Below are 66454 nucleotides of genomic sequence, written 5' to 3' on the forward strand. Positions count from 1 at the left end.
TGAATGTTTGTTGTGTGTTGTTGTCCACAAACATCGCTTGCAAAATGATTGACCTCTCTCTCTGTCTCTAGTACACACACACAAACAGATTTGGTTAGACAGTGGTATTTAATTGTATACAAGTATAATGTAATAATTAGTTGTTGTTAGTGTTCCAGCGTCCAGCAACATTCAGTGTTCTTCAATAAACGTTGTATATGTTTTCAAGAACTTATTTAAAATGTTACAATACAAATGTGTAATTATTGAATTTAATAGTTACAGTTACATTCAAGTCATGGTGATTAATTTGAAGCTCATCTATGTACACAGTGCAAAGATCATCAATCAAGTATATGCAAAGGTGAACACATGGATTGTGTTTCGACTTATTTCTTTCCTTACCTCAGTTTCATTCATTGCACTTAAGTTAAGTGCATTTATCCTTTGTGTATTTCAATCAAGCCGTGACGCTGTAATTGTGATAAAGGAAAATAACATTTAAAAAATCTTGAGCTCAGAAATAGGTTCATTGCTTTTCCTATTATACTCCGGTGCTTAAGAAAAAAAAAAGGAATAGCCGTGTTGAAAGATCTTCACAAGGAACTATGAAAGTCTATGAAAGTCATCTTTTAGACGAGAAGCTTCTTGTACTGGCTGTCGAGGCCGGCTTGAAAGGAGTCTAATTTGTTTGCCGGAGCATTTGCTTTCCCACTTTTCTTCAGACTGGACTTAAGAATCGTGCTCATAGTGTTCCTGGATGAACCGGACAACGATTCAAATTTACGTAGGTCTTCCATTTCTTTGCCGCACCCCAGGACGATCGACAGCTGTCTCTGGCACTGTGACGATCCAAAGTAGTAGACCAGGGGATCCAGGCAACAGTTGAGGCTGCCCACGCACATAAACACCAGGTAGGTCGCATAGCTTCCGTCGGGGACTCCGCGCCCCGCGATGCCCACCGTAGAGCTGTACTGGAGGTAGTGCAGCAGCAAGACACAGTTGGTCGGGGTGAAACACACCACAAACTGTATCAGCACGGTCAGCGCCATAACGGTGGCTCTGGCCTTTCGGCGGGAGTGGCGCGCAATTCCAGGCGGGGTCCTGCTCAGCGACCAGATCACCCGCGTGTAGCATGCCAGAGTGACCAGCAGAGGCAGGAGGAAAAGGGCACAGGAGACGGTGGAGAAGTAGATGACGTAGCGCCACTGGAGGTCAGCCAGGTCCTGGATGTCGTGGCACGTCGTGATGTCCAGTTGTTTTAGGTGAACGGTCTGCTCGGAAAAGGTCAGTGGGATGGAGCCGGCCAAGGCCATTATCCACATGGCGACGCAGGCTAGGACGGCGTGCCGCGGCCTCCTCCATGCCAGGGAATCGATGGGGTAGACGACAGCGAGCAGCCGGTCCACACTGATGCAAGTTATCAGGAGCACCGAGGAGTGCATGTTGCAATAAAAGGCGGCGGTGACCACGCGGCACATCGCGGGGCCAAACATCCAGTCGTTGCCGCTGAAGTGGTAGACGACTTTGAAGGGAAGGACCAGGGCGAAGAGCAGGTCAGCGCAGGCCAGGTTGAGCATGTAGATCGCAGCCGGCTTCATGGGACGGATCTGCCGAGAAAAGGTAACGACGGCGAGGGCGTTGAGAGGCACGCTGACCAGGAAGACCAGAGTGTAGAGGGACGGGATGAAGACGGTGGACACGGGGCCAGAGAGGAACGTTCGCGCCTCAGCAGAAATGCCAGTCGTCCAGTTTTTAGCGGTTCTGCTGTCGCCGGTAGAACCGTTGGTTACGGGGACTTGGTCATGGAGGAGGAGGCCCAGTGACTCCAGGTCCAGAAGCTCACCAGTGATGGTGGGGGAACCCAAGGCAAATGTTCTGCCAATTGCGCTTCCTGAAAGATTAATAAAATATCAACATACGTCCAGGAAATCTTTCAAATTGAGTTTAATATTTTATCTCTGCAATATATAACAATGTCTGTGTTTGGTCGATTACACTACAAATCACATAATTTCTTTCGGAACTGCATAGTTTTTAGATTTTTCTTTCGGTTCTTGAACGTACACCACCTCACTGATTTATTTATGCCACCAACAATGGAAACAGCGTATAGAGGAGCGCATGGAAAATGCAAATACAATAGAAGCGGCTTCTTAAAAAGTGACAGCTAAATAAAGTATCAAATCTAGAATATTTTTGACAAAATAATCCTATGGATTATCCCACTTTAATATGATCTTTTATTTTTTATTTTGTAGTTACAGTGTTGCAGTGACGCAATCCTTGAACTACGTCCATAAATGTGTACATTACTAAATAACGGGGACATGGAGTCGGTGACAAAGAAGTTGTCTTTCCTCGTTCGGAAGCCGATGGCACTCACCGTTGTGCGCTGCAGTTGCGGCACATCGCGCAGTGACGAGAAGCAAAAAAAAAGTTTGGGGAAACTCTGAAGCCCGCATGACGACGACCGTCGAACCTCCACCTGGGTGTTCTCCCTTGATTCCGCGGATGTTTCAACTCGCGATCCCCTTTCTCTCTCGTCCCCCGGCGATCCGCGTTGTGTGCGGCAGTGTGCTCCGTGAGGTCCAGCCCGCTCTCTGGCTCCCGGGGCCCCCCGCAGGAGCGGCGCGCATTCCCTTCAGGTGACGTCAGGTCTCAGCGTCGAGACCCGAATGAACTTTGCCGTTCGTGTTCCCATGATGCGAGTCTGCCCCGTTTAAGCATTTGTGAGAAACGAATGCGGTACTATAGAATGGCCTGAATGGATTCCAGTGTTGATAACTGCGATTCCTCGATCGGAAAATACTTTTCACAATTCATTAATGTAATTGACGCATAATATCACATTATCATAATATAATGTAGATCTACCTGCACAAAATCGGCATGGAAAAAGGAGAAAAAAATATAATAACAAAAATAATAATAATAATAATTATTATTATTATTTTTATTATACAAATATATTTCAAAACTTTTTTTTCCACAAATAAACGTAAATACGTTGCAGATGTAAATGAGTTTGATGCAATTACAAACAAGTAGTGCAAAAGAAATGCTGCGCCCTGGCTCACACTGACTAATAGAAAATCAGTTTGAAATGATACCAGAGAGCCTGTTTGTACTGGCCGGGGCCTGCAGCCACCACCGGGGTTGAAAGGGTCTCAGCCCCCGCAGCCGGACCATGAAAGGACAAAAACAAACGTTAAACCAAAGCAATGTATGAACACCACTTGATGAAGTAAGTGGTCCTGAACAGCACTGGTTTAAACAGACGATGCTGAAGAATCGGTTGTGTGTATGCTTGTGAAAAAAAACAACAACTGCGGACAAGTTATGCTCGGATTTATTATTTAGAGTTCTTGAGACTTTGACAAATCCCAAACGAATTGTATGTACAAACATGTCCATCAAAACAAATGTATAATCTTTAAACTGAATGAACACTTACATGTATCTATTATTGACATAAAATTCACATTGTTCATTGTTGTGGTATTGGTCTCTCTTGTAAGATTTTGCAATATTTGTTATACTTATAAGTAAGTAATGTAATCTTTCCAGGAAGAAGAATAATTACTATGGATCTAGGATGGATTAGGATGGATAGAAAGATGGCAGTCTTTTTTTGTTGCTGCTGTTGTCTGCTGCTGGTATTGACACTGCTGCTGTTGTCGCTGCTGCTGCTAACCTTGTACCCAAACTTGACTCTCGCTTGCCTTATACCTCAACTTAACGTAACCTTATACCTCGACTTAACCATCTCTAACCCGAGTGACCTTTCCGGTTCCGGTGGGAGCTACCACTTCCGGTTCCGGAGACGTCTCTGCGTGTGCGTTGCTGCTGTTGTTGCTGCTGGTGTCGATGTTGCTGCTGCCGCTGTTGTTGTTTCTGTGGCTGTTGTTGCTGCTGTTGTTGTTTTCTGTTCTGACAACTACGTTCTCTCTTTCTTTTTTGTATTCCTTCGTAAAGTGCATTGTGTTGCCCTGGTATGAAATGCACTCTTTAAATAAAGTGCGACTTGACTTGCCTGACTACAGGTCTTTGTTATTACTTCATATTAAACAAGACAAGCTAGAGGAGTACATTACGTTTTAATATGTAAAGCCATAATTCAAATGTTTATGCTGTAGTTGCTTGGGTGTCTCCTCAATCTGCAAAGGCAAAAACACTTCAACCGAATCACAACAGTAGATGCTCGTAAATACGAGCCATCTGGTCATTTGTCCATTTTTCTTTCAAGTTTTCAGAAAAATGGCCAAATATATTGCTCCTATGTATAACACATCTGGGCTTTTATCTTCTTCTTCACATTCTTGGACTATGAATATGAAAAAGGGTGAGGATTATGGTTTCCTTACCCTTTACCTAGCCCCAATGCATAACACAATGTAAAAAAAACTTGTATACTATTATCGCATTCTACACTTACGTCTTTGTGTTATGAGGCCTTTGATATTTGGTCTCTTTCTCTCTCTGCCTGCGACGGAAGTCTTTGTTTCCTGCCTTATGTAAACCAACAGTTTTGGAATCTAATGACCTCTTTTTCCTGGAGATCACATGGTATCGCATTATTCTCCACAGTTCTCAGCGTCGAGAGCCAAGTGGGAACAATCTTCAGTCATGAAATGAGCCTGTTTGTCTTTGAGTCCAGTAGAAAGATGGCCTTTGAAGCCCGGAGGGAGGGATTCTCTGACTCACAAACACACACCAGGCCACAATGTGTTGTTATTATACTGTCCTCACCAGCAGACCAAACATTGTCTCGCTGATCTGATTTACACTTCCGAAAATTCCAACGTGTTTAGGATGTGTGACGAGATGTATCTAAGGGATCTCTGAACTGTTTGTGTAGCTGGATGTACTCTACAGTAATGTTCCATGTGTGGGTCGTGTTGCTCATTCATTCGACTCTCTAAGGGATTTATTAAACTGTCCAAAAGCTCAACTATCCAAAAGGATTGCGGGGGCAAGATCATGGTGTAGAACAGAGTGCTTCTTTGAAAGCTTGGTGAAGGTCTCATACCTTACAGTGGGAGTGTCTCTACGGTATAATGACTCTTGACAATTACATTTCGAAAATATCTGTCAACATGCCAGAACCACTGAAAAAATCGACCAAGACCAACCAGAAAATGCATGTTAATGCGTCAGTTTTTGTTGCGTTAACATGTAAAAATATTATTTGTGATCGTGACAAAAATCGAATTTTTAACACGTTATTTGCTCTAATGGCCTTCCATATGAATATGATCAACCCTCTTGCATGAACTTTGCAAATTTCTCATAAAACTGGCAGAAACCAGGAGCAGAGTGAGGACGCCAATGTTGTGGAAGCTGCTAAACATGAGGATGCTGGCAGTAGTAGCAGCCCAGACCCGAAAATTCTCCAGGCAATGAACAGAATAACCAATAATATCACAAAGGTTATCGATGCCAAAATTGACAGTACTTGTCGCTATGAGGGATCAAACAACCCAAATACAGGCTCTGGGAGTTTGAGTTGGCAAGGTAGAGGGTAAAGTTGCTAGTATGGAGTCCACACCGGAAATCGTTGCAGTCTAAGGTGACAAATCCGGAGAAACAAATGAGTGGAATGTTGGAACACATCGAGGGTTGAGACAATCATGGGCGCAGATGCAATGTACGCTTGGTTGGTCTACCTGAAGGTACAGAACGTTGATCCTGTGAATATTATCGAGAAGTGGATCCCTCACTATCTTAAAATGACAACCAAGAAAGGGAGGATCAAGTTGGACTGTGCTCACCGCTCCCGAGCACCAAAGCCCCGCCCTAAACTGATCATTATGAAGTTTCACAACTTCGCCGACAAACAAGTTATGAATGAATGAATGCGACCCTCCGTCTTGGTGCAGAAGTGGACCATCACGCACAAACGTACCAAGGATTTCTCTCTTCAGTGATTATTCAGTGGCAGTGGTCAAGAAATGCAAGGCCTTTGACGATGTGGAAGACCGGTTGAAGATGAGTATTGACTATACACGCTTAAGATGTCGGTCAGCGGTACAGAGAAGAGGTTTGAAACACCAGGGGAAGCCATGGCGTTTGTGGACACGCTTGGTTAAACCTTCTGGGCCAGCACAAATCTCAACATTGGAAAGCTTTCTTTTTTTTCTTTTCGTTGTGTTCTAATTATTGGACTGGGACTATGACAACTAACATTATGTGAGTACTTACGTGATCTTATTATTTATTTATTTATTTTGATTACAACTCACCATCTGGAGTAATGTCCTATCATCGGATACAAAATGGAACTTGTGTTAATTCTATGGTTAGGAGTGAGTATGGCGCTTGGTTGACCCATCGGCTGTTTGCCGTGGGAAGACAGAAGACTGAGGTTCCCTGCACGTTTAGTAGGGATGTTCCCCCATTTCCCCTAGGTGTTATTTTGTATGTATTTTGTTTTGGTTTTTATGTTTTTACACAGCTCAGCCATTGTATTTTTTTGTCTTTTAAAGGGAGTTTGTCAGGATATTTCCAATCCTATGTCTGCATTAACCGTTCAAATTAATGGGTGAATTGTGGGTACGGTGGCACAGTGCAATGCACTGCTGCCTCACAGCAGGAAGGTCCAGGGTTCAATTCCTCATTTCATGTTGGTCACCGTCACTGCATGAGTGTGTGTGTGCCAACACGTCTCAATTAAAGAGACAAAGATTCTGCTTCAGGTCTGTACTTGGAATATACAAGGGTTCCCCACCGTCCCCACCATTCACCCACCCATACCCAAATGTGTAATGGATGGGGAGCAATCTCAACTCTGTTTCTCCAATTAGGGTTGAGCGGAATACCTGATGAAACGAGCATAGTTCCTACAAGCAGGAGTTAAATGTGTCACAATCAGTACTTGTGATGAAGGAAAATCCTCATTGGGTAGCTGTGTCCACATCATTCCAGCCACACACAGAGCTCCTCCCTTACACAGAGCCTAGAGAACTGCTGCAGTGCACAGTTCGGAGACACAGGAACAGCCGGGACGCACAGTGGACCGTACATCGCTCCCTACGCATTTCACTGCCCTGATCCAATCCAGTTCGTTTCATACAAGTAGAAACTAACGAAAAACAGTAATTTACCTAAAACCGGCAAATTAAAAAAAAAACACAGGAAATTGGGTCCACCGCTGCCTGGAGGACAAAAACAACATTAAATTCTCTGGTTAGGTATACGTTTTTCATTTTCCATTCAGACACAACACAATCTTGCCATCGTCGCAGCCACTATTGATGAGTAGAACAGCCTCTCGCACTCTTTCTCTCTCCTCCTGCAGCTAGAGCATATTTCTACACACGGATTGCACATTACGGAACCTGTGGAGAGAAGAGAGCAAAGAGGATGAGAATCCCATCTAGTTTACTTCATTAACGTGGAGGGTTTATGGATTAGTCGCACAGAGGACTCATTCAATACCTTTACAATATAATCCAATTTAATGACTGAAATTCATTAAAGTATTGGAATGTGTGTGTAAAGACATCCTCTCCACTTACCCAAGGTTTCTAAAGCATCCGGTGTTTAGTTTATGTAGCCTGGTGAGGAGGAGACAAAACCTATATTGAGGGATCTTTATTTCCCGACTACTCTCATTAGGAGAGTAGTATTAAGGGAACTTGACTGTAAAATTGTTTTTTTATTAAACAAAGCTTTTTCCTATAGAAACAAGTTTACAACTTCAGGCACAAGGAGTCTCACTTCAAAATGGAGCTCACTTCTCAATCATCCAAAAGATTTCACCAATCTGGGTTAATAATATAACTCTCAATTGCATCAACCCATCTGTTAGAGTGACATGAATCCTTGGCTAATTCAAACTGTACCTAAGTCCTGTAACAATATATCTAAATCTATGTAATCACATAAACATTTATGCACACACATAATGAAGAACACAACCTCATATAGCCCCAGTCACATCTTTATTTCAGCACACAGTGTTCATTCCCACAGACACATGTAGGTGCTTGCGGTCAGCCTTGGACTACTACCAAATATATTTGCTACAATACTGTATTATTGTATGATCACATCAAACACAGTTGTGTACACTTTTTAACGCACGTACTCTGCATACTGTGTGTGTTAACTGGTTTCAACTCCCGTTGAAACCAGTTAACACCAGTTCGTCACCACATTGTCCGTTACGTTCTGACAAACTCCTTCCTATGTCATAATGCGAACTGTGACCACATAAACTTGTGTGTGTCCTGAATAAACTTTTTGTCTCGGGGAGCTACTCTTGAGCACATCTCTGATTCAACCCTTGTACAAGCTAAAACCAACGTCCTTCTGCCTCTTTATTTAAAAACCACGACTGACAAACTGCGGATTAAAGTGACCCTTTAATTTCTGTAACAGTCTGTAACTCAGCTCAGTGCATAAACTCAGTGCAACAATATAAGTGAAGGACTTTAAAGGACTTTGAAGGACTTTATATAAACCAGAGTGCATAAACAACTGTACATAAATGAGAGTGCATAAACAACTGTAGCAGTAGCTCTTTTGTTACACTAAATAAAATAAAACAAAACCACATACAGCTAATTTCAATAGAACATGAAACATCTGGTACAGTAATATCAAATTAAATGGTGCCCTATGTCAATCTACTCACAACGTTTTATCTCTGCGCTAGCTCAGGGGCACATTGTGTTGACAGGTCATCAACCCAATACAGCACTATACGAACGAAAATAAACATTATTTTCGGTACCGTCCACACACATGAAATGTTCTCCAGCATGAACGATAACAAAATATATATCTCTGTAAAATGAACTTACAATGCTTTCAGAAAGCATTAGCCCTGCCGTCCTCTCATGAATGACTTAGCGGCAGTGCACGTGTCTGCAATTCTGCCTTTCTCTCGCACGATTTCCTCTGAAACACCTCGCAGTCTGGGGCACAGTGTCATCCAGTGGCTTTAGTGTGAACCTCGTATTTTCCGCTCGGCTACGTTTAATTTAAATTATTAATGTGAATCCTTTCCTCCTCTCCCCCTCTCCGCAGATACAGATACAGATACAGATACAGATAGAGACAGACAGAGATTTAGTTAGTTGAACAAATACAGGTAATGCTGTACTCCCTCATCCCAGTAGATGTATTTATTTTCCTCTGTTTCCTAATTGAGTGCGTCCCATGCCGCGTCCGCAGAGATATTGGCACCCCCCTCCCCCCCGTGAAAACTATTAAACACCTATTGAATTTGTTCTGACTACGGCCCTGGATTGGGGAAGAGCAATGATTGCCTCGAAAGTTCCCTTGGACTCTGATTCTCTGCCTGTTCCCTGCAGGATAAGTTTGCCTTCTCTGACTGATCTCCTGGTTTCGTCTCGTGCCTGTTATTTGGAATAAACCTTGTGGACTTGTTACCTGATTGTTTTGTGTCGTGCTTATGGGTTCACATGCATTTTGAGTCAGTGACGTAGTGACTCGGCGGAGCCCACTCAGTTTGGCAGGACCAGGCTGTCGTCAGCGGAATGACAGCGCCACCGGAGGGAGAGCTGCTGCCTGTACTGTGGCCATGTGGGCCATTACGTGTCCAACTGTCCGGTAAAAGGAGGGGCTCATCAGTCAGCCAAAGGCTGCTGGTGAGCCATGCAATCCACTCTGAAAAACATAACTGTGAAGAACAGGTACCCCCTTCCACTTATATCTTCTGCTTTTGAACTCCTACAGGGGGCAACCATGTTCACCAAGCTGGATTTCCAGAGCGCCTATCATGTGGTCCGCATCAAAGAGAGAGACGAATAGAAAACAACTTTCAACACCCCCAGGGGACATTATGAGTAGCTGGCCATGCCCTTTGGTCTTACCAACACTCCTGCAGTCTTCCAGGCCATTATGTTCTCAGACTTAATGTATTTGTTTTTGCCTACCTGGGTGATATCCTTATCTCCACAATTATGACATTAAGAACTGGGAACTGATGGCAGTCAAGATGGCGTTGGAGGAGTGGAGGCACTGGTTGGATGGAGCAGAGAAACTTTTCATCATTTCGTCTGGACTGACCACAAGAACCTCAAATACATCCAGTCGGCCAAGTAGCTGAGTCCCAGATGGGCCAGGTAGGTGCTGTTTTTTAATTGGTTTGACTTTTCTCTTTCATACTGTCCAGCATCAAAGAACACCAAACCTGACACCCTTTCTCAAGTCCACCAAGCTGAGGCTCATCCTTCACAGCCAGAGGAGATTCTGCCCCAATCCTGCATAGTTGGTGTGGTTACCTGGGAGGTGGAGCAGAAGGTAAAGGACTCTCTTTCTAACCACCCATCTCCCAGCGCTTTCCCTGATTACTGCCTTTTTGTGCCAGCCTATGTACGCTCTCAGGTTCTGTAGTGGGGACACTTCTCCCGGTTAGCTGGCCATCCAGGGGTAACCAGGACTATTTCCCTTCTCCAACAACGTTTCTGGCGGGAATCCATGGATCCGGATAACCGGGAGTTTGTGGCTGCATGTCCTGTATGCTCACGGAACAAGAACTCCCTTCAAGACCCAGCTGGTCTCCTCCAGCCTCTGCCGATTCCTGATCGCCCGTGGTCTCACGTTTCTCAGGACTTCGCCACTGGGATCCCAACATCAGAAGGTAACACTACTATCACTGTGGTTGGTAGGTACTCCAATGCTGCTTATTTTAATCCGCTGCCTAAATTGCCCACAGCCAGAGAGACGGCCAAAGTCATGCTAAATCCAGTGTTTACAGTGCACAGCCTCCCTAGGGACGGTGCATGGTTTCACCGAATCCTAACTCATGGTCCAGACAATGGTTATGCTCTGAGCTATGGGTAGAATATGCTCATAACACCTTGTGCAGCTTGCTACAGGCCTCTCTTTATTCCAGGATTCTTGGAGCTATCAGCCTCCTTTGTTCCCCAAGTATGAATGCGAGGCCAGCGTCCTATCTGTTCAAGCCTTTATCCTGTGGTGCCAATGTACCTTGCGGTTGGCCCGTTCCACTCGACTACGCACCTCTGACCACCATCGGAGATCAGCCAACTGTCACCACACCCCAGCTCCCACCTACACTCTGGGACAGAAGGTCTGGCTCTCTACGTGGGACTTACCCCTCTGGGTTGAGTCCAAAAAGCTGGCCCCATGCTTTGTAGGGCTATCCCGCATAGACAAGATCATCAACCCAGAAGCGGTTCACCTGCATCTTCCCCGGTTGTTAGCATACATCCCACCTTCTACGTCTCTAGACTCAAGCCGCTTAAGGAGAGTCCGCTTCAGTGCATTTTTTTTAAGCTGGCATCAAAATAAATTGAAAGTAGCTAAGTAGTAGACAATGCCTGTTAGGATGGAAATGGTAGGCTAATGCCACTGGACCAATTTAAAACCTCATTTGGAGAAATGGCTCATGATGCTAGTGTGATGTGATGTATCAAGAATGACTTGAAAATATGTGAGTGGTGGTTCTCAAACTGTGGTTTGTAACCCTGGGGGGGACGCCAAATGTTTTCTGAGGGTAGCTAGATGATTTTATAAACATGTTTTCTTCAATTTCTCAAAAATATAAATACTCAGAAATAATTCTCTCAGTTGAATTATTTAGTAGATGCACAATGAAGAACTTTTCAGCAGGCTACATTTTCCATAAAAGAGACCGAGAAAGTGTGCATAGACAACGGAAAAACATCACCTTTTCTATTTTCGTTGTTTATAGCAGAACAAATGGAAATAATAGTAGGCCTATTTACGATAAGCCCTATTAATGTGGGTGTTTTTTTTATTAACACAATGAACTTAACATTACAATAAACAATTTTAGTTCTTCAGAACTAACCATACACATTAGTTAAACGTGGATTTCACGTTTATCTAATGTGTATGAGCTAGCCAGGATCTGTGGACTTGTTCGAAGCACACAAAGGTTTGGAGCTACACGGAGCGTCAATAGCCGTTTGCGCACCGAACGTTCTGGGTAGTCCCTGACGGTAACTAGGAAAACTAGCAAATTCTGATCACATGGGGTGCCAACTCCACCGACGTTTGTACATGTAGTCTTCTTATTAGATGGGGTCGCGAGACACTTTAGACTTTTTTTTTGGTTGCCAGCCAAAAAGTTTGAGAACCCTGAATGCCATGAGGCATAGCCTGTGGGTTCATACCAGTGTCTGTGGCCTTTGAGCCTGTGGTGTGTCTGACAACCCATGTGCTTGGGATAGAGGGCCCGTGTATCGTCCAAGTATCCACAGTTCCTTCCCCTATAGGTCTTATGCTAGGTACAGACTTAATTGACCAACCTTAGAGTGGATGGAGAGCTGGGGACAAACCAGCACTGGAACCTCTGACAGAATGGGTCGGTGGCCTCGGTTTGCCTTCAATAATCAAGTGTGTCATGTTTGTTGTGCAATAGAGAGAGAGAACCAGTGTCCCAGCCAACACACATTTAGTAATGATTGTTATTGATATTGAAATGTAATGGGATAAACAGCATCATCGTGGCAAATGTAGCTACAAGCACTTAAGGTGAGCCATAGCTTAATATTTTTTTTGTGGCTGGGAACGGCAGCAGCCAATAAGCTATTCTACAAGTCAAATGAATCAAAGTTTTGATTCAGATTCCAGGAGTGCACAAACAAGTATTAAAGAAGTACATAGTGCATTACTGTGGTGTGGGGATGGTGTGGTTGGAGCAACTACGCCTGTCCTATGTCTCGGTATTTGGGGCCCAGGATCAGTGTTGCTGCATACCTGTTGCCCATTGATTGGTCTGGAGCCACCAGCGGGTCAATGGGCGGCCCCAGCACCAACCCTCTCCCGACGGGCATCAGCAGCATGTGAGAGAAAAATGCTTACGATTATTTGTTTTGAATGAGGACAAAGGCCTCTACCTCCAGAGGGGGAGTTTTTTAAACATTGTCTCTGTTTTCCCAGGAATCCCCCAACTAATTGTAAGTCGCTTTGGATAAAAGCGTCTGCTAAATGCAATGTAATGTAATGTAATGTTATGTAAAGAAAAATGTTGTTTCTCTCTACAATGTCAATTCTAACATGGAAGAACCAAATCACATTTGGCCCTGTTTATCTTGTAAGGAGATGAAGAATAACCACAGGGGAGCCTGGAGGTCCATTGTAAGGGATGGTAATCCGCGTCTGCCAGGTCATTTACAAGTTCCTGTGAATTGACTGTTTGAGGTTGGCATCCAGGGAGACAGTTGAGGGACACCGACTTGTAAATGACTTCTGACCCAAGACACACCCTGTTGTTGTATAAAGCCCTCTTGATCAGAAATAAGATCAGGCTGGTCAGAACACCGCTTTGGAGCAGGACTGAACCTTTCTCTTTATTCTCAGAATAAATAATCTTGAATATTCTCAGTTTTTGTTTCCTTGTAGTGGGCAGATTAACCTCACCGATCAGTGCAGAAGAATTTCTTCCACAAGCAGTACCCAGGAGGTCCAGCGGACAATGATGATTGAATCATCATCATTGAAATGTACTTTAGATTACAAGATCTACTATTTTTTAAGAATTTTAAGAGCATAAGAGATAACTGTGCCAATCCCATAACAATCAATATGCTGAAAGCCTCAAGATAAGTCTGCAGTCTGGAGGGGAGGTTCAAATTAACTTCTACATTTACCCCAATAATCAAAAATCCTGGAATTTTGCCAGGAATGTTGGGTATTGGCTTCCGACAATGGGATAACAAAGATCTAACCAAAATGGGAACTATATTTTCAAATAATAGTCCAATGTCATTTGAAGAAATGATACAGAAATGCCAGCTCCCAAAACAAGATTTATTTTTGTTTCTTACAAATAAGGCACTACAGCATATTACTAAGAGTTACCCTCATACTGTAGATCATCCTGAGATATTTGCTATTGAGAAACTGCTGTTTCAACATCGCTTATGTTCTGTGATGTAATGTGTGTCATGTCTTTTATAAATACATAGAGGGTTAAAGGTGTATGGGAGAAGGAATTGTCAGTGACTATTGATGAGGAGACTTGGGAGGATCTTTGGATTGTTGCCAAAAAGATATCCATCTGTACTCAAACAAAGACAATCAAGTTTAGAATTATACACAGAATACATTTCCCCTAATCGCAGGCACTATTTTTACCCTTCACTTTCTCCTCTGTCTCAAATGTAAAACCGAAATAGGTACCATAGCCCATTGCCTATGCTCATGTCATATATCACAGAAGTATTGGTCTGAAATATTGTGTGAAATGGAAAATGTATTTGGCAAAGATTTAGAAATGGATCTAATGTCATTGATCTTGGGCCTTCCACGTGGAAATATAACTACTGTAGCTAGAAAAAGGTTATATAACATTCCTACTTTTGCTACTAGAAAAAATATATTATTAGAATGGACTAGGAATAAGGGCACTTCTGTTAAGGCAAAGTTGTATTTGAGCTGGTTCTTTTGGAATACCTTACAAGTATTCCACACACCAAAACAGATCAGTTCTACAAACTCTGGCAGCCGTAACTGAATAATCTTGGACCTGATCTTTCTTCCATTATTTTACAAGGAGTCTCCTGTGCATGTGTTCTTGTAACCTGTGACTTACCTGCATTATAGGCTATTTCCTGTAACCTCATGTAAATATTTGCTGATCTGAGCTGTTCGTTTGTTTGTGGTGTTTTTGTTTGTTTGTTTTTCTTTTGCTTATATGTTTGTCTTATTCTTATTATTGAATGTTGGCATTTGCAACAGAGAGGCCCTATTTTCAAACCTAACACGAACCTCAGCAAAAAGTTAACATAAAAAGCTTGAGATAGCAATTTACAAGATAAAAGTGTGAGTCTATCTTGATGGAAACTTCGGAGGGAACCAGCTACTAGATGGTTTGATTAGTCTAGGCCCCTTAGCCCAGGTCGGACCACCAATTTGCAAATCAGGACCACTATGGGCCTCCACCAGAGTTTACTCTGGCTTCGCCCTGCCCAGGCAAAGTTCACCATCTTTCGGTACGAAAGCTCCACCAGTCTGACAGACCAGGCGGACGCGGGCCGGTGGTGCGCCCAAGCACTGGGGGGATCCTACGGGGATCCTACCTCAGCCAGCACGTGCCAGCCTTTACTTTTATTGCACCCTGAGGTTTGGTTTCGTGAGACCCTATGACTCGCACAGACTCATTGGTCCGTATTTCAAGGCGGGTCGGTTGGGTAGCATCGCCGCTGACCCTTTGTAACAAGGGTAGGTGGGCCGGTCCATGCCCAGAGCCATGCGCCCCGGTTGGGGCGCACTAAGTACAGTTCACCCCAGTCGGTGGTCGCGCCGGGGACAAGGGGGCCCTGTCCCCTTCCAGGAGGTGGACCGGGAAGAGAGTAACCGAATCCGCGGCCCAAGGAAGCAACGAGGTTGAGGCTGAGGGTGTTGGAGAATTTCCGCTGCATGTTCAGTGAGATAAACCTGCCTTGCTATCACGAACTGAGATGAACTGAGATTGTTGAAAATGTACTTTGCAAAATTAATTTGAACAATACAGCAACACTCCAGTGGTGAAAACAATATTGTCTGACTGCCTGTGTTGGAGTCATTTTTTTAAAATATTTATTTTATTGGAAGAACAATGCAAAACAGACAACATACAAGTGATGCAGTATTTTACCTTCCATTTTTTTTTTTTTTTTTCTTTAACAAACAGCCCACCCCAACTTCCATTCAATCCCCCCAGTCCGCACCCTGGAAGAGATTAAAAAAAAAACAAAAAAAAAACACAAACAAACAAAATCAACAATATCAATAAAGGTAATATTAATAATACCAGTGCCAGCATAAGATAGAAACTTTGAGAGCCTTTATATTCTACAGAGTGTTTCAGTATACATTGGGGTTAAATAAAATATAATCTTGTATTTTATGTGTTCAAGTGCTTGGGGTGTCAAGCTAAGCGTAAGCTTTATTACATGAAGCCGCCCATTTCTCAAAAAGCGGTTGCCATGTTTTCAGGAAGATGTTATCTCTGTTGGTAGACTTATAGCGAAGTTTCTCCATGTGGAGCACATTCCCCAGATCTCTAAGCCACTGCTGGAATAGTGGGCAGGTCTCAGACTTCCACCGTTATAAGATAAGGAGTTTGGCCTACAGCATACAGTGGGAGCTTGCCCCTCATATTTGTTAGTGGAAGAATTAGCTACCACTGATCCAAAGATAGCAAGAAATGGGTCTGGATCGATAGTTTTATTAAACGCCTTTGATATGTAGTCAAATATAAGAGTCCAAAAGGAATTTACCTTTGGGCAGGACCAGAACTGGTGGGTGAGAGTTCCAGCCTCTTGTTTACACTTGTCCCACAAGGGCGAGACATTGGGATAGATGGCGTGAAGCCTGGACTTTGAATAATGGAGTCTGTGTACTACCTTGAATTGTACTAAGGAGTGCCCGGCATTAATAGAGCTATGGTGTATTCTATCGAGGTTTGCCTCCCAGACATCTTCAGAAATCTCAGTATTGAGTCTAAAACAGGGATGGATTGAAAAATGTATAAAAATCTAGGGAGGGCAAGCATTTTTAAGGCATTAATGCGACCAACCATTGAGATGGTCAAAGTATTCCAAAATTCAAAATTTTGTTTTAACTGATACATCTTGGGTTCGAATTACTTTTCAATGTTTGTTGTGCTCTCTTGTGGCAATTTTACCTAACGTTTTGAATTGGTCCCTTGAAATTTTAAAGGAAGTGGTTTGTAGAAAGCTTAGGTCTTCTTTGTCTGGTATGGGCATGAGTTTGCTCTTCTCCCAATTTATTTTGTATCCTGAAAAGCTTCCAACACTACCATTAAGCGTAATAATGGTGGGACGGATGTTTTAGGGTGCGACAAAAATATTGTTATATCATCTGTGAATAGAGACAGATTGTTAACTGTGTTGTGAATGCAAATTGGGGAAATCTCCTGACTTGCTCTAATTTGACTGGCTAGAACCTCAACAGCTGGATTGAAGAGGTATGGAGAGCAGGAGCACCCCGGCGCACGCCTCTCTAAAGATGGAAGGGGTGCGAAACTTCACAATTAGTAATTATTGATGCTTGAGAGATGCTATGATATCAATCCAGTCAATAAACCCTTTACCAAAACCAAAGTGTTTTAAGGTGGTCAACATATATTTCCATTCCATATAGTCTAAAGCCTTTGACATCAAAGGCAATTGTTAGGAATATGGTCAGGTAAACCCAAATGCAGGACGCACGCGTATTTTGGAGAGGTACAGGGTTTAATGTGCAGACAGACAGGGAATCAAAAACAGGAAACAGTTGGGGATCAGGAACAGGCAGGGATTCAGGACCAGGAACAAGCCAGGGGGAAAAAAAAGGACCCCAGCACCCCTCAGGTGGACGGCCGGGGAGCTGGAACCCTGCCCAAGCCAACAGGGTAGAAAGGGGGAGGCCTTCTGGAGGGCGACCAGGGGGCCGGGTCCGGGAGCCGGACCACTCGGGGATCGACCTGACCTCGGGGCAGGGCCAGTAGGGGGGCGGTCGAGTGGCTGGGCGTTGGCCGGGTCGACCCCAGGCTTGGGACCAGGAGTCGACCGAGCCCCAGTAAAAGTGGATGACCGCTCAGGGACAGGAAGGGCCTGGACATCGGGAGAGGCCGCCGACAGCTCAGGAACTGAACAGGCTTGACCTCGGGAGAGGCCGCCGACGGCTCAGGAACCAGAACGGGCTGGGCATCGGAAGATGCAGCCGACGGCTCGGGGACCAGAACGGGCTGGACACCAAGAGAAGCATTCGAAATGATAGGCTCTGGAGAAAGGGGAGACGGAGACTACTCTCCATTTTCCTTTCATTAGAGGCAAAAGCTATAATGTGACCTCTGATCACCGCCTTTAGAGATTCCCGTAAAATGGAAACATTAACATCACTGGTGTTATTCTCAATGATAAAGAGGGAAATCTGTTCTTGCAAGAACGTAGTGAACTGCTCATCATATAAAAGGATCAAATCGCCATGGGCAGCCTCCAGCTCTGGGTTCTCTAATCTTCAGTTCCATGGACAGTATTGAGTGATCAGATATGATAACAATTTAGAATCTAGCAAGAAGTAATCCTTGTGTGAATAAGACTCATGAACTGGAGAGAAGAAGGAGAAATCTCTATCAGTAGGATGAGTAAGTCTCCATAGATCTACTAAATTTAGGTTGTCTACTGTATCAACGTGTTCAGACGGATGATGGATTGGGATTGTTGGAGAGATTTCAAAGACTTTTTTTTTTACTAAAAGAGGTTTTAGGATGCAGTTATAGTCTCCCCCAATTTGAATGTTCGTCTCTGAGATATTGGGGATCGCATTGAAGACCTTCTGGAAGAAAGAAGGGTCATCAAAATTGGGGGCATACAAGTTCACCAATATTATAGGTACGCGCTTTAGTGCTAAAGGTTGATTGATATAATTGCTCAACCCAGCTAACCTTGAGTCTCCTTTTATCAAGACCCTAAGAACCCCAACCCCAATACTAAGCTACTACTACTACTACCAGTATTACTAAGCTCCCTGATAAACACAGACAGAATTAGCAGCAAACTTTCTGGTAAACATTTACAATACGTAGAAAAATAGCCATAAAACAGTCATAAAATTGGACTGTTATTCAAGATATTGAACTCAGGGCACTGTGCAGCAACCTTGAAGCAGCCACCGATTAGCCAGCGGCTGCTGGAGCGTCAACAAGCCAGTCCACGGAGTTGTTGGATGGAACGTTGAAGTAGTCCATTCTAACCTACGCCAGCACGCCCGATGCCGTTGTAGAGTGTCTAGGTGGGCGCCTTGATTCCCAACCATGATGGCTAATTGTTCGAGGATTCTTCAGAGGGACGTGCCAGCATAGACATACTGGAAGCTCACCGGCCTCCTGGGGACTGAAGAGCCGTTTCTTACTCCCATTCTCGATCGTGACGAACAACCTGGAAATGTGAACCAAATGTTCACATTTCTCTCTTAGCCTTGACAGTTCTACAACTTACACATTATTAAGCAGGACCCCCAAGACCATGGTCCCTCCCCACTATTTACACATTGCTGCTGTTGGATTTCCTTCCCAGGCCGCCGTATTCCATGTGTTCCCTGCTATTCTCCTCTACAGTGTGGCTCACATCTCTCATTTCAAGGCTGACTACCATCTCCATGGTAACCAACGGTGAAATTACAATTACTACATTGGGGAAACCCCCACCCCATAAATTCCCCTGCTCCGTAACGTAATGCAATTCTTTGAGTATGCAAAAGAGTGTTTTACAGTGGTGTACCGTGGCCGCCAAGTCTAAATATTTCCACAATTATTATTAGGTCACATATGATTTTGATTAGTGCTTTTAACTGCAGTGTAAGACTTTGTGCACAGCCTTTCCCAAAGTGAAGAATCCCGCGGCCCAGTCTCAAATCTGAAAATCTTCTGCGACTCAGCCAAACCACCACTCCATTTAACTCTTTCCCTCTTTACCAATGATGAGGTATTCCGTCAATTATGGTTCCCAGCCAATGACGAGACATAGAATAACATAAACAAAATAAGCTTTTTAAGTGTAAATATTTAATCACAAGTTTTTTATAGTCATTTCAAACTTAATTACAAAATTGAAAATTAAAAACTCTTTATCTCTTGTAAATGAACCCTCGTGGCCCACCTGCAGTATCTTCACAGCCCACCAAGGGGCTGCGGCGCACACTTTGGGAAACACTGATCTAGAGCATCAGCTAGTATGAAACTGGTGGGATAATCTATGGAACTCCTCATATACAGCAGCAGCTTGTTATCTCCTCTCTGGTCAACACGAGGAGGGGTTGCCAGTTGTGGTTTCAAATTGGGCGACTTTTGCTCTTGGTGGCGTTTTGTTCGGCCTTCAGCCTGAAGACCTATGCAAGACCTGACACCCCGCAACTCACCCCGAATCCAGTCCCGCTCCCTTGCTACTAACTAGTCGTGTTAGATTTCATGAGAATTTATATACTGTAGACATAGAGGAGCTTCTGCTTGCCTCAGATCACATTTCAGAGGCCAGCAAAGACACAAGGTAATTGGTCACTAATTAACTGAGACCAAAGTAAGCTTAGCAAGCTTACCCATTATGTTTCGAAAACATTTAAAAGTTATTTACTGCCTCATTAAATAAGTGTTATCCATTGGTAATAACCCATTATTATATAATTGATAGGGATGAAAACATAATTTTACATTGTCCATGCTAACCACTGTGTGCTTGTTTCTATGGAAACTGCTACTAGCCTCTGCACATGCTGTTCTGTAAAAAAGACTCAGAAAGAGTGTTTGCACTGGCTGACTGCAAGTTGTGGTGGTGGCTGTGTAATAAAGGCCAAATCATCCGAAACATCAGGTTCAGCCAGCCAGTGTTTATTATCTTTCTGCTGTGTTTTTATGTTTTCACCCCATTGGGAGTCCCCGCTGGATCCTGAAAAAATAACAGTGAAAAGTAGAGTTAAAAAAAAAAAATCAGATGATAACAGCGCCTTTCAATGACATGGAAAACCCCACTGCTTCCCATTCTATATTTTAGATAAGCAATAGTTGGCAAAACTATTGAGATTAGTTTTCTAGATGGGAGATACAAAACTTTCCAATTATTATAATTTTGTTATTATTATTATTATTATTATTATTATTATTATTATTATTATTATTATTATTATTATTATTATTATTATTAACATGATGATGATCATTATTATTATCATAATAATAATATATTTTTCTAATGTGTCATAATGTGTTCCTTAGTTGTAAAGTTCATCTAAGGAACACTTAGGTCTAGTACTTGGTGAAACATAAACATATTGTAATGGATGCCAATTTGGTGTGTGTTTGATGACAGTTGTCTTATTTACTTTTGGTCTAATTTGGTCTTATTCATAACAATATCATATCATTTTGAGTGTAGCAGGTTTAGCCCCAGCTTCACCACTGGAATTTCCTGTCCACTATGACAGGGTGCAGTTTCCTGTGTCCCTCACACATCCTGGCACGATAACACACACAAAATATTGAAAGTTAGTATATTTTCTATTCGTAAATATCAAGACAACACATTAGCTTAGTGAGAAATCTGGTCATTTGTCTTGTGAGAGAGACATGTGCAGACATGTGTTTAATGTGCAGTGCTGTTCTGGGACAACAAAAAAAGGCAGATAGGGAAAAAGGAAACCAAAAAGGGAATTTCCTAAACAGATAAAAATCTCACAAACATTAACTCTTTGACATGGAATCAACCACCAAGTCTAAGAAAGAAAAAAAAATTAAAACAAAACAAAAAAAAGAGAGTTTTATTCTATGGTTTAAGTTGCGCAGAACTATTAAGAAAGACATTCTCGATCAGAATTTTAAAAATTGTGTTACTGTCCTAGATGTTGTGTGCTACCATTCTTAATTTGTGATTTTATCCCCTTTTAAACAAACATTGCATTTTCTTTTGTGAAATTTCACCCCAAATGTGGAACGGATGTTGCAATGTACCATAATTACACAAATAATAACCAAATTGGCTCTTTAATTGCTCATTTTCTTATACAATGGTCTCGGTTAGTAATCTTCAGTCCATAGTTGGGTATTTTGGTGCTTTCCCTCCCCCTTGAACCGATAACAAGAGGGGAGGGAATATTTTAAAGACTTAGATTCCCGTTTAGATTAGATAGCGCAATTTGCCCGCTCCGCCTCTAAACACAGAGCCTCCGGGGAACAGCGTGTACTGTTGGTAAATGGCGTCATTTGCTGGTGCGCCTAATTAAATTCCAAATACGCATGGCAACAAATCCAGGAACCGCACAGAGAGGAAGGACGTCGTCAGAGTGAAAATCTTTATTCATCATGTAGATGCCAGAGAAGCTTTTTCACCATTCCAAATCTTAAAGTCAGAAGTAACGGATGTCATTTTCATTTGCCAGAGGATGAACAAAGCTTGTCAATGAGCCAAGGGGGCAGGTAGTCAATAATCACTATGGACGATGGATTTGTCAAACTTTTTTTTAGAAATCCGGATTGCACTACTACCTCTGTTTGATAGCATTCTAGCACATGCCCTTTCACAATTACTTAATCAACAACCGGTCGGCTCGAAATATCCGATGACAGAGAAGCATGTTTGATTGGTACATTCACTTAGGACGTCTTCATTTCCGCACAGATGGACACAGAGGATACGAAAACAGAAATAATTTTTTAAACATTCATAGTTATATAGCGGAAAGACTTTGGTAACACACATGCAGGATTCTTTTTTTTCTTCCCCCATGTGATTTATATATATATATCAAGTTTAGTTTGGCACACGCAAATGGTATCTGGACAGCGGAATGTCTTAGAGTACTGCATGTAGGACAAGCGGGCACTCAGAAAATGGACCAAAAAAAACAATTGAAACCTTAAAAATATTGACTTCAAAATTAGGTAGAATCAATTTTTTTGGTTAAAACATGAAAACAAATAAACAAAAAACAAAAAAAAACAACCTTTGGCAGCATATCCCATGTGGAGAATACAACTCCAAGCCTTATTCAACTCCATTCAATTGTATGGAATTAATTCATAAAAGTAAAATAATCGGAAAACAATATCTCTACGAAAATCTGGTTTAAAACTTCATTGTTTATTCATTCTGTCCAAAGCCGTAAGACAACACGATTTATCTTTTGAAAAACAAATAACTACAACAACCTTTTTATGCGTTTGATACACCGAAGCGCTGATAACACCGAGTAGGTTTCATTCAAACCGGGTAAGCTTGGCTTGTAGTTTCATCGCACTGAATGCGTTTAAAATTCAAAAAAATGAAACACTCCAAAGACACAATTAACGAGTTAACAAGATGAGATGGTGAATCAGCTACCGAATCTCGTAGGTATTAACTCTGCCTGATCACACACACACGCACACACACACACACACACACACACACACACACACACACACACACACACACACACACACACACACAGAGTTATGCACGCAGACACAAGCACACACACGCACACACAGCAAATGAGCAAAGCTACCAGTCACGGTTTGAAGAAGGAAAAGACAGGTTTGATGGAGAGGCACAAACATCTGAGAAAAGGCCTTTTTTTTTTTACAATACAGTATGGTCCACACTGTTAAGGTCAGCAGGAAAGTAAGGAGGGGATAAAGATAAGAGCACAAGGGGCAAACAGGGGAAAAACACGGAGGGGCAGCGGGATGTTTATTTTCTTCTGAAGAAGCCCAGAGGTCTCATGCAGTTTAAATGGTTCCTGACGGAGATCAGGTAGCGACGGAAAGCAAGGCCCTCGACGGCGAGCGCGAAGCCTCCAATTCAAAGCGGAAAACACACGACATAGGGTGTTTGAGCATGCTTCACACCAAATCCGTAATCGCATCCGACAGTCAGATCATCCCCACCGCCGTAGTCTCTGTCGGATGAGCTGTGTCTAAGTAATGTGTCGTAAGGAAAACAGGGAAGGCTCGTTTTATTTCCAGAACAACAAGTTTGATCAGCGGGACATCTACCATTTTTCTGTGAATGAGAGTTAAAAATTCCCTTTAAAGTATATAATGTTTGCAAAGTGCCAAAAAAAAAAAAAAAAAAAAGATATATGCATGAATCAACTATATAAATAGAGATTTATTGATAGTGAATATGGTGACATCCAACATTAACGTTAATAGCGTCGGTTTGTCGTTTGTCGTCTGTCGGATTCGGTGTGAATCAGGCTTAAGACACAACTTCTGCTGCTGCTGCTGCTGCTGCTGCTGCTGCTGCTGCTGCTGCTGCTGCTGCTGCTGCTGCTGCTGCTGCTGCTGCTGCGCTTTTGTGGTTGCATTACAGAGGAATCATTTATTTCCTATGGCGTTTCTTGGAGTCAGACCAAGTGCAAAAGGCTTTGTCACCAGCAGGAGCATTATGTGTTCAAGGTTCTTTTTTAAATGTTTTATCACGCACACACCCGCATGCTCTGCTCTCACACGGGGACAGCCGAGAGGGGACACCACACAGATGCAGGGATAAATCAACCACTGACATATAAATGTACTTGCATATTGATATCAATTATTCACAAATTAATAAATAACCAAACGCCACACTGTGCTTCAAAACTAAAAGTAGAGTAATTAAGATTCTGCCAAAAGCTGGTAAAATTTATAAAGCTTCAATACATGTGTTCATGGCTGGTATATGTCGTAAAGCTAATTGAGGACACTAAGGTATTGACACGCAACAGTCATTTTTTGACCTGAATTTCCATCCGAATCTTAACCACCAGAGTTCCAGCAACCGGTCAATATATTCAAGGACTTAATGTTAAGAATAGCCTTAATAGCCAATTCATAGCCTTACATTTCAAAACAAACACAAGACTTGTATGACACTGTGACGCATGGCCTGTTGTTGTCAGTCAATCAATGTTTGTAATATTATCACGTAGGGACCTCATGTCAACAGCAGTATAAAAGAAAGAGTAAGCGGGTAATAAGCATTTCCAAAACATATCGAATCAATTCCTCAACTTTTGCCCGTCGCACTGCCCATTAGCTTGCCTAGTACATTGTTATCCTACGGGCTCTACCAACAGCAATAAGCTTAACATATAAACGTATATAATAATAATAATAATAATAATAATAATAATAATAATAATAATAATAATAATAAAATATATTTTTGAAAGCACCAAGGCAACAATAAAATACAGTATACTGTATATTATTGTTGACTAAATTGAGCAAATGCCAAATTAAAACAACATACAGTACATGGTGCGTTGGTTTACTTTACATCAGAACATTGGCCCGGGTGTCAGGCAGCCGGAGCCCGACCAGGCCCCCACCCACCAGCACCGCGGATGCCAGCAGGATGGGTAAGGCCTTGGTGATGCCCACCAGGGAGCCGAAAATCAGGTTTCCCAGAACAGCCGCCAGTTTACACATGGCATTGCAGAAGCCAAAGCCAGTGCCCCTGAAACCAAAGACGGACGATATTATGAGTGAATTTATTATTATTAGTGGATCTGTGAAAATGTGTTGATGCTATCAAATCCAAAATTGTATCAATAATGTGACCAAAGTATAGAGATTAACTTGTGTTGTCTGTAAGTCATGTTCTAAATCACTGAAAGTCTCTCCACAGCACACGCACCTCCTGTCTGTGGGGTAGAGCTCAGCTGTGACGACGTCCAGGGAGTTCCACGCGGAGATGCTGAGTCCGTTGTAGAGGCAGAGCATGAAGATCATCATGGACTCGCTGGTGCCAAACCACAGGAAGAAGCAGCTGATGCCAGAGAGCACCATGGAGCCTCCTGCAGGCGGAGGTGAGATTAAGATTAACACCGTGTACACCAGATACATTTACGGAACGTTCCACCAAGGATTACATTTTAAACTCAAAATGAACTCAAAATAAACGTCAAATGAGCGTCGCCTGGCTCTGCCGGCCATACAGCCACGGCAATCCAGGCTATTCTCATTTGTAGTTCCGAACGAGCTAAAAATGACCAGAGCAGGGACCTCCCTCTCTGTCTTTAAGAAGCACTTGAAGACCCAGCTCTTCAGTGAGTACCTCCTGTCCTAACCTACAATTACTTAGCACTACCTTGCAGTATTTATTGTTACACTAATGTTGCTGTTACACTAATCTCTGTCGCAATGTAGCTTGAATGTTATTCTCCCTTGTAAGTCGCTTTGGATAAAAGCGTCGGCTAAATGACTAAATGTAAATGTAAATGTAAACTGGAACCCAGTTAAACGTAAATCCCGGTTTATCCTGTTGCACCAAACCCTAAACCTCGTTTAGAGTGTAACATTAACCTAGGTTAAATGTTTTTACTGTAAACCAACTAACTAACTTTAAACTGGGGTTAACTTTAAAACTACTTCACTTTGTGGTGGAAGGGCCAATATAATGAAGCTCCTTAACGGAAAATGCGGGACAGACTCAACCCTGAGTTTTTTTCACCAAGGAGTCTGGAATGGAGATAAACAGAAAAACGGAACCACTTTGACTAAACTATGATTATCTCTAATCTTAGATCTAATCTCCTCAAACACTTTGTTGCGGCAACCCATCATGAGAAACGTATACCTGGTGGTCACAGAGCACATCAGCCTAGCTCGTCCCCGAAAAGAGCATCTCTTCATACCTAACATGCTCAGTCGCCCGATCTTGTCCATGAGCAGGGCGGAGACGATGTTGCCGGGCAACACGGCGAGCGTGCCCAGGAAATTCACAAAGTAGACCCAGTAGGCGCTGTAATCGTCATCAAACGTCATCTGGCAGCCCGTCTTGTTGTGGTGGAAGGAGCTGTTGATCACCTTGGAATTCATGAGCTTGGAGTCGTTGATATCTGCAAAGTGGAGGGACAGGAGCAGTGGATGTGTCAAAAGTGGTTTATCACGGGATCAATAATGGAATAGGATTCACAACAAAGACGCAAATGAACTACTCTGCACTCTGGGGGGGTGGGGCTTGCATGTCTTTCTGCGACCAGTGTGGTTGGTTGGGTGTTCCGTCTGGCCCTGGGCCCCGGACTGGATGTGCTCGGTGTGGACTCCCTATGTGGTCTTCCTCTCGGGGGTGACTCCCGTCCTTGCACCTGTTTGGCTATTCGTCTGTGACTGTGGGTGGGGGGCCGTCAGCCGTCACCTGTTCTGCGGTCTCTGTACCTGTGGCTGGTCGCTGTGGGTTGTGTGCGTGGTGGTATGGGGGTGGTGCTGGGGCACGGTCGGGTCCCAGGTGGGGCCCGCGTGGTGGTAGGGGAAGGAGGGAGGGGCGCGAGTGATTCGGGTTCGACATGCCTGGAAGACTCGCACAACCACACCCCGCAATTTTAACTGCAATTACAGTACCAACAGCATACATTGAGAATTGGGGTGGGTTGGTGTGGGGGTGTGATCGCCGGGGGGGCGGCTGGGTGGACCCCTGCTGGGTGGGTTCAGGTCCTTGCGGCTTGCCCCTGGTGCCGGGTGGTTTCCAGGGCCCCTTGGAGGCTGCTCGCCATCATGCGTGTGGGTTGTGGTGCGAGAGGCAGCTGTCTTACTTGCTCCCGCTGCGTGGCTTCTCTGTGGTGGGTGCCTTGGATGCCGGCCGTGGTGGAGGGGCCACATCTGGGTGTCTACGGGCATTGGCGGGGGGCGGACGTCCGGGGGTCTTGCACCCTCTGCTACATGTGTGGGCGCTGGCTGCTTGTGGTACGGCGGGCCCCACCTTTGCGTGGGGTCTTGGTGGGACCTGGCTCTGGGCCGATTGTCCGTGCGATGCGTCTTATACCTGCATGTGGGGGTGGGTTGTATGTGTACGCTTTAGGCATGCAGGATCTCCTCGCACTCTCTGGGAGTGGTTTATACTCCTTGGGGCCATGCGTGTGTGTTTCCCCGCGGGCTTCCGGCTTCTCTGGAGGTTTGGTGTCTTCTGTGGTTGCAGGGCATGGTGCTTGGAACTTTCTTGCAGTCGTGGAGTGTCTATGCAGCTGCGAGACTCAGGGGTGGCCCGGGGGTCTTTTCTGCTGATTGGGGGCGCCCCGTTATAACTCAGCCTTCATACTCCAGAACAAATTTGGACAACACACACACACACACACACACACACACACACACACACACACACACACACACACACACACACACACACACACACACACACACACACACACACAGAGTCCAGTTCTCCTGTTTTGTGTATAAATATCATCTGTTTCTATGTATATTTTGTACATGTACATGTACATGTTGTCTGGTTCTACGCTTATTTGCCTCACCCGTGGTGATTCTCCACCTCTTGGAGTAGTGATTAGTTGTTTCTAGACGAAAACATGGTGAGATCATTCTCCAAAGAGGGGGGTTGGTGTTGGTTCTGTGTAACAATAAACTGTGCTCTTGTCATCCTACAGGTCGTCCACAGGACAGAGTTATCACAAACAGATCTTGATGATTAAAGAATGAATAAAGAGTTGCATTGCAGGTTGAGAAGATAAACTCCACTTGCAGACTAACTCTGTCCTAGATGTAATGGCATACAAATACTCTGTGTTGTATGCCCAGCGTGCTGACAGCGCAGGTTTAGAAAATAATAAAATAAAAAGAACTACTCTACACTTCCTACATTGCTAATTTTACTTTATCACCTTTGCATTCCCTCTCTCTGCCGTCTTCACTGTGTTAAATGCTCCATAGAGACGCACGCACTGCTCGGGGCAAAGAGATTTTTGTTTTCTCACGAGGCATTACCCACAACTTGACGTGCCCTCAATCTTTTCATGTTCAGCTGTTTCCTAAATGCTGCAGGCAGTTATTCTGAAACCTGCGCTCCCAGAAGGTCTGAATCAGCTGAAATTCTATGGGAACATTTAAAAACCTTGCGTCCTACCTTTTGTCCCTGTTTTTGTCTGCCCAGGTATGATTGGCTTGCACTTTTACAGCATATTTATATATCCATAGAATACAACAGTATATCAAAACGACTATAATAAGAACAAATTGATATGGCACGTTTATGAAATGCAAACCTTGTTGTGACCTTACTAAGACCACATCTGAGCAAAGAACAGGAACCTACCTGAATCTACTAAGGTAACTTATATCTCAGTGTCAGAAAAGAGAAATGATTATTTCTAGTCATCTCGCATTTACAGTATTTATTTTTAATAAATGCAATAGATAGATAGAAAGATAGATAGATAGATAGATAGATAGATAGATAGATAGATAGATAGATAGATAGATAGATAGATGGATAGATACTGTAGATAGATTAGACTAAACCAACCTGTGTTGTAAAAAAAGGAATCTACAAAGCTGCAGTTTTTGAAGTAGGTTCCCACGGAGGAGACGTCTTCAAAGTAACAGTTCTGGAAAGAGGAGTCGACAAAGGCGACCGCCTTGAACTTCATGCCGATGAACCTGGAAATAATAAATAATAAAGAAACTGAAGGTGAAATGTTGAAACACGCAAGAAAGAAAAGTGTTGATACGACAAACGGCATAGACGTGATGAAATGTTGCTATGGTGATGTACAGACTCCTATAAAATATATTAAGATGCTTCGAGAGAGAGCGCATCTGTAGAGATCAGTTTCCTCGTAGTGATCAATGATCTGTTAACTGAGTGATCAATGGCCGATCGCATGGTTTCCCCTGGCAATAGATAGCCCTTCTTTTATTATTAATTATTCATATGTATTTCTTATATTATTATTATTATTATTATTATTATTATTATTATTATTATTATACAAGTAATAACCTGGGGCCGACCTTTATAACTGGACCCACCGCACCACCACTACACCAATTGATAAAAAAAACAAAAAACTTTTATATCTGGACCTGTTGCAGTTCGCGTACCAGCAGAACACGCTCACGCACCTGGATGGCCGGAAGGGGGCCTATGTGAGATTGCTGTTCATGGATTATAGTTCAGCTTTCAATACCATAGTCCCCACCAGACTGGCTGTCAAGCTGTGGGAGCTAGGACTGAACACTCCACTGTGTGCCTGGATCCTGGACTTCCTCTCAGCCCGGCCCCAGGTGGTTAGGGTGGGAAAGCACATGTCCAGCTCTCTCACTCTGAACACAGGATCCCCCCCAGGGCTGCGTCCTCAGCCCCCTACTGTACTCCCTGTACACACATGACTGTGTGGCCAGGTCCAGCTCCAACACCATCATCTAGTTTGCTGACGACACTGTTGTCGTTGGTCTGATCACAGACGGCGATGACAAGGCCTACCACGAGGAGGTGGCTGACCTGTCACTCTGGTGCCAGGACAACAGCCTCCACATGAACGTCAGCAAAACTAAGGAGCTGATTGTGGACTTTAAGCGTGGATTACAACCGAGGACGCACGCGCCCTCGGTGATTGATGGGACTTCTGTCGACAGGGTGAGCAGCTTCAAGTACCTAGGAGTCCACATCACAGAGGACTTAACATGGACTTTACAAACAGACACTCTGGTGAGAAAGGGGAGGCAGCGTCTTTACCACCTCAGGCAGCTGAGGAAATTCCGGGTCTCGGTGAGGATCCACAAGTCCTACTCTGGAGCAGTGGAGAGCATCCTGACAGGCAACACCACTGCCTGGTTTGGGAACTGTACTGCTCAGGACAGGCTGGCCCTGCAGAGGGTGGTGCGTTCAGCTGAACGTACCACTGGAACTACCCTCCCCTCCCTGCAGGACTTATACACCATGAGGTGTAGTAGCAGAGCCTGCAGGATCATGAAGGATCCTCACCACCCCAACAACGGACTGTTCCAGCTGCTGCGGTCAGGCAAGCGCCTCCACATTCAAATAGCAAGAACAGAGAGACTGAGACAAAGTTTTTTCTCGCAAGCCATAAGAACTGTCAATGCTGACCTCACCAGGGGTCCTCACTGAGCCACACACATAGGCTCCACTACCTTCTGTACTGTATGTAGCATACTGTACCGCATACTGTGTCACTGTTCTGGGTTGTTCGGTGTCACCGTATTGCTGCGCCGTACTGTTGTATACTGTGCTGTATATCTCACAACACTACCTCACTTCATTCACATGCCACTTTAATGCACATATCTGTATATACATAAATAGCCTAACCCATATACATAAGCCTATTCCCTTTATCTATTTTGTACCCCCACCCTGCATTACCCTTGAGTTCTTATTAAATTAAATTTTATTTTATTCTATATATTTTTATTTTATTCTATAGTATTCGACTTACTGCATTACGTTTTAGGAATCAGTTAGTTGGTCAAGTAGAAATTCTTAGGTAGCTACTGTGTTCAGTCTCGAACATGTTGTGTGTTATCACCGGGAGCGTTGCATTGACATTTCACTGCATATATGTAAGAAAGTATGTATATGTATGTGACGAATAAACCTCTTGAATCTTGAATCAATCCACAGTTCTTTTTAAGCCATTTAAGTCTGACATTCCAGAGAAAACTGGATCTATAGGGTCCGACTTCAAAACTCCGGCAGCCGCAGCAAACATGAACAGTAGTCTGTTCCTCGCCTACGTAACATCCGGCTGTAATTCTGTCGCGGAGGACGGAAAAAAGATAAATATTTTAACATTGCGCGGCAAATGCTGTGTGCCATTGCAGGTGTTCTCTGCCGGTCTGCGTCATGCTGTCGTCCACTGGCATGACTTCCGATTTGCCGTCTCGTGTCCACTGTGTTCCATGTGAATGCAGCAAAAGGTCAAATGATAATTAAAAATTATCAGCAGCAGCCACAGAATTTGTGTATATATACCCTAGCAAACTCAAAAATATACATATACATTTGCCAAATTTGCCAAGAAAAGTTATTTCTGACAGACAACTCTTAGATGTCATTTTAAATGCTCTTTATTCATTTTGCATTGTTTGTTTGTCATCACAGTGGCGGGCGATGTTGGTGCAGGAGGTAGAGCGGGTCGTCCAGTAATCAGAGGGTTCCTGGTTCGATCCCCCATTTCTTCTGGCAGCGTGTCCTTGAGCAAGACACTGAACCCTAAAGTGCTCTCGATGAGCTGGTGTGCACCTTGCATGGTTGTCGCTGCCATGAATGTGTGTGTGAACGGAGAAGAAGCGCTATATAAAATTCATTCCATTTACCATCACTCCTGGCGAGGTAAACATAGACATATACTGAGTGAGTTATAAATATAGGAGTGATGAGCTCGAATTGGACAGAAGAGTAGAGCCCAGTAAGGCAGTGGAAGCGTGTGGCAGCGTCCATTTGTCTGACAGAACTGCTCTGCAAGCTACCGCCTCATTTAGTTTGGTCATTTGGTGATATTTGTGCACTATGACAGATGTTTTCTGGCCTAATCTCACAGGGAAGCCATGGTTGATTTACACTGAGTTATTAGATTTGATTTAATCTGGTAATGGAACTATGTTCACGTCTGGGGAAGGGAAAGGTAAAGAACATAGAGAGCATATTGACGTCCCGCTCCCTCTTTATCATCTCTCTCTATAGATACTGTACATTCATCAAGAGCCAGAGAGCAGAAAGAGCAAAGAAGGTTTTTCATTTCCTGGTAGTTCGAGAAATGAAAGCGATTCATATCAGGCGCAGCGGTTTGTTGTTTGTGCGAATGACAAACAATCCATCTGTCCTGCACTGAGACCACACCACTAAGCACATTTAGATATTAATGTCCAGAACCATCCCAGACGGTTTAAATCACTGCTCATACCCGTCCGCTCCCAAAATCCAAAACAAAAACATGTGTCTTATGTATCTTCCGCAAACTGATTTTTATGTCAATTTCTTAGGCTATAGTTCTATGATTTATTGGTAAGCATTAGGTTTATTGTATATTGCCAGATTTCATTGTTGGTTGCTCATCGGTAGATGTATTTTATTGTACATTTTAAGGTTAGATTAGCTTTGGTTATTGTATATTGCCGAATTCTTATTTTGGTTTCTAGATTATATTCATTGGTGATCATTAGGGTATTGTATATTGGCCAAATTTCTATTATTCATTCATAGATTTATACTGTATATTATATTTATATCCTGATATGTTCAGGATATACATTTGTTTCAGCTTTTTGCTGATTTCTAGGCTTATTTTATTGTTTTTGTTTTTTATAGCTTATACTTTGGTTTATTTTTATTGTTTATTGTACATTCCCTGTTTATATCTTCAAAGTCATCCTTCGCTTTACTATATATTGCCAATTCTCATTGATCCTCAGGTTTATTGCATATTGCTAATTTCTATAATAATAATTATTATGTTATTATTATTATTATTATTGCCCTTTTAATGCGAGCTGCTGTGACACTGGAGGTTCTTAGGTCGCTCAGAATAGGTTCACCTGTCATTTACAAAGGCTCCGTTCCTGTGGATCTGGTTTTCCAGGGTGAAATTGAAGGTGAAGTCCTCGATGCGTTCGTTGCTGTGGATCTTGACCCGGGAGGCGTACTCATCGGCCTGGAGGTGTTTGATGACGTCGGGAAACCATACGGACAGCCCATAATACCTGGATAGAGCAGAGGAATTCATATCAATTTACAGTATGCATATGTGCAATAAGTGTCTGAACAGAAGAGAAACAAGACACAAGACGAGACAAATAATTAACTGCGGCTGAAATGGGAGTCTCAAAGAAGTTTGAACCCGCAGAGCCCAAAAATAGATGTAAATGTGGGATTTTTGTTTTCACTTTTCAGAAATTGTTGTAGGAGGCCTCTAAAGAATGCATTTAAGTATTTTTTAAAATTGTTATTATAATTATTATTTTAGTTCGTATTTATGGAAATGTTGCAACATTGGGCACAAGTGGTAGCTGAAAAAAAGTTTTACTGTAAATGTAGTTATATTGTGTATACAAAATACAAACCAAGTATGTGTTGATTTGCAATGTCGATGGTTTATTTATCATCATAATTGTAAATATAACTAATATATAGAGATACAGTATATGTAATGTTGTAATTGTATATACTTGTATATTTCTGTAATATACTATATACTGTAAGAGATGGCAAAATCCAGCATGAAGACAAGAAGCAAAGCTGGAGTACACCTACTATACAAGGGTGTAGCAACAATTGTGCAGAGGATAAAGGAAGAGGCGCATAGGTACAGAGGTTCAGAAAAATAAGAAATTAAGAGGAAATAAGCAAAACTGGGGAATAATTAGTTGTAGACAAATATTCTCACCCAAAAGAGAGCGTGAACCAGACCGCAGCCAGTTTAATGGTGTTGTCCTTCACAGGGTAACTGAAGCATCTCATGAAGGTTAACCAGATCTATTGTGGAGGGGATAGAAGTTTTAGTGCCAATGACTATTCCCCACCTACAATACTAACAAAACTAGTGGGAAAATATTCACTGTATCATTCAAATCCCATGATGTACCCCTCTGAGCTCCGCCTTGATCCTGTAGAGGACCTTGGTGACCGGGTTCACAGACTCATTCGGCATTTCCACCAGCTCGTCCAGCTGTTTGGGGATCTTGATCCTGTTCACCTGCAGGGGGCGACACGGGGAGTGCACGGCCTCAATCCGCTGCAGCTGCAGCCGCGGAAAAAGATGCAGGTGCAGAGTGTATGGGTGTATGTACCCACCGTGAACACTCTCTCCGGCTCCCCGCGGGCACGCATGTTGGTGTCGTGGATGTGTTTGAGCACCATCCAGGCCTCGTCGTGTTTACCCATCTGGTGATAGAGGAGGTTAGTCGTTACATGCCGACGCACAGACACACACACACACACACACACACACACACACACACACACACACACACACACACACACACACACACACACACACACACATATACAGTATATACGATATATGTATACTGTATATGAATTAAAATAGATGAGCTATCCCTTCTACCTCGAGGAAGAAGCGTGGGCTCTCGGGCATGAAAGTGAGGGCCACCACTGCGGAGACACATGGTAGAGCGCAGACCACCACAAACACGCGCCAGCTGTGGAACTGGTAGGCGGAACCCATGCTGAAACTCCAGCCTGAAGAAAAAACATCCCACCGCACCAAGACACGCACACACACACACACACACACACACACACACACAAAAGATACACAGAAAACATGGACACAAAAATGTAAAAATCAACATACACTGTAGTAAGCCATAAAATCAAGGCTTGGTCATAGCTTGTATAAACATTATCCCATGATTAAAAAAGTAAACACACAAACACAAAAAAATATATATTATTATTATTATTATTATTATTGTAATAATAATAATAGGTATTTCCAATTATTATTACCTCATTAAAGTAGAAAGTAGAAGTGTGTGTGTGTGTGTGTGTGTGTGTGTGTGTGTGTGTGTGTGTGTGTGTGTGTGTGTGTGTGTGTGTGTGTGTGTGTGTGTGTGTGTGTGTGTGTGTGTGTGTGTTTTTTTCTTCGATAATTACAACAAAGATCTATACACTGGATAAAAAAAACTCCACACTATTTGTATTAGAACAATACACTGGAGTCTATTTGAGGGTTATACAGAGTCAGATTGTGGGATATTCAGAATTGTTGCCCAGATGCGGGTGTGTGCATGGATGTGTGTGTGTGTGTGTGTATGTGTTCGCAGGCTGTTCAGCTGCAATGTTTTGTACCAGTGCAAACCTCATTAGAAGGATTACAGATATAATGGACTGGAGGGGATGGCTGACTGGTTCAGACACTCAGCAAGATTTATGTCCTGGCTGTAAAGAAAGTAAGCAACGAGCACACACACGCACACACGCACGCACGCACACACACACACACACACACACACACATGCTTGTGCTGGTATGAAAGTGAAGTCCAAGTAAATAGACAGTATGTGAGAACCAATGTTTCTGGTGCACTTCTAAACCAAAAAAACAGTCAATTCGGAGACCAAGTATAGTAAAAGACACACACACACACACACACACACACATACACACACACACACACACACACAAACATAAAAACTCATAACAGCCTTGACATAAGTATTGAGTAATACTACTTAATTAGTACATGATAGACAGCAGTTGTGGTGGTACAATTGCTATCAAGAGACCCTATTCTCCTCTGCCTGGTGTTTCTTAATACACAACTAAATTTAACTCTCTCTCTTTCTCACACACACACACACACACACACACACACACACACACACACACACACACACACACACACACACACACACACACACACACACACAGACACACACACACCATCATTCAGTCGCCGCTCACCAGTCGATGAAAAGAGCAGAGCTGCGGAACCTATTACACACACGCCGCATCTTGGATAAAAAGAAGATGTGTTAAAATACGAGCACATAATAATTTGACCTCGATTATGGACCTAAGTAGGCCAGCACCTAGCATCATGGTGCCCAATCTGGGGTCCAGGGCCCCCTTAGAGGACCCCTCCACTAACTTACGAAGGGACATTGGCCTGAAAAAGAAAACATATTTTAATTCAGGGTTTAGTCCATTTGTTTGAGATTTTGTTGGCTTTGATTCTCCGGCACTCCTCCATTGACAGCCCACGCACAGAAGGACAGAGAGCGTACTTGATATGGTCCAAACAAGATCTTTTGTACCAAATATTTACTCATCGATAATCACAGTTCACAATTCACGGCCAAACAGTGAAACCGCTGCCCCCAGAACCACTGTTACATCAAAGCACGGACGACACCTTTACCTGCGCAAATAAATGAATCGACTAATCCAGGCGTATATACATACTGCTTATCGTGCATTGGGGTGTTACATAAACAATACTAAGTACATAGTGGAAACAAAACAAGATGGTTCAAATGGGATTTCCCCATTTATAAAATGGCTTTCCAACTGGGCAATGTGATTATAAATCGATTATTAAGCGATTACAAATCTCAAAAGACCAGATCTAATTCCATCAAAATTGTAATACCGCTCATACTGGTCTGCTCTGGTTACCAGGCAGACGGGTTATATTCCCTGCGCAAGGTACCAAACACTCGCATGTACAGTACCTGACCTTACGCAACTCTTTCATAAATGGCTAATCCACAAGGGGACAGCAAAATCACAGATAAGATAAGATAAGACAAGATAAACCTTTATTAGTCCCACAACGGGGAAATTTTCATCGTTCCAGCAGCAAAAAGGGGACAGCAGAAACTAGAGAGCATATCAAGTACACACGATAAACAATATAAAATATATAGAAACATAAAAAATAAAGAAATCACCATAAACAGGAACCAGAGTACTAAGTGTATTGCGCATATATTGACACAATACCTAATAACCCAATAACACAATAACCCTAACCCTAACCCTAACCCTAACCCTAACCCACAATAAAAAAAAATTGCAATTGGAAATATGGTCGGAGGAAGCATTGAGCGGGGGATTTAAAAATGATTACCTCGGAGGAATGTATAATTTTGTATATTCTCAATCGCCGCCAAAAAGTGACAAATTAAAATAATTTTGAAGCTAACGGCCATGTGTCTGAACTCCAACTCATTAAATGCAATGCCATTTTTTTGGGGCGCCTGCACGAGATTACAATGGGACAATTTCAAAAAGCAAAATTTGAACACGAGAAACCCGCTTCGTGGAGCTCTTTGTGTTGCCTTGCGTAGGTTCTGTAACAGCCCCTCTGCAGATCTCTCCCTCTCCCTCCCATTCTGTTGTTCCGTTCTTGGTGCCTTTCAGCTACTATTTACCTCTCTAGTGCACCCTTTCTCTCCTTCTTTCTCTACCGTCGTCCTTCCCCCGCCTCCCCGGGATTCTCCATTGTGTTCCTTTACCTTTTGACTCCCGTTCTGCATAAATCACACGCACCACCTCCCCTTGTACTTCCTTCTCTGCCGCTCTACACACATCCACTCTTAATTCACACGAAATTGGTTTCAATTCGCTCATTTTGTGCCGAATCGCACTCGCCTCAGCTCGCCCCCTTTTTTTTCTATCCTTTATTTTCTTTCTCGTCGTTCAGCTTTTACTAAACCCGCAATTCATTTATTAAATTGCAAAAAGCTTGTTCTCTCTTTACTGATTATCATACCTGTCAACATTGGGATTTGAAAATAAGGGAAATATCCCGTCCCAGTGGCACACCGTTAGCAGTGAGGAGCAGTGTTTTCTTTGGTTTCATTCAATTACAATTAATACATCTACAATAAAAACACACTGTTGCTCCTGGTATTGTTTAGAGAAACGGGGAGTGGGGAGGCACAAGAGCTCATGTAGATGGGCGGCGCCACCAACCTTTTTTTTTTTTAGAAAGATTAAAATTTAGAAGGACACAGGAAATTTAGTTTATTTTACAGGAAAATAAACAACCGGGAGGACAGCCGGAAATAAGGGTAAAATACGGGTGGGTGGACAGATATGCTGATTATACGTTGCTGATAAATGTATAAAGCCCCTGGTCCTGGACTAATGGGGAAATGTTTCAGGCGATGCATTAGACCAGCGGCGGCCAGCCATGTGGCCCGTGGGTACACTAGATGATGGAGAAATCAAGATTGATCCAAAAAAAGATAATATACAAATATATTAATGAATACAATTTAAAAAATGAAATCATAACAACAACAAAAATAATCCTAATAATAAATATAGCAGCAGGCAGCAATACACGCGGTCCAGTTTATTAGTGTTAGATACAAATTACAGTTCTCCGGATTCTGTGCAGTGTTGCACAAGCTACGATTTCTCGATTTTTACGACCAGAGACCTTGGATTTATATGCCATTAGTTTATGATGTCACATAGTGACTGTGCTCTCAATGTAACGCCAATGTTTTTGAAGTTTCGGTGACTTTGTAAAGGTTTATCAATAATTCCTGATACAAATGTACAGTATATCGGTGTGAATCAAACTTGGACGACACGTGTCAAACGTTCCAGTTCCAACGAGACCTCAACCAGTTCTGTGATTGTCGTGTTTGCGATACTTTTAGGCCTAAACCGTGTTCGTAGCATCTGTCATTGTTCTGTTCCTGGTAGTTTGGCGTGTCGGTGATTTGCAACCACCTGGATACTTTTGGGTCAAATCGGTTGGTTTTTCATTCATTCCTACTCCTTTTGGGATCGAGTTGTTGACCCTCGAGATCTTTGCGATTTCTTCGTGGTTCAAACGAAAGGTCAACCGTGCCGTAGCTTCTGCCGTTCTTCTGTTTCAGATAGTTTTAGTCCGAAAAATTTTGAGAAAAATTGCCGAACAATCAAAATAGGGCTGCAGGCTGGACCCCTCATAATAATAATAATAATAATAATAATAATTATAAACATTTTATTGTATTTATTTTACTGATATTGTTACTTAAATTAAGCCTTTAATTATGATTTTCTTTATCATATTGGTTAAAGAATGTTATTAAAACCTTTTGTATGATTTTTGGACACTTGGCTGGTAGCTGGTTAGTAGTTGCTCTGTGGGCCATACAGTATGAAATCCTTAATGCTATGCAGCCCGCAGTCATTATATTATATGACATTACATTGTTGAGCAGATGTTTTTGTCTTAAGCAAATTACAAAATTACAAATTACAATTTGCAAGTCTATTTTGTCATGGTATCAAACCTCATATTATCTTATCTCAACTAATATAACAGACAATAGCTCTTATGTTGCAAGATCAGAATTGCAAGGCTGCACTAGCTCATTGGATCCAGCCAGAATAGAGAACTATTGTAGGCCATCATAATAATAAGCAAAAAAAAAGCTGCCGTGCAGCTCAACATTCTCTAGAAATAAGTAGCAATTGTAGAGTGACTGTAGGGCCAGGGCCACAAAATGCGGTTTTTCAGTCACCGCATTGGACCTTTATACGCACATGCACCCATTGCACTCGTCATGGTGTAACTATCAGGAGTGGTAACCAGTGTGGCAAGCAGGGTGCAGCGGCCACTCACCATAGTGTGGGATGATGGCCCAGGCCATGGCGGAGGCGTAGATCCCTCCTATCATCCAAAACATACACAGCCAGCTCAGGTGCTCCCCTCTCTTCTCCCGAGCCAAAACCTCAGCAAAGTAGGAGAACACGATCGGCACCGCTCCCCCAATCCTGGAAAAGCAAAACATTCGACTGATTGATTATATGCGTTCAGGTTAATGCAGACTGACTAGGAAATTCAACAGATCATTGTAACTGCCAGCAGATAGTTTACCTCTCTACCGAGAAGTATTCAGGCTGTGAGAAAATGGTGGTCATCTTTTGACACTCCCTTTTCTCACATGACCATCTGCTGACCCTGACTCTTTTCCAATTTTGACTGATACCCTTCATTCTCCGCCCCCCCGCCCAAACTGCGTATTTATTTATTTTTTAATAAATCAATTCTCTAGCGTTGGCCTGACATGACTGATTTTGGGATATACCATTATTTAGAAGTTGTCAAGCCAGACAGGTACATAACCACCAGGCAGCTTGGACATCCTATATCTCCTGGAGACGGATGGAGAGTCGACTACACCCTGACACCGCCCACGATTACGGAGTAGGGATGCTGCTAAAAGGATGACGATGTCCTACTTGTTGGTTTACTTACGCATTTTCACTTATGATAACTGCAGTTACTGTATATCTTCGCATTCAAACCTGTCTCATTGAATTCAAATTCATTCAATAATTCAATCGCCCAAATCAAACAGCCAAATTGGAGGCAGATGGTAATGGTGTATCTAATTGGAGTAATGTCGAGTTTCCAAGTCAGTAGAAGTCCATATAGTATATTCTAATATTACAGACGTCCTCTAGCCTCATCATAATCGAGTATCCATGATGGCAATATATAATATTTAGGTAATCGTACAGAAATCTGGATTGATTGTGGATATGTCTAATCTTGCTGAGGATCACTCTAATCATTGTAAGCTGCTTTGAATGACCATGAGGTAAATGCATTAATAAAGATGCAAACATTTGCACTTTATCTGTCATTCTTCGCAAAATAAAGTAAAGCAGCAAACTGTGAGAGGAGTCCTCGGCGGTGCAGCCCACTGTCGCTTAGGGGAAACAGCCCTCGGAGGTAGTCATGTCTCTTGACCTCGCAGCGAGAGAGGGGCTACTGCCGTGTCTCAACGGAGAAGTGTGTTCCAAACATTTTAATTGAGCTGAAAGAATTTGGGAGCGCTGATGTTGTGAGGCAATGGGGGAGGGGTAGCTAGGTGTAACAGAATAGAATGGAGTAGTGAAAGTGAACTCGCCCAAAACCGGAGACCATGCGGCATAAGAGGAACATGCTGTAGCCCTGGACGAACGACGAGAGGAAGGCGAAGAAGCCATTGAAGGACATGGCGATCAGCAGACACTGCTTACGGCCCAGCTTGTCCGACAGACCCCCCCAAAAAAAGGCTCCAAACATCATCCCCAGGTACACAATGCTCCCTGTTGGGAAGAGAGGGAGAGAGAGAGAGAGAGAGAGAGAGAGAGAGAGAGAGAGAGAGAGAGAGAGAGAGGCAAAGGAAAATACAAGTGAGTGAACAATTGAGAAAGAGAGAAACACATACTGTTGATCCACTTGTGCAGCTGGAATCCAAGTAAAGACCGAAATGGAGCTCTTATTGCCCAGCTTTTTGGCAGAAAACTGAGCGGGTCAAGTAGACATTGTACAAACACATGGGGGGCTTTGAAGCCACAGCACAACTGCACACTTCTCCAGGGCTCAGAATAGCTAAGCAATTTATAGCATCTCAGTTGTATGACTACAGTATCTGGTAAAACAAAAAAAATAACCCCTTAGAATTGCTTTTGTGCAGAGTTGAAGTGGCAATAACTCAGTTGCCATGGGTGATACTATTGAACTATTGAGAAGGCGATGGTCCCAAGTAACTTCCTTGACCTTAATTGACCTATTTACTGGGATATTTACAAAAGGGATGCACAGAGATGCCAAAATTAGTATTTCGTACACTGATGAAAACTATGGCTCGTCCTGGCGATTCGGCTCTTTACGAGTGACTCTGCAAAAAGATTTGTTCAATTGTGCAACTCGTTCATTTGATTGAGTCTGTGTAACAAGTCAGAAGAGTTGGTTCGGCTCTGAGCTGTGAATGGAATTCTCACAAGAATCATTTAATAGCGTCAAAATTAAGCATTCAGGAAGAATAAAGACTGTAAATGAGTCACATTAAAAATGAATTGTGCCTTCAACTTTCTTTCCACATTAATTTAATCTTCAGCTCTTATATTCTGTTGGCGGGGGCTTGATGTGCATGTGTGACTGGCGACTTTTCGTTCTTTTCATTTGACATTCGAGCCTCAGTTCTGCCTGCAGTTACCGAGTCGTAAACGAGCGACGCTTTTGGGGGAGTGACTCGAGACTCCCGAGCCTTTTGTAAGATTTGTTGGCTGCGAACGAATCGTCCACGGCCTTGCATCACTAATTGAGCACTGGGTACGATAGTGTGCACATTCATTTCTTAAAGCGTTATTATTATTAAAGTGAAAATAATAAACGCACAGGCTCTTCAAAGTCGATGATCTCACCATTATCATGACAAACAATGGCATCTCTGATGACACGTGATATTTCTGATTGAAATCATTTTCAACCGTCCAAAGTTTTTTCCGGTCTCTCTTTTTCAAATGACGTTCTATAAACCGGAGTAAAGGGGGGGAAAAGCGCAGCGGTGAAACTCAGAACAAAGCTTTCACAGCCAAGGCTTTGGCTCTGGTCCACTGGAAGTCAGGGTCATTTCTCTTGATAATGCAGAAAAAAAAAGCGACAGTTCGCTTGGGGGAGGTGGAGGGTAAAGAGTGCCAGGACAGTAAATAATATGCTTTACACCCGGCATGCTAATAAAAATGCTAATGTGTGCTGAGGGAGAGAAGCGATTGTTTGACTAGGCAGCGGGAGCAGGACAGAATGTGGAGAGTAGGCAGGTAGCCCTTCGATTTTTTTTTCTTCTATATCCCCCTCAATGTGTTTCAAGCGATGGGATAGATATGCTAAAGATAGTGAGTCTTATCAAGTTGTGCAGACATGATGCTGAGAGCCGGTGATTCATTATAGGTGACAACTGCCGGAGTCTATCTCTGCTCAGCTACCGCAGAGGAGCCCCTTTAAAGGCGGCGCTGTGTAGAAGAAACCCTACTCGGGCTATCACAAAAACCAAATAGAATATTAAAAGTACCACTGTGTACAAAAACCGGTGACATCCTTTGTACGCCGTCGGGACAAATAACACATGTGAACCCGAGCCCCGGAGGAGATAGTGTCTGCTGCCATCAGCTCATTTACTTTATGACTCCCTACATGTTGGTTTTATAACGGTAGTAAGGGGGAGGGGAGGGACTGATGGTGCATTGAAAAGGTGCCGTTTGCAAAGGAGGCAATTGGATTTTTGATTCCTATAGGGTTCAACCCGAGTTCAGAGCTCACCCCTTCCACATGGCTCAAGATTACATATCGTATAGCACGTGATAAATAGACCGTGACGTCATACATGGGGTATAATACTGTACATGTAAACAAGGCAAGTTAAGAGCAATGCCATGAATCGGAAATAAAGTGTAAAATAAGATACATCATGTGATTCTGCCTTAGTGATAGGCATCTCAATGATTCACCCAATACCCAAAGAGTTCAAAAAAGCAACAATATGCTCTTGTTAAGAAAAAAATACAAAAGAAGAAAATCAATGACCGCGAGCAGGACTTAAAAATCTATTCTCGTAGTTATCAGAAACCAGCGTAAAACAGGTGGAATTTGTATTTCAATTATTAGGGCCCTAGCAGCTGCATTTTGTAAGGATTGAACCTTTGTCAATTCTGCTTTTGGAGGTCTGGTATAAACAGCAGTTGGTCAGCAAATTAAAAGGATTTAATGGACTTAATTTCATGACAGCAAGGGTGCCACTATGGCACTGGCAGTCTTGTCTGTATTTAACTGTCAATGAAATACTGCACATCCATTCATTTATATCAGATATACAGTGAGGGTTTTTTAGCTCTTAGGTTTTAGAACCTTTTCTGTGCAAATATATACAGTTGTGTATCATCGGTAAAGCTATGGAAATGAAGATTCGTCATGGTGAATAATATTACCCAATGAAGGCATGTACACAGAAAATAACTGAGGACCCAGCAAGCCGCCTTCGGATAGACCATAATCAATGTATAGTTTTTGAAAGATGTTTTTCAAGTTGTATATACATCTTTCTTTCAGTATTGTTAGAATAAAACCTACTCAGAACTATGTCAGGCCAACCCATTTTTAAATGGTATATTCTAAGATTGATATGGTATGCCATGAAGTGTATTTGTGATACACATTGAACTTAAAAATAATTGGCTTGGTTGTTTGTTCTTTGTTGAGGTGTTCAACTAAATTATATGTTTAAAGAATCATGCATGACGTTTATCCACCTCACTCGCATCCGACCATCCTTAGGAGGCAATGTGATAGCCGTTCAAAGCATTTTGTAAAAACTGTGTCATGGTCTGTGGACACATAGACAGATGCAATCCCGCAGAATATTTCTTGAGATAACAGGTTGTCTCAAATGGTCCTCTGGCAGCTGCATTATTTTTCTCACTTTGATAATTACAGTGGCTCTTATGTGTAAGTGTAATTCCCCCTTGACACCTTTCTGCTCTATTTTCTCTCCACGCGGAGGGGACAACCGGCAGATGAAAGGAAAGACATGGCATACAGACCATTTTCACCGGAATCTGTCGACTGATTCCTCAAGCAGAGCATTCAGAACATTCTGACAGGTTCAGGATTACTTACGATAGGAGAATTACCCCGGGGATGACATATGACTGACAGCAACCACTACCACTGATTTGTTTTACATGGTGGGGTGCTTAAAATTTGTGGCGCACTTTTCTTAGTGAAAGGGACTGGAAATATGATGAGAAATTGTTAAGAAAAAAAGGCATACACAAGCCCTGCTTGAAACATCATAACTAATGTGGCTTATTAGCAACAGTACAAAGGCAAATATTTCTACATAATGCTTCTATAGCTATAAAGAATTTGCTTAATAAATACTTAGACTCGCCAACCCTAGCTACTGATGGCTTGCTCTTCAGATTATTGGCAGATCTTTCCTTGGATTTAGATTAGGTAGAGGTGAAGGGTATCAATGGCATTAAAGAGTTTTGATAGGATTCCCCCAGCTCTAGCTGTTTCCTCATGTTTCTTTACGCCCAACAAAGACAAAGAGTTCAATAATAAATTCTGTGTTGATGTTGGCTGGCTTTCCGTCGTTATCGTTATCCTATTACAATGGATCTGGATATTTCTTCAGTTACAATGTTGATAGCTACATAGATTCCATTATCGACCGGCATAGGTGGAACCTCCAGTTTCAGAAAGAAACCGTTTTCCCCGGTATTTTGAGTCAATTTTATGGATTTCTATATGAGCGCAACCCAGAGCTAAGATCTTGCAAGAACCGTGAACAATTAATACTTTCTTTCTCATAAAAAGACATCACTGATAGAATCATCCTTGACTTACTGTAGACTTTGTGTGGGAGAATAAAACGTACTAAGTTAACAGAAAGAGGCAGGGGGAGCAGGGGGGAGGGTGGTTAAGGGATGTGTGGCTTTGTCTTGCCTGGACATTTTAATTATCCGGAGCTCAAGCTCCAGCAAAGGCCTATTTATCAGCCCAACTGTGGCGAATAACTTTAACTTTAACTTTGCAGAATTTTTTGGACGGCCAAAGAGCGATAAAGGCATTGATACAAAGTGCTAATGGAAAGTGTATGGAAGAGTACCCCCGCTCTACCCCTCCATCTCGGTTTCTCTTGCTTTCCTCTGATGTACGTGAGCCAGCCTACCGTGGTTTAACTGCAGTAATAAAGAACAATGCTGCAGAGATTAAGTCAGCGGCGATACCGCCACGTCGCTTGGGCCGTATCGGTACATACAGAGGGAGAGGGATAGCATGAGGGGACAAGGAAAGAAGAGGTATTGTATTGGATGTTGAATTTTTTTTCTTTTTATATATAATCTGTTCTGATTGGTTAGGAGAAGACTATCATTATAAACAGCTGGTTTACTGCATTATTCAGACAGGCCATTTAAATGTGTTTTGTGAATTCGCTATACGACAAGGTATCGATGAGAAAGATCCTTATTGGTACCAATACCAGGGAATAACAACCAAATCAACACATTTCGTTGTTGTTATCCAATATAAGATAGAGCAGAGTAATCTCAGTATTTTCTCATCCAATCTGATATGATCCTCTTTCTTCACTTCCCTCATGGTTCCAACAGCTGTTCACCTAGAAGGCCCAGAAATGATCTTTTTCCACATAGTTTCCGTACAGCTTTTCCATAGGATGTGCATGTGAACTCTGGTTGAGGTCTTTCTCATCGTGCTCTCTACATTTCTGAGATGTAAAAAAATAAAATAAAATCCAATACATTGGTTGCATTCCAAGATAGTCATCTTCCATCTCTGTTGTTTTTGTGGGGGTGTGGGGGAAATAAACCCACAAAAAAAAACAGAAGAACATGGAGACCACCATTTGTAGACATCAGTGACCCACACACACACTCATACACACACACACACACACACACACACACACACACACACACACACACACACACACACACACACACACACACACACACACACACACACACACACACAATCACACACACACACACATAAACTCCCCTTTGTTTGGAAAGATCCATCTAGCATAACACACCTCCTACACATGTTTCGAAATACCTGGAGCCATGACAACCTACTGGCAGCTCTAACAAAGACATTACACTTTGGTGCCCACCACTGGGCCCCATGCCTACTCCTACAACTCAGCTGCCAAAGTAACAACAACCTAAAAGGAGACATAACTTAGGTTCACTGATTGACACATAATATGAATAATGAACAATAATATGTAATGTAATATATATATTTTTATGTTATTTATTTTATTTACTATTTTATATTGGAATTATTATGGAGTGTTTCTGCACTACAATTAATATTATTAATATTATTATTCCAACAATTATTATTATTATTACTATTACCATTATTATTGTTCTTATTGTTACCATTGATGTTATTGTTATTATATCATTATTTTAATATTATTATACTTATTCATTGTCCAGTGGAGAGTGGGCTTGGGTCCTCATTTGAGAGAATGTAAAATGTACAGTGCATACTGTATGCATCAAATGAGTGTTGATGAAAGTATAGCATTGGGATTTGAGCAGCACCCAATCAGCAAATCTCAGGCACGCATGGTGCAAATCAATAAAATACAATGTATAGAATAAAAAGGAGGTTTGCTTCTAGATATAACTCCACATACATATAAACTGCAAAGACACTTAGACCTAACTAACTGTTAAAGACCTAATTTGTCGCATGTTTGTGTAAAAGCCCGTACGCATGCCTTGTGGTAACAAACGGGGCTTACCTAACCATCCAGCAGCAGAGTTGGGTACACACATGTCCGTTTCGGCACTGGGCAGGACGAAACCCACGACAAACACTTCAACGCCGTCCGACATGAGCGCCAGGCCGAGCACGAAGAACAGCTGCCATTGAAACCTCCCGTGGCCGCACTCCTGCATGATCAGCTCGTACTGCTGGGCCAGTTCCTCCTCGTCCACCTGCCGTTCGTTCTCCAGCTCTTTGCGACCCTTGAGGCTTTCCGATGCCGGTTTGGCCAGCGCCATTTGCCCGTCCCCCTTCTTTCCATAAACGTAGGCGGGAACCCCTTGGTATTCCCCCTCATAGATCTCATCTTCATCGTCGTGTCCCTCCGTGGCGTCGCTGGAGGCCCCGTCGTCCTCGTCGGCGCCGGCGCCGCCACTATCTCGTCGGGCGTCAGCATTTCGGTTTTCTTCCTCTTCGTCCTCGTTCTGGAAGCGCCCGTAGTTGTGATGGGTCGAATACTCGTTTGAGGCGCGGTCCGCGGCCTTGCTGACCTTCTTGGCGGCTTGCCGCTTGGCTTCTTTGGCGATGTCCTTGGCTCCCCTGACCAAGGAAGTCCTGTTGTCGTGGACTTCATCCATGGTTGACGTACGGACAGATTTGAAGACGAGATCTCGTTATTCGTTACGATTCTAAATATGTGGCAGCGATCTTTCAGTGCTAGATACAGTCAGTGTCAATAACAATCAGTTGCCAGGACCTAAATGAGTAGGTAATGTTCTTTGTGCCAGATGGATGTAAATAGAGATCAAGAAGACAGCTGACCTCTAGGTGGACAAGTCATCGGTGCTGTCTCAGCACAGGCGATCAGCTGCTGTGGAAAAAATAAAGAAAAAGACAGTTTAAAATGTACAGTTACATTAAATTAATTTGAGAGATTATTTGACTTGGACATTTTCCTTAATGAGGTAGAAATTACTTATTGGCCTGTTTTGACTCCAAAACCATTCAACTAAACGAACCCATGAAAATGAGTGGGGTGTTTTCATTCCATCTTCCAAGCTATGTCTATAAATACTCTGACCATGTGTTCCGAAGGTTCTCCCTCCCTTTCCCCCTCTCCGCCCGTCCTTCCAGGCTCGGACTACATGTCAGCCTATATGACTGACGCCTCCGAGAACGTCACTACCGCGACACTGGCGTGACCTTTCCAAAAGATCTGTCACGTCGTCAGGCTCCGCTACCCTCTCGTCTCCAGCACAGAGCAAACGCTGATGAGCAGTGTATAGGCGTCAAGGAGACACTGAAACCTGGACCTCACCATTCCATCAAACCCTAACACAACATCTTGGACGAGATGCAGAAATGTAGTCTGAAGTCTTATGAGGGTTAAAAGCCTTAATAGATTACAGCAGATGGGCGTTTGTCATTTCACTCATCCATCCTCCCCATGCTGTGATATTCTGTACCATGAGAAGTGATTTTGTCAGAAAACCCCACTGAGGTTATAGAGCAGTTTACATCACTCATGGGATATTTTGGTGCAATGCATCCATGAAATGAGCTGGAAAAGGGGGTTTTCCATCCATCCTGGTCTCCGTGACAATAAGGTCCCGCCAATCAAACTAAGCTGTATGCTCTTTTACCACCATGAATATGTATATAGTAGGAATGACATGCTCTTCTTAGAACACCCTTTGAATTTCAAGTCGCCCTTTTTATTGATTTAGGTAGTTCTGTTGCGAATAGACATGACCAAACAAGGTGAGGTCACACAATTATGCTATACACATAGCAGAATTCTAAAGCTATGTGTATAGCATAATTATGAGAAGAAAGGTAGAATAGGTAGAGTAGGTAGAATAAAGGTAATAATATTCACAACTAAACCAACCAAAAAATCTTAAGTTTTATATACAAAAGAGAAGAAATGTAATTTTCAATATGCATTTTGTCAATTGATAATGATCAATTAAAAAAGGACTAAAAAAATAAAATATAATAAAATAAAACAAAAAAATAAAATAAAATAAAATGCATTGTGTTGTGTGTATTATAACGTAATTGTTTGAATTTATGTATGGATTTATATGATTATCAGGGAAATATCTACAGTGTATTCCATAGTATACAGTTGATAGCAAAGCATCAAAGTCACTAATTATGGCCCGTGAGCCCTTAAAATATAGCTATTTGCATCCAAAGGTAAGCATTATTTATCCATTATTACACTGTATATTTTTCATTTCAGATTAACCAAAATCTAAAACAGCAGAGAGACACTCGCACTGTGCACATCAGCATTTGAAATGAGATGGCTTTTTCTCTGTGCTCTTCTCTCTCTCCCTCTCCCTCCCTCTCCCCCCCCCCCCCCCTCAACGCGGTGGAGAGCATCCGGACAGGCAACACCACTGCCTGGTTTGGGAACTGTACTGCTCAGGACAGGCTGGCCCTGCAGAGGGTGGTGCGTTCAGCTGAACGTACCACTGGAACTACCCTCACCTCCCTGCAGGACTTATACACCAGGAGGTGTAGTAGCAGAGCCTGCAGGATCATGAAGGATCCTCATCACCCCAATAACGGACTGTTCCAGCTGCTGCGGTCAGGCAAGCGCCTCCACATTCAAATAGCAAGAACAGAGAGACTGAGACGGAGTTTTTTCCCACAAGCCATAAGAACTGTCAATGCTGACCTCATCAGGGGTCCTCACTGAGCCACACACATAGGCTCCACTACCTTCTGTACTGAATGTAGCATACTGTACCGCATACTGTATCACTGTTCTGGGTTGTTCGGTGTTACTGTATTGCTGCACCGTACTGTTGTATACTGTGCTGTATTATCTCACAACACTACCTCACTTTATTCACATGCCACTTTAATGCACATATCTGTATATACATAATTTTCTCTCCCATATACATACTGTAAGTCTATCCCATATACGTAAGCCTATTCCCTTTATCTATTCCATTTAATTTAATTTAATTTAATTTTATTCTATATATTTTTACTTTATTCTATAAGTATTCGACTTACTGTATTACGTTTTAGGAATCAGTTAGTTAGTCTAGTCGAAAGAAATTTTCCCAGGACATATTGTGTGTAATCACCGGGAGCGTTGCATTACATTTCACTGCATATACATACTGTATGAAAGTATGTATATGTATGTGATGAATAAACCTCTTGAATCTTGAATCTTGAGTATGGATATTTTGTCAAGAATGGCTCTACAAGAATTAAATCCCAAGTGAGAGGGCAGTGAACAGGACAGAAGAGTGTTTCAACTGCTTCGATTTAACACTAAAATAACCTTTATAGGCGGTTATTTTAAAAAACGGACCGTGATGCATGAACCCAGCAGTGTGCTGAAAATGAAATGTATATTTTACCGTCCTTCCAAACGCATATATAAGGTGGCCCTTCACTTTGACTGACAATCTCTCAGTACTTCTACTTCTTTCTCTCTCTCTCTCTCTCTCTCTCTCTCCCTCCCTCTCACTCACTCACTCTCTCTCTCTCTCTCTCTCGCTCTCGCTCTTGCTCTCGTTCTCTCTCTCCCTCCCTCTCTCTCTCACTCACTCTCTCTCTCTCTCTCTGTCTCTCTCTCTCTCTGTCTCTCTCTCTCTCGCTCTCGCTCTCGCTCTCTCTCTCTCTCTCTCTCTCTCTCTCCCTAGTGTGCCCAGAATTTCAATGTCATCTTCTCGATGGCGGTGCAGAGTGTGAGAGATACCTCTCCACTGTTGACATTTCATTCATTCATGATAGGCCCGACCATTCTCCTCCAGCGTATGCACATGGTCATTAATGCTGACATTTATAAGTCCCCTCTTGCACGTTGTGCTATGGAGATAACTCTTAAAAGTCATTCGATGTGCTTTTATTTTTTTGGAACCTTTTGCATTATAAAAGCAAACAATAACACCATATAGTGGGAAAAACAACTCATCATATCTCAATTATTTGTTTACTGATCTGGCCCACACTTTGCCATGTACTGTGTGGGGATAATTTAGTATTGTGCTTATACTGTATATGTGTTTTTAAGAAATCAGCAGCACACTGGGAGAGGAGGAGAATTGATGTCCTCCTGCATGATGTCGTGGACCGCCGATGCTATCCAATGATGTTCATTACTCACAAACTAAATACAAACTAAAATACTCAGTTTCACGCACAAACATATATATATATATATATATAATGGGATTTACAAATCATAACTGTATTGCATATACTACTGTAGGATATAACTTGGTTTTCGCATAGCATACAGCATAGAATTTGCAATTGTAGACCTTTATATATTGAATGAGAAAGGCCTGTTCCATTTGAAATGATTAAAAAAAAATCCAAGTGAAGTCTACACTCAGGTCTAAGAAAGTACTGAAGTGTGGTCCCACTGGCGTCAACCGAAGAATCCATTTCTATGCTGTAAGGGGCAGAAGAGGCAGTGAGGGAAAGCAATGGTCTTGCATCAAAATAACACATGCTTTGCACAAATGGCCTCTAGAGGTCGTTAAATTGTTGGAGCGCTGGCGCTTAGAGGCTCAGATAAAACTAATGAACATCTTTCGCTGTGATGCCTTCAAGCGAAGGAGTCCAAGAACGCAAATCAACACCAGTTTGGGAGGAATTCTCTGTGGATGACGTGATCTATTTCTCTTTAAAGAAAACAGAGGTTTGCTCTATTTTTTTGCAGAGCCATACAGTACATGGCACATGCATACATTTGAAGTATTTTAAGGAGCAAAGGTTCATTACAGAAAGAACCCAGTGGGCAAGAGAACAGTAAAGACCAAAACATTTCTGTTGTGGTCTGTTGCGGTCTCGAGTCAACCCTACACTTGACATTTGAGCAAAATAGTATTAATATTATTAAGTAAAATTATGGCTTTATTCATTTAGAGGCAGTGTGAGTGTTGGTTTTAACCCCCACTTGGTCAACAACAACTTGTACCCTATTTCCCCTTATTTTAGGACCAAAAACCCACTGCAGATGTGATTACCCCAGGCATAACACACCTCATGATGTCACACGAAGTTCCTTTTTTTTTTTGCGTGATATCCCAACTGAGAAAACCCCAGCGAGTTGGTTTTGACGCAAGTCGCATCCATGCAGTAACGACATGTATCCTCCGCTGCTCGACTCGAGGATCGATCCTCCCGGTGGAGCGGCAGCAAATACTGTAACGAGATGAGTCACATCGATGCTTCCCACCGATCATCCAGCCCTGGATGATGGAGGAGAGAGATTCCTCTGTTTGCTGCACATGTCAACGCTCAAAACCCCCTCTGGAGGGACGCATTTCCACTTCGTTCATTTATTATAGGCTTTTTTTTTTTAAATTATAAGCTATTTATTATAGGCGATATATCTCTTACCTACCCTTCAAACCGTGCCTTATTCACAACTTTTGTAAAACAAGTCATCGAATCATTCATTACCTAAGTGATGTAATGAAAACTAGAACTTTAAAAGCTCATCAATGTCTCCCCTAAACATGCCTTTATGGAGCAGGCTGCAAGTTAGAAACTTCCGCTTTGGGAGTTTTTGGGGGAACTTTTGGAGTGGTGGAGGGGGTGCGTGGGTATACTTTATATGCCTAATGCCACAAAACAAAAACAATAATGACAATTGTACGATGAGATGAATCATGCGGATCCGCCACACACACACACGCACACACACACACACACACACACACACACACACACGCTCCGTTACTCCGGGTGCATGCGCGCTCGGTTGGAGGAACGGAGCAGGAGGGCGGAATCCACGGAAGAACGAGGATATTCTATAACAGCTCTTTTATTCCAACAGTTGCGGTTTTTTGTTTTTAACATTTTTTTTTTTAATATGCTCTCAAATGTTCAACTCACCGCCTGAGGACGACACATCGGCATCGTATGGGTTCTGATGTGTTTCCTTCATTTGTTATTTGGGATCCGAGCGACAGAGGCGGCTGGTGCTGTAGTCCTCTCCTCGTGTCCCCCCCACCCCCCACGCCCGTGACGACCCCCCCCCCCCCCCCCCTTCCTTCTCCGATGCAGCGGTTCCTCTGCGGTAGAGTCGTCCACGAAGAGGAGGAGAGCGGCTGTGAACCACAGGGAGGGAGAGCGGGGGTTGGGTGGACGTGTGCGTGCGTGCGTGCGTGCGTGAGTGCGTGCGTGCGTGCGTGCGTCTCCCTCTCTCTCTCTCTCTCTCTCTCTCTCTCTCCTTCTCTCTCCGTGCACGGATGTGTGGTGCATGTGGTTTGGAGCACAACATATTCAGATCAATGTACTCATGCATAGGCCGCTGTAAAAACACTCTGGTTCAATTCCAGAATGCAGGTGATTTTAAAAAAAAGCAGGTTATTCAAGGACTGAGACTGTTATTTTAAGTTTTTTAACAAAGGCTCCGTGGATTCAAGTCAGGAGCGGGCATATGGTTCTGCACCATGGACGGTTCAGCACCGTGGACAGCGCTCTCAGTTTGAAGTCGGCTAAAGTGATATTTAATATATAAAGGAAGCCAGCCATTGTTGAATAAATTACAGAAAAAAATGTGTTCCATTTGCTCATGACACCATCATATCCTTCACGCTCTCGGAAAAGTCCCTTATTAACCACCACCACCATTAATAATAAATGGGTGTGCTACCCTGCTTTTCAGACCATAACCATGAGGGGAAGAGTTTTACAAAGAGTGGGGAAGGAAGTCTGGGAGGACATTTATTTTTGCAAGCCAGACGGAAGAGTGCAAATAGATTTGCATCTCCATCCAGCAGCTGCTGTTGAGTTTGACATATTGAATCCCACACAAACACACGGTAGATATACAACAATACACAAATGTCGCCATACAGTATGTTGTGTTGAGCTATTCCGTTTTACTACAATAGTTAGGGTGTCAAATGCCATTTTTGCAATTATCTCAACAAATCCTCCACAAACAAAACATAGTGGCCTTCAAACGGTATGATTTTCGCAGATATCTTTCAGCTATTTGGGTGTAGGTATGAGATATGGACTTTAATTGATTACCAATTAAATGCCTTGGCTTAGCGGGGCCTATCATTTAATGCAAATAAGTGTAAAAGTGCCGGAGTCATTAGCAAGTCCTGCTTTGGAATGTATCAGAAGCTAGACCTTGCTTTGTTTCCCTATATAGTTACACACTCCACTCATGCTGCAAGCATACTCACACACACACACACACACACACACACACACACACACACACACACACACACACACACACACAAACACACACACACACACACAAATACACAGACACACACACACACACACACACACACGCGCGTACTCACACAACTGTGAAAAATGTATCTTGAGTGGAATATAAATAAGTTGTTTTGGCCAAAACTCGTATGCCACATTTAGTCACTGAATATGATTGAACTCACAGATGTTCAACCCACTCAAACTGAGATATTGATACATACTGTGGTGTGGGGGTGGTGTAGTTTAAGCAGCCACGCCTGTCTTGGGTCTAGGTAATTGGGCCCAGGATCAGGATGGCTGTACGCCTGTTGCTCGTCATAGCAATCAACGAGCAACAGGTAAATCACCCATCACCAAACACCAAACACACACACACACACACACACACACACACACACACACACACACACACACACACACACACACACACACACACACACACACACACAAGGAGAGCCTCTGTCATGACATGCGTCCATCTGCTCCTAGCTTGTTACATCTTACCCACTCTCTACAATAAACTAGTGTGTTTGCAACATCTCTGCCTGTGTCTCTGTGTCGGAGGGCCCTCGAAACACCAACCGGGTGGCGTGCGGTAGGCTGAACTGCCACTTATATTGACATATATTTCCTTTCCCGAAGAAAGTCAATGCTCTTGCTATGCCATGCTATTACTGTTCATCCCATGACCTCCTCCACATTTGAATAAAAATTCAAGCCTTCAAAGAGGAGCCCCCCCCCCCACCCCCACCCCCATGCGCGCACACACACACACACACACACACACACACACATACACATGTTACTAATGTAAACATTGCTGAGTACAGGTAAAAATCCAGATCAATACCCTTCAGCAGATTCATGAAGGGCTTCCCTTCCCTTCCCCTTTCACTTTAGGATGGTCTCTCATGGTGCTACCAAGAAAAGCTGGCGAAGGTGGAGAGGGACATTGCTTTACTGCGTTAAAAAAGAAGACAAACTGCACTCTGGGGTATAGTCTGGCAGGTCAACAAAGGTTAATTACATCTTTTAGCACATGGAGGTGAAGGCTGGCAGAGAAACAGAAATAGAGGCAGAGAAGCTGTAAAAGGAAGATGCCGAGTGCATTTGAGGCAAGAGGGAGGAATCCAAATAAAGAAAATCAAGTTGAATAACACAAAATGTAAGTTATTTCTCTTGATCAGCATTGACAGCTTGAGTAGCATGACATCATCCATTCTGAGGGATGATGTCATGCTAATCAGTCCAGTCAATGTCCCAGTGGAATCCCACATTTAATGTGTATTATTTGGTTCCATGATGACATTCAGATTTGACCTCACCTTTTGAACTTGTTTGTTGTTGTTGTTGTTGTTGTCACATTTCTGAAACCTCAAGGCAGCTACTTCTTCTTAAGTCTACCAATGTCCCGCAAATAACCAAATGTCAGGTTCCTCTGGAAAGAAAAGTTACGGTTCAGAACCGAAAAAGGTTAAAATATGATCCATAGTTAGGGTAATAAGAGATAATCACAGGATAATTATGTATCAAATGTGTTTTATTGTTATATGTAACATTTTCTTAGATTCACAACCTACAGATGATACAAAAACACACTACGGGGTGGTTTCACAGACATGGATTAGGCTTAATCTGAGACTCACACTAATGTGAGCTGTCACAGTTTTCATCCCAAAGGAGCAGAACTCCAGTACGATCAGCCAGTTTAGGAGTATCGCCCTCCTGAATGTGAAAGGGAAGATCTTCTTCTCCATCCTGGCCAAGAGGTTGACCAGCTACCTCACAGGGAACGGGTACATCGACACCAGCTGCCAGAAGGCAGGTGTGCCAGGCTTCCCAGGGTGTGTGGAACACTCTGCAGTCATATGGGAGCAGATCCAAAGGGCGAAAAGAGAGAGAGGTGACCTGCATGTTGTGTGGCTCGACCTTGCCAACGCATATGGGTCGGTCCCCCACTAACTCATCGAGTTCGCCTTGGATTTCTTCCATGTCCCAGTCTGTATGAGAGCCCTGGGGGCCAAGTACTTTGGAGACCTCCAGATGTGCTGCACCCATCAGGACTTCACAACAGGCTGGCAACAGCTGGAAGTAGGCATTGCCATGGGATGCTCAATCTCGCCCATCCTGTTTGTCGCAGCCTTCGAGATCATCCTTAATAGGGGCTAGGAAGATGGTCGGAGGAGTGAAACTGCCGTCAGGACAAAGGCTACCAGCAGTGAGAGGCTACATGGACGATATCACCACCATACTCCAGACAGCAGCATGCACAACAAGACTGCTGAAGAGGATAGACGAGCTTGTGAGCTGGGCGAGGATGAAGATCAAACCCCCCAAGTCACGCAGTCTGTCGATCAGGAAAGGAGTCAGAAGCGACAACACCATCTTTGTCGTGGGCGGTGAGAATATTCCATTGCTGGCAGATCAACCTGTTCGTAGCCTGGGTCGCACCTACACAGCAGAGCTCTCTGACAGGCAGATGGGGGAGACGGTGAGGAAGCAGCTCGCAGATGGCCTGGCCAAGATCAATCAAAGCCAACTCCCCGGAAAGTACAAAGTATGGTGTTACCAGTTCATACTGTACCAAAGGGTGATGTGGCCACTGAAGATGAGCAAAATCCCCTCCTCAGTGGTAAGCAAGATGGATGGGCTGGCAAACTTGTACATCAGGAAGTGACTGGGACTACCAAAATGCCTCTCAGACGTAGGCCTCTTTGGTAGGAACACGCTACAACTACCACTGCAATCCATCAGCGTGGGTTACAAGCAAGAGAAGGCTCGGCTGGTGCTGGAGCTGAGGGAATCCACTGACCAGCTAGTGAGAGCAGCGGGCACCCAGATAAGAACGGGAAGAAAGTGGAAAGCCCAAGAAGAGGTCGACATGGCGATCGGCAGGCTGAAGCACCGCGAGGTGGTCGGCAGAGTCCAGGAGGGTCGAGCAGGCCTTGGGAGGGGCAATACTCCCTTGTTCTGGTCAAAGGCTTCCAAAGAAGACCGAAGAGCCATGGTGGTGGCAGAAGTGGCAGGAACTTAGCAGGAACGCCTTAACATCAAAGCGGTGTCCCAGGGCCAGCAAGGACGTTGGACTTCATGGGAAGGTTTCATAGACAGGTCCATGTCATGGTCTGACCTATGGAAGATCCCCCAAGCTAGGCTCAGCTTCCTGATCAGAGCAACATATGACACCTTGCCTTGTCCCCGAAACATCCACCAATGGTTTGGTGCCGAAGAGACCTGTCCCTTTTGCAATACCATCAACGCAAGCCCCAGCACATCCTGTCGGGCTGCACGACAGCGCTGTCCCAAGGCCGCTACAGGTGGCGACACGACCAAGTTCTGAAGAAGCTGGCAGAGGTGTCAGAGTCATGCAGAAAGGAGGCAAACAGCAGACCTTTCGCTCCAGGACGACATCCCATCCTGTTTGTGAGGGCAGGAGAGAGTGTCAGACCCTCCCGCCAGAGAGATACAGCAAGACTCCTCTCACCGGGAAGTGAGTGGACCATGAGGGTCGACCTGGGGAAGCAGCTCCAGTTCCCCAGGGAGATTGTGGAAACAGCCCTGCGGCCAGACCTCATCATGTGGTCAGAGGCTTGTAAGACAGTCCTCCTGGTGGAACTCACTGTACCATGGGAGGGAGGTATGGAGGCTGCTTATGAGCGGAAGCCCGCCAAGTACTCTGATCTGGCGGCAGAGTGCAGGGAGGTGGCCCGGAAAGCTGTTATCTGCCCTGTGGAAGTGGGGTGTAGGGGCTTCGTAGGTTCCACAACTGCTCGTCTACTCCGCGACATGGGATGTACAGGAGCGGGGCATCGGAAAGCCATGAAAGTGCTGGCAGAGGAGGCGGAGAAAGGCAGCTTCTGGCTCTGGCTAAGGAGGAAGCAGAAGGGTTGGGGGACAAACACCTAGGGCATCAGCAGGGGGTGGCAGGGACAGATCCCTGCCATCGCACCGCCACCGCAAGACGTACTGGGGTTAAAGGTGCGAAACGTTGATGAGTGGTGGTCCCCAGCTGATGACCCGTTTAGGCCCACAGAGGTGTTCAGTGGGTCGTCACAGCACACCTGTTCAAAGGCACTGGAGGAGGTGCGTCAGGCAGCAATGCCCAGCAGGAATACCAACACCTGTATCTTGAAAAGGGTCCCACTTTTAATCTGGACTAGCTGAAATGGCCTTTTCAGTCACGGTTTTAAATTGTCTCATAGGTTTAAAATTTTTGATTTTAAAAATATATGAATTCCAGAAGGAATAATAGAGCTAATCTAGGTCTAAGGGAAGGCTTGAATTAAACCTGGCCAGAGGCATATTTATTTTTGGATTAATGGATGTGGCCTCCAGGTTGAGTAGGTTGATCTGGACTAAGACCAGCACCAAGACCAGACAGAAGGAGCCAACAGTCCTTCATTACTTTAATCTTGGACTTCCTAGTCAACAACTAATGTGCCTTACATTAAGCAATGTGTCAGACAGACATTTTTAAATTCAGGATTAATTCAAGTAGGATTTGATTAGTCCTGATTTATAATCAAACCCCGTCTGCAAAACCACCCCTATGTGTTTCTGGCTTCATGTTGTTTAGACTAGAGGAGAGAGAAGTGTCAAAATAGCCAAGCACACGTCATTTCAAAATTATATATTGGTCAATAAATATAAATACATTATCTATACGCAGATACTGTACAAATTCACCATTAGACCACACCAGCCATGTGACTTAGTGGTGAAAAGAGCAACTCTCCCCATGGCATGAGCCTGATGATATCGGAAAATGCTCTAGGGCCTGAACCTCCATTTCTTTCTTTGCCCTTTCTCCCCCTGTCACCACAGCATATAGGAAGCAGGAAGACAGCGCAAGAGAGGGAGGGATGGGAGAAAACAGAAGGGAAAATTCCTCTTCCTGTACCCCTAGGCTCTCTAGTCTCACATTCCTCCCACAAACCCCATCGCCTAGTGACTATCCTCCAATAAAAATAAATAAATAAATATATATATATATATAAAAACATATTAAAAAAACACTTGCATATTGTAAGCGGTTTGTTTCATGGGATTGTAGGTGTAAGCGCTCCAAATTGAAACATGTGGGTGTAAAGCCGGCATCAGATGCGGACCTGAGTGAGTGTTGTCATGTGAAAATGAATGTGATGAGGCAAGAGTGGGCGGTGATAGCAAGGGCTCATCAATCAAGAACAACAGATCACACTTGATGTGCTTACTTGTCCAATGGGCAAACGTGGGTCTCGCGATAAAGATTGAAGAACATCAGGAGGCGGAAGATTTGCATTAATGGAATAAAATAATCCCTACTCACTACTATCCCGTTGAGCGGTAAAATGGCACAAACGTGTATAACTGTGCTTGTTATTATGGCCTAGTAAGTGTATTACTGATAGTATTAAATTTCAGAGCTTGTTTGTATGTACACTGGGCTGGGATCCTTGCTGGAATTGTTAAATTAATGCAGCCTTGCAAATTTGATCTTGCAACACAAGAGTTAATTTAGATTATTAGGGGTCCAGCCACGGAAGGGGACGGAGACCCCTATTGTTTTTCTCCATGAAAAATTTACGTCAGTGGTGTGTGGATCTCATGGAACCGACGATCCCACGGACAGAATGAATACCATTTGTATTCGGGGCAGTTCCGACATGCTGTCATCTGAGTTTAATCCAGATTGGTCCATTATTGTGGAATCAGTTAGTAAAAAACGGCGTGTTTTTATCATCCCCGCAACGGTGAAATTGCAGCGCGCATGCGCAAGACGGCAGCGTGCAGCGTAGACTGCAGTCTACTGATTGGTCATAGACAATCGGACGGTCTTGCCTCTCTTTCCCCTTTGCTTTGATGTTGTTGGTGGTTGGTATGCTGCCTAGTCCTGCTCTGCCAACAGCCACAGATCCCACAGATGGTCCTAAACTGCTCAATGTTAGTAGAGTTCTCCTCCTTTGGAATCCACACTCCTTCTGCAAATCTCCATTGTTGGGCTACCTTCCCCCTCCTCCAGATCATCCTCAGGATGTTCCACAGACGGAACGTGAGCTTGGGGCACCTCTTATACACCAGGTAAGGCACTCTACTGGGTCCAGGTGCTGAGCTAGCCTTGACCACAGCTGGAACTTCTTTCAAACTGGGCTCTTTGGTGTTAAAGTCAGTGGTTGGTATAGGAGGTCAGGGCTCTGCACTCTCCTAAGTCTACTCCACTTTCTGCATCGCTGTATGTGTTTTGCAGATGATTGTCAATGTCCTCTTTCAAGCACACGAGTTGGCCGCTGCGCTTCTGTCCTAGCAGTCGTTGGTGAATCCATATGGATTAACTAGGAAGGCAGCACGTTTCCTAGATCTTTCTCGGTATGCCTCCTGTGCCACTCTGCTCTAGAAAGAGTTATGAGTCAACAAGAGATCAACAATTTTCCATCGCACCAAGATGGTGCCACACATGCTACAACGGAGAAATCGCTGCGTTGAGTTGGTGGAGTACACAAATCACGTGAATCAATAACTCAAACCTTACCAACATGCTGTTGAATACAGTCATAGTCGCAATTGGACTTTAACTAAAGAAATATAACAAACAAACTCTTAACCATACAAAGTTACAAAGGGACAGTTATTATTTTACCAGAAGACAATTGGATTAAACAAAGCGCAGTGTACTAAACGTCATTAATATATAGGCTTCTGAGGACAACTGATACACACCAGAGTAGGTTCTACAAAATAAAAACACAATAACATCACTGTCAAAATTTATAGGTATTGCAGAAGTATCAATGTGTACAAACTTCCTGAATTATAATTACTAGTAACAATAACCATTATCACAACATAATACAAGGAACATGTATTGATTGTATATGTGCGTGTATTAATTGTGTATGTGTTTTGAAATATTTATATTTAAAAAAAAATATTGCCACATTTATTTATGTACATATTTATTTATACATCTATTGAGACATTTATTACTTAATGCGACCCAACCAAGTCACATCGCCCTGGGTGGCATGTTGTGGTCTGCTTTTAATCCACATTGGTCTATATATCAAGTAGAAATTTGTGAAATACTCTGGAATTGTAGAATTGTGAAATGGTAGGAAATGGAAAATTGTAATAAATGTCAATACGAAATGATAGTGTGTTTTTACGGAAACTCAGAAAACTGTAATACGTACCTAACACGACTAAACTGGACCCTGTGCAGCTATATTTTATATTGTAATTTGTGGAATTTCTAGAAATAATTCTATAGCACACAACTACCCCATTAATCACGGAAATTGCACAGATGTGTATAACTGTGCTTTTTATTATGGCCATTTAATAGTACTACTAATGGTATTCACTTTCAGAGCTTGTTCTAATGAACACAGAGCTGGTATCCTGGCTGGAATAAACTTTGTTTTGCAATTTTGACCTTGCAACACAAGCGCTAGTTTCCATTAGTTTTGTGGTATTTTGTGGAATTTCTGGAAAAGTGGAATTTGAAAAATGTTCCTGGCCCAGTTTCTAACTGTGCAACAAAAAGTGGTGTTGGCCAACAGGGAAAAATACTCACACATTCAAAGCCCAGCAAGGAATTAAAAAAAATATGCTTCTCCACAACATGCAATTTGTTAAAAGGATACTGTTGAAGCAAGACACCTTAGCTCAGGGGTCTCAAACCACAGGCCCGGGGGCCAGATCTGGCCTGTGAGACAATTTAATATGAACCGCTACATGGTGATAATATATTGTCTTAATTTAAATTACTTAATTTTTTCAAAATATAAAACAGAATTTATTTGATGATAAGAGAGCTATTTCGAATAGGATTACATGCCAGCTTTCCTTTGAAGTTCAACACAGCCCCCCTAGAAGAAGACAACCTGGCCAGTGGCCCCAAGGTCATTTGAGTTTAAAACCACTGCCGTAGAGTCCTGGTATTGGACCTAAAATGCAAATAAGGTTTTGGTGAAAAAGAGTCCTGGATTACACATTTTGTCGCAGATATAATGAGGATACTGGGTATGCTGGTTAGATGGTAATACAACTAATACAAAGTTCGTTTTCAGAGTCACTCTCACCTAATTTTTCTCTTCTAATCACGCACATGCACTACGGAAAACACACAAAGACACACACTCACGCACAGGAGTAGAAGGTGGGCTCTGATGCCCCGTTCAGCACTCTATAATTTGTCATTTCACATTAGGACAGAGGATAATAGATGGATTGTGACAGTGATGTTAATTGCTTTCCCCCCCTTCCTGTCAGCCAGAGGTTGGGAGGAGAGAGTGGGGGAGGGGGGAGATATACATGCAGAAAAAAAGGAAAGAGGATGGAAAGATAGATGGATGGCTGGATGGATGGATGGATGGACGGAGAACATACTCAAGGCTCTTTCTAGCGTAGGAAGGATCAGGGGAGCCGTACGGGGGGGAAAGTTAGGTGTGGCCCAATGTGATACCTTTTATAGGTAGCAAATTAACACCCCAGGCGGATGGCCTGGGGTGCTGGAAACCCCCACCAGCAAACAGGGCAGGTAGGTGGAGTCATTCTGAGGACGACCCAAGGAGGGCAAGTGAGTGGGACTGCTCGGCAGGTCAACCCAACCATCGTGGTGGACTGGACGTCAACCACGATGGCGATGCCGCTTAGAATGTCGACGACTTAGACGGGACCACTTTGAAAAGCGGCCGAGAGGCTGGGTATTGGCGGGGAAGGCTGACTGCCGGAGGTCTAGCCGAACGTCGGAGAAAGCTGACTGGGTGACAGTCCAAGAAACCGATGTAAACAGGTGGCAGCTGCAGTTCTGGGGGCTGGAGACCACTGCAGTACAGGTGCTGGACACAGCTACAGTTACGACTAGAGACAAAGATGCTGGAGGAGGGTGGCATACACCAATCAGCCACACCTTGGCTCACCTTGTAGAGCGTATCCTTTTCAAGGCCAAAGTCCTGGCTGCAGCAGCCCGAATTCGATTCTGGCATAACACCATTTGCTGTATATCACTCCTGTCTCTCTGCACTGTCAATGTCCAATAAAGCATGAAAATGGCAAACAAATATATAAAAACACACTAATAACCACTAATATTGTGTAGTGCCGTCAAACCAGTGGACCTGGTTTTTATGTAATTCGGGTTCCCTCACCCGGGGCCAATCTCTAGCCTCACCGGCTAGCTGTAGGCCTGCTGGTCGCCAGCATGTTTTCCAGCCTGGACGTGCATTCCAGGCACACAGGACTACTCGCCCCCCTCCCCCACTCCTGGCAATCAGATGCAGGGTTGCGACCCTGGAGCGGAGCCTTGGTCTAGCCCCCAGGCCTGAACCGGTACTTGCCTGCCCCGTTCTTGCCCCTGAGGATCCTGAGCAGGCGCCCTTCTGGGGGCTGCACCTTGCGTTTTTATCTCGGGACCCTCAGAAATACCCCAGGAAAGGGCGTGGTCCCAAGGATCCCTGATCCCCTCCAGAAGGCCTCCCCCTACCTGCCCTGTTGGCCTGGGCAGGGTTCCAGCTCCCTGGCCGTCCGCCTCAGGGGCACCTACTCCTATGGTGCCCATCTCTGGGCCCCCTCCACCCGCCCTGCTCAGGCCATTCTCCCTGGTTCTCCTTTCTTGCTCATTCTATTGGGAGCCGTCCCTTGGGGGGGTACTGTCAGGATGCCATGCCTTGATTCCCTGTCTGTCTGTCTCTGCCTCCCTCTAGCCCTTTCTAGCTCCCTCTGTCTGTCAGGCATCACATCTCTGTCACTGCACACCTGTCCCCAGTTAGTAATCTCACCACCAGTCTTCACCATCATTGTCACACCTTTTGCATTTAACCAGGTCCCATTCACTCTGTCGGTGTCGGATCGTCGCATGTTTTCAAGCATGTGTTAGCATTTATGTTCCTGAAGGTTTCACTGTGTGTGTGCCCCGAACTCTCGGTTCCTGATTCTCCGCCGGCTCCTTAGCTCCTGTTTCCTGATTCCAGGCCTGCTCCTGGGCCCCTGATTCCCTGCTGTCCCCTGGGCCCCGATTCCTGGTTCCTGAGTCCCTGCCTGTTTGTGAGTCCCTGCCTTCCCTGTCACGGGTCTGGGAGCGCTGGGCAGCGGAAACTCGGGAGCGCTGGGCAGCATAGACTCGAGAGCACTGGGCAGCGGAGAAAGCCAACGGTTTCTGTGACCCTTGAGACCTGCTTTCTCCTGAAGGACCTCTTCTGAGGGCATCCATGGAAAATTACAAGGTGCAACCCCCAGAAAGGGGACTGCTAGGAATCTTCAGTGGCAGAAATAGGACAGGTGAGTAGCGGGGAGTTTAAGGAAAGCTGGCTCTCCATCTTCAAACACCTCCTGTGTCTCTCTAATATCATACCAGGAGAAGAGAAAGCAGGGCAACTGGGGCGCAGGGCACCAGAGACATGGGGGTGCTGGGCAGCGGAAACTCTGGAGTGCTGGGCAGCAAAAACTCGGGAGCGCCGGGCAGCGGAGACTCGGAAGCGCTGGCCAGTGGAGACTCGGGAGCACTGGGTAGCGGAGACTGGGGAGCACTGGGCAGCGGAGAAAGCCTCTCCTGGAGGACCTCTTCTAAGGGTATCCAGGGAAAATTACAAGGCGCAACCCCCAGAAAGGGGACTGCTAGGGATCTTCAGGGGCAGGAACAGGACAGGTGAGTAGCGGGATAGCCGGCTTAGGACTGGAGGATAGGCCAAGGTTTGGACATGAATCCAAGCTCACAAACCCTACTCTAACTGACAGAGGTGCATGCCCAGTGCGAGCAGTCCGGTGAGCTGTAGGGAAGTATTCAGTCCAGGAAACCTGCTGGTGGCTAGCAGGCCCAACGATAGCAGACTGGCAGCTAGCAGGCCTAAAGCTAGCTGACTAGTGACTAGCAAGCTGTTGGCTAGCAGGCCGGTGGCTAGCAGGCCCAAAGCTAGTGGACAGGTGGCTAGCAGGCCCCACGCTAGCAGAAGAATATCCTGGCGGATCAAGAACAGCCTGAACATAGGCGGCAGGCTGAGCAGGTATGCTGGGTTCATGGTTTGCTCGGTGATACTGTCACGATGCTCTCTGGTGAACCAACATGCAGGACACATGGAGACTCAAGCAGGAAATGCTCAGACACAGGAATCTTTTATTAAAGGAACTTAAAACATTCAGGGATTACAGACAACAGCACTCAGGGAATTTATAATCGACAAGGACTGTATGGGGAAGACAAACTAAATACACTGGAACAATGACGAGACAGAGCTGAGGGGAAAATCCGGCAAGGACATCTTTAGGACGAACCAGGGAACACAGAGGAAAACCTGGAGGAAACAGAGAGACGGGGACAAAGAGAGAACACGGGGAGACACCAGAACACGTGGAACACAAGACTATATACGCTCGGGAGAGAAGGATAACGACAAGGAACAGAATAAACTTATAACAAACACAGGGCAAAATCATAACACTACAAGAGTTATGCTCGACCGGGCAAACAAATCTCCGTCGCTGTGTCAGTGAACACAATTTTTATTGTATCCGTTTGTTGCATTTATTGTCGGAGTTGTCCCACTCCAGGGGAGCACGTGTCGTTTCTGTCCAAGGCTCTCTGGATAAGGAAAACCAAATAAAATTATTATGGCAAAAAAAGGTAAAATGGTTGATTTAATGGAGGAGGGGCTTCCATCTGATTTAATTACAGTGGGGCAAGAAAGTAGAAGGAAGTAAGGGGTGGGGTTTCAACAAACCCTACATTTACATGTGATAATTCCGAAAAAGAAATAATGGGTTAGGATGACCTCTGCATGGCTATAATTTAGTTTAAAAATGAAAAAGAAAAAAATATTTTGTCAATTTAATTTTCAACTGCATAATATATTGCATGGGAACAGCACAGTGGATGTGGTAGTCATGTTAACAGAACAAATTAATTCACAAGGGTTTATTTATTCAAGTTTTTGTGCATCGGAAAAAAAGAACACATTTTGTGCAAAAAATATCAATAATATCAAAATCAAGCATCCCAGTCAATTGTCCCCTTGTCTATCTATTGCAATGTTGTCAGGCCCTGCAGTGTCATCTTACTAAGTTGAAATTACCGGAAATTAAATGAGAATGGCATATGGATTGCAGGGGACAGCAAAAACCATGAGGTATTAACCACTTCTAAGATAGAATTACATAAAACTTTCTGAGCTCTGGGGGGCCAGGGGCTGCTTTAAAACCAGAGGAAATGAAAGTCTTTCTGATCTATGGCCCGTATTCCTTTGTCAGTAAGAAGAGAGAATTAAGGCCCTGCAAATGGGTGTTTTGCCTCCTTTACTATCAGCGGAGAAAGCTATGAGGATTATACTGTATGTGTTTATTTTTGCAGGCACGTGTTTAAGTCTGGTAACCGTGGCCTTTGCAGAGGATTCCCTCGTCGTTTTCAGATCAGAGCCTAACCCTTCCTTTTGTGGCAAACATCATCCTACATCAACATCATCCTACCATGAATAATAATAATAATAATAATAATATTATT

The 66454-nt window shown here is 43.6% G+C and overlaps 2 protein-coding genes across 2 annotated transcripts; both read right to left on the reverse strand.

Moving 5' to 3' along the window:
• Nucleotides 1-99: 99 nt before the first annotated feature.
• On the reverse strand, nucleotides 100-2497 carry LOC307243585 (proteinase-activated receptor 1-like). The gene is made up of 2 exons (XM_080018438.1): nucleotides 2366-2497; nucleotides 100-1873 (listed from the first exon to the last, which is right to left on the reverse strand). Exons 1-2 carry the CDS (start codon nucleotides 2442-2444, stop codon nucleotides 612-614), a joined length of 1341 nt encoding a protein of 446 aa, XP_079874564.1. The 5' UTR covers nucleotides 2445-2497; the 3' UTR covers nucleotides 100-611.
• A 22224-nt stretch (nucleotides 2498-24721) lies between these two features.
• On the reverse strand, nucleotides 24722-47393 carry LOC307243365 (synaptic vesicle glycoprotein 2C-like; the record flags this gene model as incomplete). The annotated part of the gene is made up of 12 exons (XM_080018158.1): nucleotides 24722-24905; nucleotides 25086-25245; nucleotides 26086-26289; nucleotides 28707-28840; nucleotides 32738-32902; nucleotides 33586-33674; nucleotides 33784-33894; nucleotides 33993-34082; nucleotides 34267-34400; nucleotides 39298-39449; nucleotides 40592-40772; nucleotides 46793-47393. 12 exons carry the CDS (start codon nucleotides 47391-47393, stop codon nucleotides 24722-24724), a joined length of 2205 nt encoding a protein of 734 aa, XP_079874284.1.
• Nucleotides 47394-66454: the final 19061 nt, after the last annotated feature.

Source organism: Zeus faber, assembly GCF_960531495.2.
Source record: "Zeus faber genome assembly, chromosome: 17".
NCBI classification, from domain to species: Eukaryota; Metazoa; Chordata; class Actinopteri; order Zeiformes; family Zeidae; genus Zeus; species Zeus faber.

Excerpts from the sequence above, each read along its gene's own strand:
- LOC307243585 (XM_080018438.1), bottom strand. The coding sequence starts at position 2,444 with ATGCGGGCTTCAGAGTTTCCCCAAACTTTTTTTTTGCTTCTCGTCACT. Across the intron at positions 1,874-2,365 it reads CGCAACTGCAGCGCACAACG|GAAGCGCAATTGGCAGAACA; the intron begins GTGAGTGCCATC and ends TTAATCTTTCAG.